Raw genomic sequence first — 53,526 nt, 5'->3', positions numbered from 1 at the left:
CCAGACAGCCCCGTGTGCTGGCTGTGATAGCTGAACAGCCCTCCTGTGCACCCTGGACCTCTGTGTTCATTCCATCAGGATGGTGTTACATGGACTCAGAAATTCTACTGAAAGCAGTCTTATTTGAACAAGAAGTTAAGGCAGAGCCACTCACGGAAACTGTCCCAATCCCCGCCTGATTTTCCTTTATCTTTGTCTCCCTAAGCTGGGCAGATACACCTGCTTTAGGTATTTCCACAGAGCCTGCATCTATTGCAGGATGATCTTGCCAAAACCACGACCTTCAACCCTTCCTTTCCCTGATGGAAGTTTTAACTGCTTGGCTTTGTCTGTGCTGCCAGCACATAGTTGGAAATATGATGTGGTCCCTCATGATTCACACCATTAACGTCAGGGTGCCTTCATCCCAGCTGTACCATAACCACACATCAAACCAAGTCTGAGCTCAAGGATCTTATTAGAAATTCTACCAGTCACCACTGTACAACAGGACTAGGAAAGGCCTTTCCCAGCAGAAGTGGAGGAACATCATTGCAAAGGCTGACAGGCAGATGGTGAAAGCTTTGACCAAACACCATGCCCAGCTCATCTGCTCTGCAGGTGAGGGTTCCCATTGTGCCAAGATCCTTCTCCTTTGCTTTGTGCATTGGACATGGGCTTCTCTTTAAAGAAGCTGAGCATGAGGTGAGTATGATCTCCAGCAGGAGCTGAAAAGCACTCTATTAATACTCTCCTTGACTTTCTAACTATACAATAACTTCCTGGTCATATACACCACTTATAAAATGTTATAGCTCACTATTCTTAGATGACTACATAGTGGATTCAAACCCACCAGATGGAGCACTGAAACTACTAACACAAAAACAAACCCAGTAGTGATGAATGTGATCAAGTTTTGCATTAACACTGAAGATTCCCTTCTTCAGGAAATTCCTGAAGTTCTCAAGCAGTGCAGTTGCAGTGGGTGCTTTGTTTTTAAGGTGTTATTGTGGGATTACTTCACTGTATTGATATGCTGTTTACCCAAATGGTGAAGACGCAACATCTTACAAGAATCTCAGTCTTGTTGGAGCAAATCCAGATGCCTGGTTTATTTCAACAAGTTTTCACTATCATGAAGTGAAAAGGGCACTGTTAGCTTAAATACCACTTGTCAGAAATGTTTTCAGTGAAATGAACAGCAGTAATTCTCAAGATCTGTATAAAGAGCATACATAACATACATAGCTGTGAATTTCGAACCAAGCTGAATTCAAAATGTTCTTCCTCATTTTCTTCTTTCTATGCATCTCATAGTTTGATCAAAACTTTCTACATAATATGCTCTGTTTCAAGTGGGTATTTAGAGAATCCCATGCTGTGTGTGACAGATACAGATAATCCCAATAAGCCTTTCAACTGAGACTCTGGGGGGAAGAACTATAAAATTATTCCTTAAAGTACTGTATTTTCAGCCCTATCTTACTTCTTCTATTTCCCATTTAGTAGTAGATTAGTTTTACAATAATTCTACAAACTTTCTGCAAGGCTGGGGTTGTCTCAGGCAAAGCTTTATTCACACAGTTTTGTCTGCAGGTGGATAATTGCAGTGGAAACCCTTCCCCTGTTAGGATGACATGCAACTAGAAGCTCAAATATCCCTGTTCACCCAGAAGGAAGATGGACACACTGAGTGGGATTACCTTCACGTGACTCTAGGCATCAAAAAGTCAGATTTAACCTCTCCTAACAGACAATGGAAGGAAATGAGTGCTTCTAAGGAATGATTGTCCAGCCTATCTTATATCCTGTTTTAGGATGTAAGTCACCCTCTGAGGTAGCCCTTCAAGGCCTAAGGCAAAAGGAACCCAGAGTGGTCATGCCTAGCTTTTAGTTGTCTTTATTTGGGCAGAGGAATTCTCTCCAAGGCTGGAGCCCTCCACTCTGCTCCACCAGGTCACACTCACTGGTGACAAGACTTTTACCAGCACAGGAAGGATGTTGTATACATTCATCTGTCAGTTTTCCCACTCAGCAATCCTTCATAAACCAAACAATTCAGAATCTCAGTCCTCACATGCTTTCTTTAAAAGTTGACAGTAAAGGCATCTTGTTTCAGGGAATTACGTGCCTCCCCCACCACCCTTGTGTCCACAGTCTTGGAAAACCAGAGCAAAAGAGCTCTTTCTCTCTGGGTGGTATCATCTTATGGTGCAACATATCTGAGGCAAATGTCTGGCCTTCTCCTTCGCACCATCAAAGTGAGTATACAACACCACTGTGTTTATCATCATAACACTGCACTGAGACAGAGCATGCTCTCACGCTCATTGCACAGGTTGGGAACCAGGGCAGTAGAGCCTTCCTCAAGTCTTGCAGTGAAGTAAAAAGAGCGATGGGGATAACACTTGCTTCTCCAAACCCCCAGTCTGCATCATCCTTGCCTTCAAAATAGACTGTTTTCAGTGGGTGCTCCATCCCTGGCAGTGTTCAAGGCCAGGGTGGACAGAGCCTTGGGCGACATGGTCTAGTGTGAGGTGTCCCTGCCAGTGGCAGGGGGTTGGAACTGGATGATCTTAAGGTCCTTTCCAACCCAAACCATGCTATGATTCTATGATTCTTTTCACCTTTCATTTCTTCCTTCCTCAGTTAGAAAGTGCTTTGGGAAACAGAGCATCTGTGAGCAGGGGTCTCATCCAAGGGAAGGCAGAGCAGCCTGCTAGAGAGCTGCCATAGCAGAGAGAACTCCAAAGCCTTTTCTGCTGCACTGTACCAGCAGGACTCATTTGAGCCAGCTGTGGGTTGTCAGTCTTCCTTGCAGACTCAGTGGCCTTCGAAATCACTCCATTGTCTGCACTGGAATCTGGCACAGGCCCATAATGCCAGGTTACTTCACTTCCCTGTGGAATAAAAGATTTCTTAAACCATGAGGAATTATCTCCTGACAGTACCATTCATTAGGGCTCCCACCTGTAGACTGTTTCATTTTTAGCTTACTCACAAGGTGCTGAAAAGTCAGCATGTGTGTTATCACTTGACAATATAGCACAGTTAATACCTCTTCACTCTTATTATGTAGGTTGTCACTTATTGCTCTTTGCTGCAACAGTGGCTCACAGTAGCACTCAGGTCTTGGACTTCACTCTCTGTTTACAGAAGCTTCTGCAGCCCAGTATCACCAGAGCTCTTGATTCTTAAGAGTTATACACATAGGAAAAAATATCTATAATTGTTTCTTTCCCCCCTCTTTTGAATTAGAAAGCCAAAACATTAGATTTTGCCTTTAGCTGCTGGAGAGAACTGGACAGGCATTCATTGTTTTTCTTAGGCCAGGCAAACTGTCTTTTTCTGAGGTTATGGCTCAATGTACATGGCTCAAAAGTAATACAAATCTACAAGTTTTTACAGCAACCGAATGTCTTGTAACTAAATTTCAAACTAAACATTCCTCTGTGCTCCTTTTGATGTGAAAAAGGTTTTGCCTAACAATCTCTTTAAGGTTTTATTCTAGGAAGTTCTGTAGACACCAAGCCTAGTGGCTCCTATTCATCTATGTGTTGTACATAGGGGCACATAATGTTTTATAATCTGCCCATGGCAAGGGGATGGAACTAGATGAACTTTAAGGTCCTTTCCAACACAAACCATTCTACGATTATCTGTTCCCGTGATCAGAAGTAGAGAGGCAGCAGTCAGTCATAGTGAGACAGAGATACAACAGGAATCCATAAGAAGTGGTGGAATGTCATTATGGACATTTACAGCCACTTTCTTTTGGATGGGGGCCTTCATGTTTTCCAGCACTTACTTCCAGATGTGAAAGGTCTGTGGTCCTGTATTGTATCATGGATAGCCCATGGCATCCAAACCGCCACAGTTAAGTGAGGTGAATCCCACCATATGTATCTAAGCAGTGTCTTGTACCTCTGCCCCCCTGTCTGTTGTAAACATTTCTATGGGTGTCTAGGATTGTGTCTATTTGAATTTGTGTCTGGAGATCAGTCCTTCTTTAGTCAGAATTTATTCACAGTCACTGCAAAGAAAAAACTGGGGAAAACAGACAAAGAAGGAAAAAATTATGCTGGTATTTATCTCCCACTGAGACTTGAAAACAGCGGTGTGGTGCAGGATGGCTGAAACATTTGAGATACAGCAGGAGAGGGACATGGAAAGAATTGTTCAGTGAAGGGTTCCAGTCATCTAGAAGTGACTGCTGGGAAATCTGTACATTTTCATAAGAGTAAAAGTGCTTGAGGCTTTTTTTGGTGTGATGACCTGCAAAAGGAAAGCTTGGGAGGCCCTGGAGCTCACATAGCCCTTGTGAGAGAAGTTGTATGCCCACGGAAAGCAAGAGCCCACCTGAACCATGGCCTCAGCCCTGACTCCTGCTATGTATCATAGAATCCCAGACTGGTTTGGGTTGGAAGGGACCTTAAAGCTCATCTAGTTCCAACCCCCTGCCATGGGCAGGGACACCTTCCACTACAGCAGGTTGCTCCAAGCCCTGTTCAACCTGGCCTTGAACACTGCCAGGGATGGGGCAGCCACAGCTTCTCTGGGCACCCTGTGTCAGCGCCTCACCACCAAACCTCACAACACTTTCACTCCCTACCAAGCCATGAGCAGCTCCTCCATCCATGAAACACAGTGGAGGTGGACAGGGAAAAGCTTCCTTGGCAGTGGGAGACAAGCAGGCAAGAATGAGATAAGGAAGGGGTCTATTGGTATGGTATTGTTGAGTCTCCAGGTATCATCCTCACTGTTGCATGCTCTTGTTGTGCTCATGCACTGGTTGTTGCTTGGTGGCCAAGAGCAGCTGTACTGGTGTCAGCAGCCCCAGTTGTATACAATACCAGTTGTACACAATACCAGTTGTACACAATACCAGTTGTATACAATACCAGTTGTATGCAATACCAATTGTATTCAATACCAGTCGTATTCAACACCAGTTGTATACAATACCAGTTGTATGCAGTACCAGTTGTATTCAATACCAGCTGTATTCAATACCAGTTGTATGCAATACTATTTGTATTCAATACCAGTTGTATGCAATACCATTTGTATTCAATACCAGTTGTATGCAATACCATTTGTATTCAATACCAGTTGTATCCAATACCAGTTGTATGCAATACCAGTTGTATTCTCCAGCTGTGTTTCTGTTGTTTGCCCTCTACCCCTGGGACCTCTCCCTTCCATTGCAATTCTCCTCTAATCATTCATATTGAGACAGACTTTTCTGGGTAGTTATGATTTTTATAGCACTTGCTTTTCCCTACCATTTATTAAAAATTACCTTTCCACAGACCCTAATGGAGTATTTCTAAGCCCAAATAAATGCAAATTAGAGAAACCACATCTAAAGATGCAAGAACCTGCAGCATCTCAAGCTACTCACGTAGGGTCCATGAGGCAGAGCTTGGCTGTGCTTTAAGCTCTCCTGGTCCTTCCTAAAGGTAGAATTGGGGTGAAGAGGTCAGTAAAAGGCAGGGAATAAGCTGATTCCTGTGCAATTCCTATTTCCTTTCTGGGGCAATGGTGATCAGCTGGGAATTCTGGCAAAACCTTCTGCGGGCTTTTCTTGTGGAGTTAAAACACACTGCAGGAGTTTTCGCCTTCTTGGCTCCCCTCGCCTCTTTTCTTGCCAGCTATCATTATAAGGATTCAAGAAGGACGAGTAATTAAAACCCGTGCAAAGAATGTGTCTGACAACTACGTTCAAATATGAGGCAACAGAGGTGACAGACCACAAAGATCCTCATGCCCTGTAATGGCGGCAGGGACCCCAGGGGGTTCACCCTCTGAGGTGGCCGGGCCACACCACTGCGGTGAGGGGATGGCGATCCCTGAGCCGCCCACAGTGCCGGGACCCCGCGAATAAAAATCGAAGATGAGGAAAAAAAGTATGGTTTTCCTCAGGAAATCAATGAAAACTGCATGAAAAGAGGAAAACAAGGGGGTGCCGGCCTGAAGGGCGCACTGGGGCGGCGGCCTGCGCTGAGGGGCGGCCTCGGCCTCAGCCCCTGCGCGGCCTCCAAGGGCGGGCTGTGGGGCGGGAGGGGAAAGGAGCGGAGGGGAACGGGGCTCAGCAGCGGCGGCGGCCGGAGCCACCTGCGGTAGGCGCCGCTCCGCCCCACACCGCTCCGCCCCGCTCCGCTCGGAGCGCGCCTCTGAGGGAAGGCGCCCGGCGGGAGGGATGGGACCGGCCCCGCCACCTGCCTGAGCGGCTCCGGGACGCGCCGCCGCCGCGGGGAGCTGGTAGGTAGCGGGTTCCAGAGGGTGAGGGTCACCCGGGGGGGGACACAGGGGAGCCCGGCGCGGCACAGCCCGGCTGCGGGAGCCGCTGTCCTTGTGCGGGACCAGAGCTGCGCTTTTAACCCGCTCCCATCACCGGCAGCGCAATGGGCGGACAATGGGGATGGAGGGAGCTGCCGTTCCCCGCCCGTCCCGCTGCGGGTGCTGGCCGGGGCTGCGAGCCCCGCCGCTCTCTGCTGGCGGTGAGCAACTTCGAAGAGGCTGCTAAAACAGCCGATAAAAGATTCGCCTTTGCTGCGTTTCGCACTCGGGAGGCATCAGAAGGAGCTTCTGGGTTAAGCCGCTGCGGTCCTGTACTTCGGTACATCTCCGTGACCCAAAACATCGGTATTTTGGGGGTTTTACTTAAGAAATACATGATGATGTGTTCAGCGAAGCGGCTGCTGGAGCCTGCGGGGGTTGTTCGGCTCCTGCCCCTTCGCTCGGGTGGTTGGTAGCGCTGGGGATGCGTGTCCTTGTTCACAGCTTGTATTCCAGCTGACCGTCACCTTTGGCTCTTGTACCCTGAAACCGAAGCTGCTTTAGGAGAGGGAAAGAGGAAAGAAAGGAGGCAGTCAGATCACTCCGTAGGAATCAGACTAAGTGGTAAACACATAGCACAATCCCTTTCCTGCATGTGTGCGTGTCACTGACACACGTGTCAGGATCCCGTTGTGTGTGTTAACAGACACCCCTGGCCTGTCAGGACCAAAGCTGGTTTCAGGTTTTCCGAACATCTCTTCTTACAGCGGGTGAGGCAGGGTAACTCACACCACCCCCAGCATCGCGGGCTAATAGAGATGTTGGATTTTGATGGCTGCAAGGATTCTGTACTTCTTAAAAGCAGAACTCAATTATTGTTGCTGTGTTTTGACAAGTTCTCAGTGACTAAGAGGAGCAGCGGAGGTATTTTGGCACTCCAGTGACAGTGCTTTAGTTCACCTTTGTAATTTGGTTCGGGGCAGGTTTTTCTCTCCTGCTGTCTTAGTTTTAATTTCTCCGTTTGTTTTCTTTTGCCATGTTAATCATTCTGGCTTCCAGCTCCGGGAAAAAACTTTCTTCATTTCAAAAATGTAATGGAGCCTCTTCGGTTCACAGCCTTTCCTACTGGATGTTCCAGGATTTATTGTTATTTACCATCTTACTACGGGAACCACCCCTGAAGTGGTGAACTCCTCCAGGAAAATTACTTGCTTATTAGCAAATGATTCATGCCCGTCCCGAACAAGGCAGTTCTCTTTCACCACCGTTTCTCTCAGGGTGTGAATGCCCATAGCAGGCAGGAAAATGTGCCTGTGAAGTGTTTCAGCAGTGTGGGGAGCCCCGGGGTAGCTGTCACTGTTTCCATTCTCTAAACCATTTTAATGCCATTAGCAAGTGTGATTATGTACAAACCGCTTTCTAGGGGGTTCCGAGGCTGGATATCAGAGCGGGGCTTTGTACTGAGTCAAAGGGTGGATTGAGTTTATGACACAGTTGAAATGGGAACAGAAGAGCAGTGCTACAGTAGAGCCGCACGTCGTTAATTCATTCAGTATCGGTTTGTGATAGCTGCTGGGGGAAGTCCTCGCTTCTTACTGGTTTGTTCTATTTGAGAACATCTCTCAGGGTCACCATGAGTATGTAGCTGAACACAGAGGGTGTTAACCCTGTTTTTTTTTTTTTTTTGCTGCTTTTTGAGTTTTGTTGAAAACAGGAAAAGAGAAAGGAAAAGAAAAGAAGAGCATAACTGGGAGGTCTCTCTTTAAATTTAGGTTGCTCTTTATATTCCTTCATTTTTTTCTGCTTAACTATTTTTCAAAGAGGAGGCATCTCCACAGAAAGAGGTACTATGCTCTGTTTTGGCATCCTGTTATAAAAAAGACATATTTATTCTCTTTACTGCATCCCAGAGCTGATTTATTGCCATTTCTGTCTCCAGATGTGATGTGACTATGAAGACTTCAGTAAATGCCTTAATTTGTGAGCACTGTTTAGCTTCTATGGTCTGGTATATCCTCAAAACTGTATTCTATTAGGTTTTAATAGCATTTGACATAACAGCAAAGTTTTGTGGCTGATGAAAAGGCTGTTTTATCATTATCATAGATTTATCATCAGCGTGATCATAGCACAGAAGCAGCAGGGGAGGGGTGTGGGAAGGCTTGCTCAGAGGCATAAAGTGGAGTAAGGACCACTTGAGAGCACAGCACAGATACCATCTCCCGAAGCCTTTTTTTGGGATCAGTTTAAGTCGCAGCTGCTGTCTCGCTCTTTTCATAGAGCGGCTGCCCTCTACTGATTGAAACTGCCTATTCTGTGCTGGCGCTGCTGCAGGGCGGATGGTAGCGATATTGCAGGGAGAAGTAATTTCCCAGCCCAGATGATGCTCTCGGAGGAAGCAGCGAAGTTTCTGGTCACACACAGCCCCTTCATCAAGTCGCTGTGCTGACAGGCACGAGGGAATCTTGCTGCTTGTGCAAATAGCAACTGATTTCCCCCTGCTAGCTAAATAAACCAGCCAAAGGCCAGCACTGGCTCTGTGAGCATGGGTGACTTTTAGATCCAAGAAGAAGCATGAGTGAGTGGTGCAGTTTAGATGCATATTCCTTTATCAGGAATGCTTCAAATGTAATTTGTGGCAATGACTTTGACATGAGGCAGATGAGAGCAGACTGCTTATAAATATATTCTCTTAATGATGGGATCTGCTACCTAAGGAACAGCATAACTGGGATTTAGTCTGCTGTCAGCTTCTAACTGGGAGACCAGTAAACGTTTCTGCATACAGCCCTCACTGTCACAGGTAGGACAGCTAACAGTTGACTTGCACTAGTGTATATTTTCTTTGTGGGGATGGAGTAGTATCATTTGTTGCTGTTACCTTCTTTTTCTGTGTTTTCCTAATCACTGTTGTTCATGAGTATGTTTGATAATACAGTAGGGCCATCCTTACGCCAATGTGAGACCATCTTATTTCATAGCTTACAAAACCCAGCCACATCCAATATTAATCTCTGCCGTGGAAGGAGCCAGAGGAGCTGATGATTTTCCTAGAATACATAAGCAAGTATTTTCCACTTTAGGGAGATCCAAAATGATGCAATTCTGGTTCATGTTTAAAATGGCCTGTATTTTCCAGCATGACTTGCCCATCAGGTGTAAAGCAGCACATTTGATAGAGTTTAACCCTTCTAGAACAAAATGCATCCCTTTAAAGATGTTCTGTTTGTTAAAGAAAAAAATACCAAGAGAATGTCTGGTCACTTCTGGAAGAATCATAGAATGAAGACCTTTAAGATCATCAAGTTCAACCCTTACCCCAGCACTGCCAAGCCCACCACTAAACCATGTCACTAAGGGCCTCATCTACATGGTTTTTGAACACTTCCAGGGATGGTGACTCCAGCACTGCCCTGGGCAGCCTGTTCCAATGCCTGAGCACCCTTTTGGGGAAGAAATTTTTCCTGATGTCGAGTCTAAACCTCTCCTGGTGCAGCTTGAGGCCATTTCCTCTTGTCTTATTGCTTGTTACTTGGGAAAAGAGTCAGTACCTGCCTTTGTGGGCATCAGTAGCATCAGCTCTATTCACTTACTTCTGATTCTTGGAATGGGAATGTTTTGATATCCTGCATGAGTCAATTGGTATTCTGAATACTGTGTGCTTTATCTGTAGCCCCCATTCCCAAACAGGATGCTACCAGCAATAGGTAGCAGTGTTTGAGTTGGACACCTTTGGACTTTAGCAGTCTGTAGCTTGTGAAGTCTTTTTCAGTGCACCTTAGGGATGGAGTATTCCTACAAAAAGTATTGGAAAGAAGGATTTTTCCATTTTATTCTTAGATAGCTGTGGTTATCTCCTGCGTGATTTGCTTTGGTTTCCTGGTTTGAGGTATTTCAGGAATGATCCTGCACTTGTGATCAGTGTAACCTCAGCAGGATTTTAAACATGTGTAAGCTCAACATAATAGTGAAGTATTGTTTGAATACTCTTTGTGTGAGAGAGATCCTGCCTGCCTTCTTGCCCAGGGCAATGCCTCCTGCCGCGATTCAGCTGTATGGCTAATTTTCAAATGAACTAAAGTTACACATTTTCTTGATGCAGTCCTAGTGCACGCTGTTCTCTGCAGTCTGAGGCACTCTGCCTGTGGTTCATAAACACATTTACAGTCCCATTTGCCTCCTTGTGCTCAGAGGGGGGTGGGTTGCATTAGTAATTAATTGAGTTTCTAAAGGAATAAGGCAGTATGCTAACTGAAGATTCCATTGAGAATTGTAAATTCACTTCATTAGCTGGCCTCGTGTACTCATACCACCCTTTCTCATGTAAGCCTAGGGGAGAGCAAATGCTACATGGAGCAGAAAACTTTGTCTGCTATGAGTTGCAAGGGGAAGCAAATCTCCTGTGTGGTCCTGTTCTGCAACCCAGCTCCCATCCAGGTTATCTTCTTTGTCCACCCTCCTGTCCAGGTTATCTTCTTTGTCCACCCTCCTGTTCCTGCCATAGCTTGATGTCTCTGGCAGGAGCTATGGTTTCTGAATTCAGGAATTCACAGGTCTGAATTTGCTTTACTCTGTGTGAAGACAAGCACTAGAACTCCTCACTGGTGTCAGCTGGATGTTGGTGGCTCAGCACACCTAAGGGTTAAATGCCCCATTTCAGTGTTAACCTGGAGCACTTGTTTCAGGATACAGGTTAAGGCATTAGCTTAACTCTGAAAAAAGTACTTAATGATAGCTGGCTCCAGTCAAATCACTTACTATTTTATACCTTTATGCCATTACTTAGCAAGGTAGATGAATCTTGCAACGTTTATGTGAGTAACTGGACTTTCTTTTGCTTTCCACAGACCGGCATTCAGAATGGCAGGCTTGTCCACTTTAATCCTCCTTTTGTGTGCTGCTAAAGATGTGATGCCCTCCAGTTCTCACTGGAAGCCAACTTGGCCATCTTACAGAGTTCCAGTTATCCTGCCACAGTCTACTCTTAACTTGGACAAACCACAGTTTGATGCAGAAGCCAGACTGGAAGTGGTATCTCCGTGTGGCCCAGCATGCCACAAAAGTTCTCCTCTGCCAACTTATGAAGAAGTAAAGAACTACCTGTCCTATGAAACCTTATATGCTAATGGTAGCCTCACTGAAACAGAGGTGGGCATATATATTCTGAGCAACAGTGGTGATGGGTCTCAAGGCAAATCTCGAACTAAGAGGCAGATCTATGGCTATGACAGCAGGTTTAGCATTTTTGGGAAAGACTTCTTGTTGAACTACCCATTCTCCACATCGGTGAAGCTATCTACAGGTTGCACGGGCACACTGGTGGCTGAAAAGCATGTTCTTACTGCAGCTCATTGCATCCATGATGGGAAGAGTTATGTCAAAGGAGCTCAGAAACTGCGGGTGGGGTTCCTAAAGCCCAAACTGAAAGATGGCAGCAAAGGAGCCAATATCACCAACTCAGCAATGCCTGAGAAAATGAAATTCCAGTGGATCCGAGTGAAACGGACACATGTCCCCAAAGGTTGGATCAAAGGCAATGCCAATGACATTGGCATGGATTATGACTATGCCTTGTTGGAGCTGAAGAAGCCTCATAAAAGAAAGTTTATGAAGATAGGTGTGAGCCCACCAGCAAGACACTTGCCTGGAGGGAGGATTCACTTCTCTGGCTATGACAATGATCGCCCAGGAAACCTGGTTTACCGCTTCTGTGATGTCAAAGATGAAACATACGACCTGTTGTACCAGCAGTGCGATGCCCAGCCGGGTGCCAGTGGGTCTGGGGTGTACGTGAGGATGTGGAAGAGGCAGGACCACAAATGGGAGCGTAAAATTATTGGCATATTTTCAGGCCATCAGTGGGTGGACATGAATGGCACCCCACAGGATTTCAATGTAGCTGTTCGCATCACCCCCCTCAAATACGCACAGATCTGTTACTGGATCAAAGGCAACTACCTTGACTGCAGGGAAGGATAAAGACAATGAAACTCCTTGAAAGCACTTAATGACTGGTTTTAATTACTCACCTGAGGAAAGTCTAGACTTTTGCTGCAAATGTCTGTGAGATGGTCTTGTAACGTGGGGATGCGAACCTTGTTCTTAGGAGAGGGGCTGTGCGGTGCTGCCATTACAGCTCAACACTGGGGAGAAAGGGACGTTGGGTGGGGAGGGAGCAGGTGGACTTGTTGAATTTGCAGCTCAGAAACTCAAGATTAATTAGGGGCGGATCAGTAAACAGCATGAAATCAGAACCGTCTCCAAAGAATCTTATAAAAGGGACGCTGTCGACTATCTCATGTCTGCAATGTTTGTTTTAATAAATCCTAGGATTAGTAGAAATGCTTTGATCTGAACTTTAAAAGAAAATATTTCTATGCTGTTGGGGGCTGAAGAGGGGCATTTAATGGTGTTTGCAACCCAAACATCACAGCTTTGTGTTCCTGCATGAGAAAGGGAGTGTGAAAAGGGCAAGGCATGCGCTGTGGGAGATGAACGCCACACAAATAGCGTGAAGGGTAAATAACTGTGTAACATTTCTAACCTTCTTTTGGCCTGAGTGATTTGAGACTTTATTAGTAACAGAGTTAAGAAAAATGCTGTTTGAGCAAACAGACCTTGGTGTTGCAAGGACTTGACTGTGAAGATGATTTTGGTCATATGAGTAGTGCCATTGCATCCTGCCTTGGGAAACACAAATTGTACGTAGGATTAATCATTGTGGAGATGGGGCATAGTCTTACATCTAGCAGGGTCCCTATGGATATACTGTTACAGAAGGCACATAGGGACAGAGTCTTGTTTTCTGTTTATGACCTACTTAGATCCTTCAAGGAAAAACTTGTGTCAGCAACTCAGATTTTCAAAGGAAAGCCTGTCTGTGGTCTTGATGGCCATCTGAATTGCTGCCAGAAAAGCAGGTAAAGAGGAGAGCAGGACTAAAGGGTTCTACTGAGTTTTCCCACTTTTTGTTGAAGATACATGCTGTTCTACCTATACCAGGTAGAGGGACACTGGATTTATAAGTGTCTCTATTGTAGCCCTTTGACAGTGTAGTTTGTGTGGCATCTTGACCTGCATTTCTCATGTTGTTTGGGGTAGAAATCCTCCTCCCCATCAAACTGTCTAGTTACAAATAATTCTTGGGAAGTGCACAGTTCAGTAATACTGCAGCTGGAATGGAGCCACGTTATAGGGTGCAGTCTGAGTTTGCTATGAAGCGGTGCTCTGCTCTCTCTTATACATAACAGTGACTTATGTTTTTACTGTAGCAGAAGTGGAGTTTAAAACAAGAGCTGTCTTTTACAGATAAAATCAGTGCAGCCAAGTACCTGTAGCTCAGCAAACAGCATTGGGAAGTCAATGTGGTCTGTACAAACAGTGTTTCTCAGGTGGGTTGTGCCACTGTGTTACAGTAACATGGTTCAGTACATGCTGCCATGCCAATATTACTTTTTTCAACAGGAGGATAGATACTGGCTCCAGGTCCAGTTTCTCTTCCATCCATCTCTCACTGTCTCCTTACCAAGTTGCCCATGGCTCTTGGTGCTGTGGGGCAAATGCAAGGCCATGGTGTGAAATGGCAGAGCTGGGAAGGAATGAATCTAAGGAGAGCTTCCCTGTGCTATACGAATACAAGGAAAATCCTAAATCAGCTAAGCCTTTCTTACACTCTACTAATTACTATGGCATTTGTAAACATATGCCTGATGGTGCTTTATCTTTGTGATGGCTTTGGCTCTAGTTCTGAAAAACAGTTTTGCTAGAGCTGTCTGTGATTATTGTTATTATAGATGCAGCGTGCAAAACAATTGGACCCTCATGTGGGCTTTTGGTGCATTCAGATACAAGCAGTTGCTAATGCTTTGAAATATGAATAATCACCATATGTACCTGATGGTCTTTTTCTGCCTTTTTATTTTAATTTCCTTTACTCTATGGCTGTTCTCTGGAGCACTTTTGTTTGAATGTATCACAGTGAATAAAGAAAAGTTATGGAATTCCAATGCAGACAGTCTTGTATTTGTGCTATACTTGGGTTGCACTTTCAATCTCATTTCAGTTACTTATTTGTAAAGAGAGATACAAAACAAATTTATTAATATCCTTAATACTGTTTATTTTCCTTCAATTTTCTTTTGTCCTCACCTGTTTGTTGTTTTTAGGTAATTTCTTTTTTTCAGTAGGTTTAATTATTCTGTCTTTGGATGGTAATAATCAATCTTAGCTTTTATACAATCGTTGCAGTTCCAAAGCCAGTCAAAAGCTCAAATTACTCAGAGCTGAAAATAACCTCTTAGACCAAAAAGTCACATTCTTTTTATTAACTTTAGGGTCAATAAACTATGGAGGAATTTGAACCAGTCATAAGGTCATAAATCATGTCCGTCTTCTTTTTCTTTTAGTTGATGCAGGAAGAAAAAAGTTCCTCTGACACCAGCAGTGAGACCCACAGTTCTTAGAGGAACACTGGAGTGCACAAATGTTCTGCTCTGATTTGGGAAATGCTACTTCTACAACTTTCCTTATCTCTGGGTGTGTACACTACGTCATGTGTGCTTGGCAGCGTCAGTCCTGGTTTACTGGGCATATTTCCCATCCACTGGCCCTGTGTTCTCAACTGCTTTACTGGATTGTAGATTAAGATTTTTTTTCATGGAATCATAGAATCATTTAGATTGGAAAAGTCCTATAAGATCATCAGGGCCAACTGTTGTTCTCACACTAAGACCACCACTAAACAAACCACGCCTACATGTCTTTTTTGATGGTGACTCAACCACTTCCCTGGGCAGCCTGTTCCAATTCCTGACAACCTCTTTGGGGAAGAAATTTTTCCTAATATCCAATCTAAACTTCCCTTGGCACAACTTGAAGCCATTTCCTCTTGTCCTGTTGATTGTTATTTGGGAAAAGAGACAGACCATCCAGCTCCATCATCCTTTCAGGGCAGTTGTAGAGAGTGATACTCAGGTCCCCCTGAGCCTTCTCTTCTCCAGACTAAACCCTCCCAGGTCCCTCAGCTGTTCCCTATCACACTTGTACTCCAGGCTCTTCACCAGCTCCGTTGCCTTTCTCTGGCCCTGCTCCAGCACCTCAATGTCTCTCTTGTAGTGAGGGGCCCAGAACTGAACACAGGATTCAAGGTACAGCCTCACCAGTGCGCAGTACAGGGGTAGAGTACATCTCTCATGGTGACTGGCAGAGTGGAGTTGTGCAGAAGGCATATGAGCTAGAATAATGTTAGCAAGTTGTTTTAAAAATCAAATGTATGGAGCAAGTTGAGTGTAATTAGGGGAGGGAGAGTCTCTTTCTAGTGTACACCCTTATGCAAACATTCCAGACTGGTTTTGGAAAGGAAAAAGAAATCTCAGATCACATGGGCAGAATTGTGCTAAAAGCTCAGCATTGTTTCACTGTGCCCACCTGAGTTGGTGTAATTTTGCCAGAGTTTTCATTCAGCGTGGGGTTGGGCCATTGCTTGGCAGGTTTGGAAACTGCATTCTAAGGATACTTGCTTTGGTGCTGTAAATAGGGCTTTTTTAAAACCGGAACTTTAACCTGTGAGAAAGACAGCTGTGTAGCCAAAATAGCTCATCAAGGAACCACAAGTAACTCAACTATACAGAGGCATGACACTTCATTGTCCAGCTGATGGTGACTGCCACTAATCTGCAGAACTGAATTGAGCGCCTCGGTATTCTTGTATCCTAAGGCAGGGCAGCAGAGGGGTATAGAGGGGCTGTTCTGGTTGTGAATGGAAAGGATTAAAATCTTCTGCATCTTTAAGCGGCTGACATATGTAGAATTGTGGTTGATGTGACATAACTTCCTCGGAGAACAGTGTTGGAGGTGGAAGCTGAAGTCTCGAGAAGGCACAGACCATGCCGAGCTCTTCCAGAGCACACAGTGAACTTAGCCTACTGCAGGCTGCAGAGTTATCATCAAGCTTCTTTCTCAGAGGAAAGGTATTTTCCTTGCATCTGTAATTGTTTTGCAGCTGAATTCCCAGGCCTGCCTGGTTAGAGGGCAGCCCTCATCTTAACGTTGCACGCTGAACTCCGAGCAAGTATAATACATGCTTGAAATTCTTGTCCGTGTTTCCACTTAATCTGCCATTTGTTAGCAGAGTTTGGTAGCGTGCCAAGGCAATATGCACAGGCCTTGGGAAGAGAAGCTTTCAAAGAGTGCATAAAGTATGATGGGAGGGTAAAAACCTCTTTGCTTCCCTGGAGCGAAAAGGAAATGTGGACAGAGAAGAGCAGCAAAGAGCGAAAGGGCAACATGATTCGTGTCCCAGGAGCAAGACTCCTAGTGAGCTGGCTGCTGTGTATATATGCATATGTATGGGGAGGCTTTCTGAATAATACTGTTGCTTTCCCTTCCGTGTTCTACTAGGTATAGAATAAAAAGGGATGAGCTGAAGTAAGTTAAGCCTCTTCAAATGAGTGTATAAATACCAAATCTGAACCTGGTGTGCAGCACATACGAGAAGTTTAGACTGTGGCTTGCCTTTAGGTACAGAAGAAAAGCTTCAGTGTCAGTAACATCAGAATCAGGAACTTGCTCTTCTCCTAGGAGATGTTTTCTTCTGTCTCACACAGTGACTATTAGGTTGCTGTTAAAGGCAGTGTGGGCTTTTATGGGTAAATGATTAAACAAGAGAAAAGAAACAACTTAGCATGCCCCAAACACTGATTATACCCAGGATAAAATTAGCGGTGATGTTATGACTGTGGATTGATTTTGAATAGGTTGAGTCATGAAGCAGGCTCATAGTGTTTTTATCTGAAGATCTCTAGCAGTAGTTAAGTGGTTGTGGCTCAAGGGGAGACAATGAATGTTCATCTGCAGATTTTTATGGGCGGTGTTTAGTTTTGTACAATAAATTCCATTTAAAAGCCAAGTATGCGTCAGCAGAGATCTACAAGAAGGTAAAGGCTTCTACTGCTTCACCAAGCAAGAGCTAATGATATAAAATACTCCTTTTCAATAGCATCTATATTAAAAATATCTGATACCTGTTAACTGCAAATTGCTCATTTCAGGTTTGGAAAACACTGTTCATTCTGATTTGGTGAGGTGAGAGTATTTTCCTGGCAAGCGTGGCCATCTCCCATGTAAAAAACAGGTTCATGAATTACTGACATGTGATTTGAAGGTTGTTCACTCTTATTGGAGTGGCAGCAGTAATAAGTTATAATAATTTTTTCCAGCTTATCCTAAGCAATTTCCTACAACTATTTTATGCCACATGATCATAGATTTGGTGCTTTCCCCCACGTTGCACACATAAAGAAGTTAATTTAATCATGCTTTAGATTTTTTTTTTAAGGGGGTTCATTCTTTACTCATGAAGCCAGGTGTATTTACTGCCTTGGAAAGGTCAGAGAGGACAAAAATGTTCACATTTCAAAAGTTCATCAAAGCCTTGTCTAACATAAAGTCCCACTTGCGAGCTGCAGTTGAACTGTGTTTGCCATCATACAGAACACAGTAGGTTTAAATGAGGTGGTTCAGATGAGTTTAAACCTGAACAAACAGTTCCTTTTTGGTCTTTTCCCACTGCCTCCATCCTTCTTTTTCTGTTCCTGCTCATTCTCGGAAAAGAAAACATCCCGTGATGAAAAAGAATGGAGATCCTTAAGGAGAAGGGGACAAGGTGCGCTTCAAAAAACCTATTCATCTGGCATGTTTGCTCTTTCTTGCTGCAAAGAGGGTGCCTACCCAATGGTTTGGGACAGGCAGGTGGTACTTGCTTTGATTTTGACCAGAAATTTCCACCTGGATCAAAGAAAACTTTCTGATAAAAACTTGTTCTAAATCAGGATGTTTCAACAAAGCTTTGGTTTCTGTGAACTCCTATTGCAAGCTGTTTCTCTAATGAATTTCCAGTCAGACCTGCTTCAGTTAACTTTTCCTGTGGGGATATTCTGGTCCCCGTGGGAAGCAGGGTGGCATACCTTCCCATGGCAGAGGGTTGGAACTAGATGGACTTTAAGGTCCCTTCCAACCCAAATCATTCTGTGATTCTATGATTGTGGCTTATAAACAGCATTCAACACATTTGTCCAAAAGTCATGTTTCACCCGAATTTATGACAGTTGTGTTCATTCTGAATGGAGCGCACAAGGGCTTGTTTCATTGTTGATGGGGAAGGGAGTATATTAGGATGTACGCACCACTGCAGTGTGGGGTCAACTGACCGTGGGACCAGAGGCTTGAGAAACAGGTGAAAGGACAGGGGTTTTCTGGCCTCTGCTTCCTCACAAAAGCTTCACTCAGCAACAAAGCGTGGGGTGGAAATAAAGGTCACACTGGGCTTCATCCTGCACCCACCAAAGTCTGCTATTGTGTTGGGTGAGAGCGGGATCCGTGCGCAATGGGATCTGCCACACGGCTTAAATGTCACCAGGCGTGTGGGAGCACTTCTCTCCAGGCAGCCCTTCTGAGGGATCATTGTGGGCAATGAAAGGGCAGGAAAGACTTTTCCAGAGCGTGTGGGTGGGGAAAAGCAGCCCTTCAAGCTGGGAACACATCAGATGTAAGGGTAACTCTGAAACATCTTGTCCCTGGAGTAGAGGGTTAGGCTGAGCGAGCTCTGCAGGTTGGTGGAGAGCAGCTTTGCCCAGAAGTTTCCTCCCCATCTCTTCCGGAGATGTCTCTGGCTCCAACCAAGCGGAAGGGGGATAGCCACAATCTCACCGTTGTGGATGAATCACTCAATCCCTGCCTCCTGTGGGAAGTAATGGTTTAACAATTCTTAAACAAGAGAATAACCTGAAAGAAGCTGTGAGATGTGTTCAGTTCACAGTAGCAATGAAATCACTGTTTACAAACAGGTACCCTCAAATACCTCTATTTTAACAAGTACCTGTGGCTACTGCTGTCGTTACCAGTGCTAGGAACCTTAACTACCTGGGCTGGACTCAAGCTTGTAGGTACTGTGGAGACATAGAAATTCCCATTTCCCAGGCTTCACCATAAAAACAGACTTTCCGTCTCCTTGTTTTCACTAGACCTCATTCAGGAAACACAATCCCCTTTTAAGTACATGATCTTAAGCTTTGTATTATGAAATATCTTTAGGGTATTTCCCAGTAAATGGCTCCCTGAGTTCTTCCTGTGAGACATTGTGCTGCTCTTCCCAGCTTTGTGTCATCAGTGCATTTCATTAATGTGCTCCTTCTCCTTGTGTGAATGTTATTGGTGAATATATTTAGTTGAAACTGGCTGAGAGTGATGCTTGGGAAACCGCTTGTAACTTCCCTCTACCCCAATGGCTCCCCTTTCAGCACCTTTTGTCTCTGCTTCAGCCAGACCCTTTGGCTAATAATTCCCTATACGGCACCGTTTCAATTGCTTTGCTGAAATCCAGTTAGATGAAGTCCACCAAGACCAATTATTATAAATTAAACTGCTGCTTGAGCAATGCGAAGAATCTGCAATAAATTATGGGCGAAATAGATGGCCTATTTCATCATGCTCATTTTAATCTTTATTTTAATGCTCGCCAGCAAGAATTACATCAGTTAAGATTACAGATTTGGGCCTTGCTTTTGTTAGTGTAATATTATCAGAATAATTGGGACTCTTATGCATCAAAATCTTGAATTTATCTAGATTTCAAGCTTAGGAAAAAGTTGTGTATATTCATTTTTATTAAGCTCTAATCCAGACCATAAACACTGCACTGGTTCTCTTTCCTCATATGGCTGATTGTTTAGAAGCTGATAAACCACAGATAATACCTAAGGACACAGCTGTGATTTCTTTATTCTCTATAGCTGCCTTATTTGCATTGTTACTAATCTGATCAGACGCAAGATCTTTATTAGCATCATCATGATGATAAAACAGCTCATTCTTTTGATGTCAGATAAAACACGATTTTGATGTGATTCTGAAGCCAAAAGCCATAAAATCTGCTGTCATAATACCTCCCTTTACACTTGAAAGGGCTGTGAGACATCTGGAAATGGAAGAATCTTTTCTTTTGCCCCATAAAAATAATGTCTCCCTCTTTTTCCTCCCACTTTTGACTCTTGCAGTCTGGAAGGATTACAAAACCAGTCTGTGAAGTTGGCTTTAGTAGAAATCCTCTGTTTGGGGTATGAAATAGTTTGGGTGTTTGAATGGAAGAGTTACATCAGGAATCAAAGTCACAAATTTCATCAACACGAGGTCACACCACCTCCTTCCTTAGGAAACCATATGCCTTGCAATGCATGCTTTCTTTTGTGAAAGATCTGTAGGCTGAAGGTAAAATGGGAACAGGCTGCAGGATTTAATGAACTATTTCACATGATCCCTCTGATTTTAATACATGTGGTGGCTTCAGAGCTCATGGCACTTCACAGGAGGAGTCTTCACTTCGCATTACTTTATATTCGTTAATACACATGGAAATCAAAGTCTGCAACTTTTGAGTTCCGCACAAATTTTTGCTGCTAGTGCATGATATGTGCCTGCGAAATGTTCTTATCAAGGCAGAACATGGTATATTAAAGGCACGTAAAAGAGAAAGCATGGCTTACTTTGATCGTGGGGGCTCTTGTGCTACTTGCCACTGAAGGTTTCCATTTGCTCTTCATCCACCCTATGCAATTTGTTTGGCTTTCAATAAAAATGACAGACAGAATTAATAACAGCCCTGATATCTCATCAGGAGATGCATTCCAAAAATATCTGTCTATCTACACAGTGAGTGTATGAAAACCTATGTAGGATCCTTGTCAATAAAATCCTTCTGCTTCACTCAGAGAGATTTTCCATTAGCTTGAGAAATGCTTTCCTCATTATGATGCCTTCCCTTCAAGCATCCAGAAAGATACTGAAGGTAACTGATTGCTTTAAAGGAATAAACGTTTCACACTACTACTGCCAACGTTTGCCTTTTGTTCATTAAAAGAATGTTCCCTGTGGCAAAGGATGAGGTATGTTGTAATGCTCTGGGACACCCTGGAGAAAGCACGTGGTAGTGTTTAATTAAGAAGTTTAATCAGCGTACATCAATCTTGAATGAAAGCTGCTTGGGCCAAAAGGATGCTCACATTTCTGAACTTTGGAACATTCTGGAGATTGAAAATTTAAACTGTGCTACATCTGGTACCCACAGTGGTAAGCAGCGCACATGGAGCATGGATTTACCCCATGGACACTGCATCACTTGGGCTAAATCAGAAACTGCATCACTAGATGGTTGGGGTTTTCTTGAGGATGGACCAGCTCTGTAGCTAGGGATGGGAGTTATCTTTGTCCCTATACTTCTCAGACACTTCCTGGCAACAAAGGGATGGTTAAACTTAGGACTCTCGGATTCCAATCTCTGCCCTAATCAGCGGAAATTCCTCTGCATATTTCCATGCCAAGTTTTATCTTGCCTGATGCACTCCACTTTCTTCCTCATCACTACCACCTGGTGCTGGAGATGTTCCACTTTGTGTTGTCTAAACTGGTTATCAGAGAGTTAATGAGTACCTGGATAATACAGGATGGAGACATGCTCCATCCCTCCCACACGTCCTGTCCTGTTTAGTCAGTGGGATTTCCCCCTCTCCTCAGCTGTATTTGTGATGCAGTAAAAATAGATCAGCGGAGTTCCATGAGTATCGTGAGTGGAGTTTACTTTTAATCAAACTATGTGGTCTTTTTACAAAATCAGTGACAAAACTGCTATTAAATACCTTTGAAGTTCATCATAGCCTGCAACCTCAAATGCTCTAGCAAAACAGATCCATTAAAGCTTTTAGCTAAGAGATAAAGAAGGTGAGTAACAGAAGCCTGGCAACAAAGCTGGCTCCATTTGCTTCAGAGTGTTGGACAACTCTTCAAATGCCAGTGGGCATAAGCAAGCCCAGCCTAGGATGGAAGGAAGATAACATGGCTGGATACAACCCATTCTCAAGAAGACCCAAGTGATGAGGGAGCAACCTTCTCACAAATAAAATCATAGTTTTTTTGTCAATAGTGTCAAGACAAGGGCTGTTTTCATGTCAGAAATGGAAATACCTGGCAGGTGCTGTGTGGTTGGGTACCAGCAAGTTGAAAGCAAGACTCCGATCTCTTAAACTGTGTGGGATTTATGTCCTGTGGGATCCAGCTACTAGACCATGTCTATCACAAGGTGATAGGTGACGTTCAGCCATTCCTCTTGACTGATGACTGTCCAAACATCAAGAGCTGTTTCTGGTAAGGTCAAAGTTAAGAGGTGTCTATGAAAGTGCTAGACCAGCAGGCTGGTAAGAGTGGGTCTCTGCCTGGAGACAGCCTGTCTACCTTAGGGAGGAACTGACCCATAAATCAGTAAAAGGCCCATCCAGACAGGAAAAAAAGCTGTAATTAGAGGTTAAAAACATAAGGTCGGGGTACACAGGTTTGTGTGAATGTGCCAAACCAGAACCCCTCTCCATCCCTGCACTATTTCAGTGGGAAATACTCCTCTGCTTATGTGAAACATTAAATGAAGCTGCAAGTTCCTTGGAGAAGACAGTGAATGCAAGATCTTCTTTCTTCCAGGCTCACTTACCAGGTTCTCAGTCCAGTCCCCACCTCCTTTCACTGCCAGTTACCTTTTTACTGGCTTTTCTTCCTCTTTTTAAGCTCACCCCTTTACCTGGGCTGGTTCCTATCACCAGTGGTCTGAGCTGGCTCACCTCCCCACAGAGACAGGAGAGGAGGATATCCTGGGCATGCATTCACTTTTTCCCCTCTATGTCGTCTCTGCATTGCCTCTAAATCTATATCTTTGACTACCTGCCCTGAATCAGATCCCCCAAGCCATAGTCTTACATGAAAATATAGATCTTTCTTAGCTTCTCTGTCAAATTGTCCCAGATTTCCAGCTACCTGCTAATCCTTTCCCTGTTACTTAAACATTTCCACGTTGAATTAAAATGCTTCTGTCTTTGTGCTCTTGGGAGTCTGGGTCACCCAGAGCAGATTCCAAGTCCCAGCCCTCCACAAGTTCCAAGTTCCAGAACTAGCTTTTCATTGCTGGGAAAGACAATGTTCGTCCCCACTTTCTTTAACTGGAGCAGTGGTAAAGGTCTAGTGGATTCAATGCATTTGTAGGTTTGAGCATGGACTTGATGCCCTTAAAGGTCTTTTCCAACCTGGTTGATTCTATGGTACCATGTGCAGTAAGGCCAGGTTCTTCATGGACAATAGCTATTTGCACAGAAGAAGCTTCTGTAGAGCAAATATAGGTTGGTTTTTGTTTGTTTGCTTGCTTTTTCTTTGTCTGAGAGCTTTGAGATTGGTTTGGGCAAACTTTTAGAAAACAGTGAGAAATGCAACTGCTGCAAACACCTGGTCAGTAAAATAGAAGCTCCTCTTCCAAATCCAGCAACACTAGAACAGCTTTTTTTTTTTTACCCAAAATGTTCCTTTTTCTTTTATTTTTCTGTGCAACAATCTATTCCATCTCCTTGTTCCAACCCAGGAAGGAGTGGAGTTTCCAAGAACATCTTGGCACAAAGCTGAACATCAGGAACATCATTACCAAGTTTGCCAAGGTCTTAGGGCATTTACTCAGGATCTTATGAAGGAAGTAGCAGGAAACCTCAATAACAGGCACAGTCGGTGAGCTCCAAGACTGGTAGTTGGGGGCAAAGGATCTGAGACAAGAGAGGATAAAGAGCTCAGAGTGTTTTGAAGGCAATGCCAGGAAGAGCCCCCCATGTAGTTGAATGACTGGAGAAGAAGGGCATGTTAAGGCAGCAAAATAGATGTGAAAGATGGACTGGATATGTCCTTCTTCTTTATTGGAATTATGGTTCAGTTACAAGGTAGAACTGAACGGAAACCACCTTTCTAGCCCGCCAGTGAGGGAGAAGAGTTGTTTTACTGGAAGAAGGGAGAAAATTGGCATGGAGGAAGAGGCATGAAGGGAAGAGAAAGGCAAGATGATTTCCTCCCCCCGGGAAATACAATGTTTTACTTGAGTTTGAAAATAAATTTACTGCAAAATATAGTAACTGAATGATACCACTACAAAGAAATCCTGCAAACCATATTCACCCTATTGTACAACTTCATCTAACCTACAGTAGATGCTGAGAAGTCAAACTTTCTGACAAGACTCAAATGTGAACATCTGAAGCAAAACAGCCTGGGCAGATGCGATTTTAGATAGATTGGTGTGATGTAAATTTGAGACAAATTAGAGTTAGGATTAAGTTTTAAATGATCAAACAGATCTGAGTGAGAATTCCAACACTGAGATTTGATCTTCTGAGGGTATTGATGCTCTGTTGAACAGAAGAACTCAAACCATATTGGCCTGTTTGGAGAATTTAGTTGTAACCAAGAGAGAAGCTAAACCCAAACCATTTCTCATTCTATACTAGACCCAGAAGGAAGATAATGCCTGGAATTCAGACCTGGATTTACTTCCCCTGTCTGTGTAGCCACGCACAGATTTGGAAGACATTTAAATGTCAGACTCCAGTGAAATGAAGAAAATCAGTCTGGGCTTTAGTTTCTCTGGATGCAATTTGGGCTGAGTAAATGCAGCTGTCTATGATGTGATAAACACTTCTCCACAGTCAATGGAGAGGAAAGACATTTTGTGGGTTATGATTAAAGCTTCCCTGAAGTTGATGTTTAAAATAGGTCAGATGAATCACTGAATAATTGTTGCTCTCTATTGTCTCTAAAAGGAGCTGAAGGCTCTTAGCTCAGTTACAGGAGCACAGAACTTTCCTGTTTTGGAAAGGTAGCTGACAGCTAAAACTGTTAAATTTGGAAGGTCCTCGGATGCTAGTCTAGGAACATCAAAGTACTATAGATAGATTTGAAAGGTCAGCCTGGAACACACTTCGTTTCCTCTTCAAATTCAAAGGGATTTGAGTCACATGTGACCTCCAGAGCACATCTTTTGGCTTCTGCCATTCCCTGAGATTTGTTCTGATTTTCTGGGATCCAATGAAAGCTGTTGATGTGAGGGAGAACTGGGAAGTCCTCAAAGGGAAATGCAAGCCCTAATCACGAGGCAGACCTGGGATGGGCCCCAGCACAGTCAATCTTTTCCTTTTGCCACTTGAATTACGGTGCTATAGGCCAAATAAATTAAGGAAACTATAACTCAATGCAGTACTAAATAAATACATAAAAAAATAAATAAATTGAAGTTTATTTATTATATTTTATCCATTCCCTTTTCATTCCCACTTTCAGTACCTTCTTCTCTTCCTCTTTTTGCAAGGAGTAATTGTGCTGTGCTGACTACATCACTCTGGACACGTAGCCCCATATCACATCGCATCCCCTGGAAACCACCTTGAAGTCAGGAAACTGTGCTTCATATCTCGTGTTGTTCTGACCCTCTGACCACATCAAATGCAAGCAGAAACCACCACATTCACCGAAAGGCATGTATACATCCACCAAATCCTGTTCTTTAGGAACAGGAAAATTGCTTTGACCTTCAAAAAGGTTTTCCTGGTTTTGTGGCACCATTTGTAGTGCCTCTGTTCCAAATCCCTTTATGAGAAAGGCCTCCATCCCTTCCTGTCTACCAGGTTCCTCTTAGATGTTTTCTTAGAGGCGGCATTTAGCTGCTAACCATTTTCTGCCTTTGCTTGTGACCTTTACAAAGCCATGCAAGGTATTAGAGCACAAATCTCAAAGCCACGGTATGCTCTGCTTTGGCTTGGCAGCTCACAGCACTAAATTCTCCCTTTGTTGCTTCTTACCTTCTTCTTCATATGAAGTGCATGTGTTCCTCCTCCAGAGCTGATGCCATGTGCCCTTTTAATATGCTGCAAAGCTCCCTCACTAAAGATGGGGTTCAGGATAGTGCTGCAGTACTGAACAAGATTTGATGCCGTGTTTGTGTTGTCGGTGGAGAAATTTCCCCACCACCACCTTCAAAAAACCCAGATCACATGAAGGGTTGCTCGTGGTTGTCCTTCACAGTATTGCAAAGCCATTCAGGGGAAACACAGAGCCAGGTTTTTTACAGCCTTCAAGATGCTTGAGGTTCCTCATGCGCAGAAAGCCTCCAATATATGGTGACTCTTACTGCAGGAATTCAGGCAATGGGATTCTATTCACTTCCACAGGCACCACCTTCCCATCTACTATTTTCAAAAGTCACTTATCTGTTTTTCATTGCTTTCTATAGGTTTGCACCTCCTGAGCTCTGAGCTCAGCTCCACTCCTTCTCTTCCACCATTTTCCCTATATGTTTCCATATCTCCCTTTGCCATAACTTTGTTCATTCTCACTCTGTCAGGTTAAAGCCATTCCCCCTTGTTCTGTCCCTACAGGATCTTGTCCAAAGCCCCTCTCCAGGTTTCCTGTAGCCCCTTTAGGCACTGGAGCTGTTCTAAGGTCTCCCCTTAAGGAGCCTTCTCTTGTCCAGGCTGAACCAGCCCAGCTCTGTCAGACTGGCTCCAGAGCAGAGCTGCTCCAGCCCTCGGAGCATCTCTCAACTCCCTCAGTTTCCCTGTGGAGCTGCCCCCTCTCTCCTCTCCTTGCCATATGGAGGCACCCAGCTGCCTTCAGGCAATGGACAATTTTCCATCTACCTGCTCAGCTCACTGGATAGACCAAACATAAACCACAGTAAGAAGACCAAGGGTCTCCTGTCCTGTCCTTCGCAAGCACGTTGGGTGACTTAGTCCTTTAGGCAGGAGGTCAGTTTTCCCCACCTCAGTCGCTCCTGGTTCCTACCTCCCCGTGCCCTCTGATGGCAACTCCTGAGACTTTTCCCTCTTTGCAGACTGCCGCTTGGTGGTCCCATCCTTTTCCCAGCGATTTTGGGGGATTCCAAAACCTCACGGAATTACAGTATTGCTGAGCTGTGCCAGCAGGCCTGGCAATGCCTTTGACTCTTAGAGCTGCTGGGGTTTTGATAGTGTTTTCTTCTCCTAAGTCTTACAAGAGCCTTAGAAGTCTCTGCTGCTGTCATGTCCTTAGTAGCACTCTAATAACTTCTGAACCAGAGACAGCAAAAGGGATTTATTCCATCATCTACTTCATCCCTCTGCTGTTGCACAATTATTTGCTGGGGAGCACTTCAGGCTCCTGTCCAAGAAGTTTTTATGCCTAGCTTCAATCTCAAAAGCAGCTCTGCAAGCATGATAGTGCAAGGCCCATTGTCTGCCTTTCAGCCATTTCAAACATTAATTTGCCCAAAGTACAAATAAAAGGTTATTTTTTTCAGACCCATAAACTGTTTAAAACATCAAAGCCAAACTGCGTTTCTTCTGGCTCTAACTTCATTAGCCAGAAAGCATCTGCAACTGGAAATGAATCTGCAGCTGTGTTGATGCTTTGCAAAGTTAAAAAGCACTTCACTCTCTCACAGCTCTGTTAGCACTTTAGAGCAAGCAGGAGGGGAAGAGAAAGAAATCACGCTGTAATTAATACGGGTAATGATTTTAGAAGAGCGATCTTTGTTGTATCAGTATTTCAAGGAACTCCGTTTTTCAAAAGGCTGCTTAACTCTGATAGTCACTTCAGGTAGGCTATGAATCATAATTCGTTCAGATCAAGTTTAATTAGACACACTGGCTTCATTAGGGGAACAGGGAGAGGTGATTAACCCAGCTCTGTGGAGCAGGAGACGGATTGCTTCTCTTGAGCTACCCTGAAAGAAATCACTTGTTCTTCACTATGGCCCTTCTCCGGAGAAATTCCATGTACTGATATGTGTCTTTTGCCTTATAAATGGTGCAGGTGATAGGAGGGAGCCACAGGGGCACAGGTATCCCCTAAACCCTTGTTTTGTTGGATATGCAGTAAATGCACAATACAGGAACCCACCCTGCCCTTGGGGTATGAGCCATTTTATGGGATATTCACCTACACACACAGGGCTAGCGTGAGGATTAGTTCATGCTGATTAAATGCGTTTCCAAGAGCTCCAGACATGTGTAGAGACAAAGCTCACAGGGCCAGAAACAGTAAAAATGACTGCAGATGCAAAGTGCTTTTCAGACCCTTAAATCAGATTAACCTAGAGATAAATAAATGCCAAGAGGAGGCTTTCCTGTTGCTTTGATCAAGGAACAGGTTTTCTCATTACTTAATTAAAACCCACAGGTCTGTTATTCCCCTCATCCCATCATCACACACTGTTCAGCCAAAAAAGCACTGAGCGTTTCCTTCTTTCCATCATTTTCTTTCCATTCGCTTTTCCCACTTTCCATCACTTGCACCCAGAGCTCGTTACTATGGGGCTGGCTTTGCTCAGAAGATTTTAGGCTGAGGCAGTCCCATATTAAGGCTGAGTTTTGGACCATGTCTGGCACGGTGATGAATAACAGGGCTTGGCATTTGTACCAGGGTTGGAAGCATTACTTGATCACAGCCCCATGGTGGGATTACACAGAGAGGTCCACAATCCCATGGTCCTTTTGGCCATTAGAGCCATGATGTGGCCATTGGGAGGCCTGTCTTGATCCTTGGCATACCTGTGCTGAATCTGCTGGTGATGGCACCAGTTTTACAGGGTGGCAGAGGACTCAGATGGGGCTTGGGACTGCACCATTGAGGGTGATGCTCAAGCTGTGGGCTGCAGGCAGCTCTCAGTGCTGCTCAGGTCCTGAGGATGCAGAAGGTGGGAACCTGAGATTTGCAAAACAGTTGTGTTTCAAAACAGCCTGTGCCCCTTGGAATGCACTCTGTCCTTCTGGGTTGAGCATTTGCAAAGCGTTACTTAATAGAGACATAATGTGAAACCCCAGCTCCAGACGCGCTTGGCTCTTAGTCCGAAGCTAATCAAAATCCGAGGCTGGAACCACATGCCCGTTTTGCAAGTGGCTCCGTGACAGCAGTTGAACTATAACCGCAGAGTCAGTCAGCCCAGCTCTTTGGGAGGTTGAAATTCAGGCCAGATTTTGAAATCTGGGACCTCTCTTTAGTAATTTACAGCACACAAAAAGCAACTCAATAATAAGCCTGGTTTAGCCTCCCTAAAACCTTTGGGTTGACGAAGAAGCACTTCCACATGTTCAGATCTACTGCATCCCTCTGCTGTCTTTACAGTAAAATCCTTGCACAGCGTGAAGTGGGACAAGTTGGTGTTTTCCAGACTTTTTGCAGGGATTTTAAGCTATTTCCCCTTCTTTCTAAGGAGGGATGAGGGTTTTGATGAGCAAGGGGGTAGCAACAAACACAGACTGCGTGTGACACAGTGGAGTAAATGACATTTCCTTGCTGACCCTGAGCTGTTCAATTCTGGGTTTGCTTTTGCAGCAGTGGATTTCTCCCCTTGCTTGGGATTTCTGAGACCTTTGTCCTGCAAAGGACCATAAAGAACCATAAAAAAGCTTGAAAACCAAGAGTGACTACAGGATATTAAACGCTTGTTGCTTTGAACTGAGCAGATGGTACTTTTACCAAATGCCATCATTTTGGCCATATTTTTCTTGTGCTGTCGTGTTTTTGATAGCCTATTTTTACTGTAGAATAGATCTGTGAAGCAGCTGCCAGCAAAGTGATGGTAACTGGATAATGTCTGTACATTTGACAATCTTGTTAAATGATATGAAAGCAGAGTCTATTAAAACACGTCTGTCTGGAGTTCAGGTTATTTCACGCAGGGAATTGAAGCCCACATCTGCCTTTTCTTATTAAAACACAGAATTAGATTATTGTTGAAAAGACTTCCCAAGGTGTTATTGGAACAAATTATCACCAGGTACCCTGAGTGATGCGGTAGCTGTGCGATGAGGCACAGACCTGCCTGTGCCGCACATCTCAGTGTGTAAAGAATGGGCTGCTTTGAAGTTGCATCTCGATATACACACTAACGAAGAGAAGTAGCAATGAGCATTTATATGGAATAAAAGCGATGAGAAGGACTTGCTTTTAGAGGTCAAAAGAGGCTGCGTGTGGAAACACAAAGGATGCCGTGTGGAATAGCTCATTTCAGATATTCTTAGCAGCTACCACTTTTCAGCACGCTGCTTTCTAGTCTGGAGCTAAGAGCTCAGCAGTCCCTCCGCAGCTCCTGTGGGAGGCCATAAATCTTCCTGTTCAAGAGAACAGCTTCCAAGAGTTTCCCACCCGTATTTGTATTGCCACCAGCCCTTCCCCAGAAAATTACAGCCTTATCAAAAGTCAATTTGTCATGAATAATGCTTTGGTATTCAGAAACACTTTTCAGGTGATGACCTACCTGCGTATCATCCATCCCAAGTGAGGGTCAGTCTCTGCTGCACAAGTATTTTGCAAACAGTAATGTGCTAAGACTGAGGGTCATTGCAACCTTATGTTATTGATGGATGATTTAGGCTATAAATGCCATATCCAAAGTTCCCAAATCTGAATCTGAGACTGAGTGATAAGACTGCCCAGGTCCTTTTGTCTGAGCTGAGCTAGAAGACACCATGAAAGTGTATCGATATGCGAATATGAAGCTGGTTTTTTGCTTGCTTTAGTTGGTATATAACATGCAATTTACCATGCCATAACACTCTATGTTTATCCTGGTTGTTTCTATATATAAACCCAACCTTTCACTTAACTTCAGAACTTCAAATTGGATCGAGTATTGAGTTGGCTGGCCTGGAAACTGCATCCCTCTGGAGGTTGTCTGGAGAAGAGATATGCTCTTGAACGTGAGCTGTCTTGATTGACTTGCAGTGAGGAGACCTGTGCCTGGCTGCCTTGCTCATAGAAAAGTGGCACACTTCCCAAGGCTGGGAAGGGTGGTGAAGCAGAGGATAGAAAGCACTTTGGGATGCCTGCAAGCACTGACTTTAGCTATTCGTGGAGTCCTCATGTGTGGGCTAAGCATATGATATTCATGTGTGTGCTCAGGGGCTGCTCTATGAGGGAGGACAAGCTGGAATGTGAGGGTGATCCCAGCATGGGCTGTGCAGCCACAGGTGGGCCAAGAGCAGTGATCATCCAGTGTCCATCGGACAAGGCAAGACCCTGGATGGGGCCCTTCCAGGCAGCCTGGCCATGAGCAGGAGGAGATGGGCCAGAGGCAGGGCTGGAGACAAGGCTACTTACAGCATGGGTTCAGGGGGGGTTAAGTTGGTCAGGTCTGTTTATTAAGGCCTATAATTGGGTCCTGACACTGCTTAGCAGAAGCTCACTCATTAACAAGGCACTATCACAGTAGGTATCCCTGGCCCTCAGGACAGCTGTGCAACAGGCAACAGGGGCTACCATGTAGATCTCCCCCTGTCCTTCACACCTCCGCTTCTATGACTTCCAGCCCTGTCATCTTGGCCTGCAATCTCAAAAGCCCTCAGCCAGCGTCCTCGAAAGTACTTTGGATTCTTTCCACTGGCTCCAGTTTTGATTGAGCCAGCCAGTTACTGGGACAGGCTCTTCCTGGTGCCCCGGCACTGCTGCGTTTTCCACCCATGAGAAAGGCAGTCGTCAGCAGAGAGGTTCAGGTCGGGTAACAGCCAGGGCAGTTTGCTTGCAAATGGCTGTAGGGAGCTCAATCATTAGAAATTAAAACCACACCATAGAGAGATGAAAACAATTCTCGCTGCGAGTGCAATAGGGTGTGTTAGCCAGAAAAGACTGCTCTGCTTTCGATTAATTCTTGCTCTTTAATTAATCCATTCAAGCTCCTTTCCTTGGAGCTTTTCTGGGATAACAAAAGGACAAATCTAGACGATCAAATATGTTTTTACAGGGCCAAAACTGCATCTGATTGTGTTTTGTTTTCCCTGGCTTAAGGGAGAGCTATAGCAGCCATGCCCTGAGCCATCACACCCTGGGCTCTGTGCCCTGAGGGAAACGTCATGCCCATGGGAATAACCGACGTTATTCTCTACAGGCTTCCCAAGGGAAGCAGGCTGACCTGTGACTGGACTGGAGCTTCACCCTGTGTTTGTAAGGGAGAGGGCTTGGGTTTCTGCAGCAGCAACTCCCTTTTGCTTCTGGGGCTCACTTTGTGCAGCTCCTTGGCTGAGGAAAGTCCCCTCTCTGTCCTTGAGCTCGATAAGTAGAAGGGACTCCTTTTTCTTTAACAGGAAAAAGCCACTTGGCTCTATTTGTCATTCTTCATTACCCTTATCTCAGTCCCTCTTTATCCTCCTTTCTCCTGTGTTGCCTGGTCACTGTAGCTCTTAATACTTCCTCTCTTGATAAAGATGTCTTGTTCAAAGTGTATTTTTATCATTAGTTTCAACTGCCTTACTTGGCAATGTGACCCTTTGTGATTGGTGTGGGGGCTGTTTTCTCATTCTTAGTCTGAGGGGCAGGGTTATAAACGTGTCCCATGCGTTCAGTGAGGCCACCCCTTCCCAGGAATCATCTGCAGGCTTTAATCTGTGCCTTTGCAGGTCATCCCTATAGGATCATGCGGTGTGACTGCGCTAAGCAAGGGTGTCTCTTGTCATGGCAGGGGGCTGGAATTCGATGGGCTTTAAGGTCCGTTCCAACCCAAACCATTCTGTGATGCTATGGTATCACCCAGTGGTCTACTGTTGAGCCCTGGCTCTTAAGGAAGCTGAATCCCAGGAGTGGCAGAGCAAAACACTGAGCCCTGACTGACAGTTCCCCCCCAGTCCCTTCATTTCCTTTCATAGTTCAACAATGATGTGGCCATGCTCTGTTGAACGGTCATTCTATAAACTCTCTAATGTCCTTACAGTGACAGCGACACCGAGTGCTCTGGGTGCTGCTGGTGATCAGGACATCACTGCTTAAGCACAGTTGCAGCCTCTACTGGGCTGCAGGCAAGCGCCTGCGTTCCCTGCCCTTTTGGACGTGTAACTCTGAGGACTCGGGGCTGATTTTCCCTCTCTTCCTGTCCTTTGTTATATAGATTAGATATTGCAGGGAGCTTTATGAACATCAGAAACCCTTGATTTCCAGTGTCACCCTGCAGAGATTTAATGGTCCGTGTAACAAGGGCCAGTGATCAGGCTTGTGTTACAATTTCCTATGGAAAAAAGGTTGTGAAAATGGATAAATATAATAATAAAAAAGAAATATAATAATTAAAAATAAATAATAAATTAAAAAAAAAAAACAAAGAAAGAGAAACAAAACCTGAAGAGTTCTTAAAAATATTTGGATGCTTAGGCTGGTTCTAAGATGTGCCAGGGGAGACTGAAAGGACTGGTAGGACAGTGTGTTTGGTTTCTAAGACTGACTTTCATGGAAACAGCATGATAGAAAGAGATTTTGGTCAGGAATCTCAATACCTTTCACACCAGCATAATGCAAAGTAGACAGCTCAGGCTGTCAGTGCCAGTGCTGACTCCAATATCCCATGGTTGGAGTTCAAACTTCACCCTCAGGTTTCAAGCCTGTTACCTGTAGACACAAGGCACGGTAAAGTAATTCTTGCAGCTTGAGGGTGGGTTGTGTTGTGTGGACAGAGTTAGAAACTCTCCTGGTATTTTGCTTTGAGCTGGGGTGTTCACTCCTCCCTCCTAGGGAAGAGTGTGTTGGGCACAAAGGAGTAACCTCTGTGTGGAGCGGGTGTACCTGAGACACGACTGGTTCATAGCCTGAGACAACTTGACTACAGTTACGCAGATGGTCCACACTTTAACATCTGATTTGGGATTCAGTTACACAATAAACCACATAAATGTGTACATGAGGTCTGTCTATGCTTCCTTTATACTCAATAGAGATCCAGCTAATACAGACCATGGAGCCTTCAGCATTATTGCTGTACCTGAAGGAGTCACTTGATGATCAAGGCATATCATAGAATCATAGACTCATCGAATCATAGGATCATCAAATCATCGAATCATAGAATCATAGAATAGTTAGGGTTGGAAAGGACCTTAAGATCACCCAGTGACTTTACTGGAGGCACCATCCATATTTACTATAATGAGAGCATGGTGGACACCTGCAAGTAGTTGCTTGAATCCCACCCCAGTTTCCTTTGCAGTGCCTGTTAACTTTGGAAACGTAGGAGTCAACACTTCAAGCAATGCCATTATCTTTGATCAAAGCCCCCCAGAGCAGAATTTTCTCTTAGGCACCTGAGTCTGTAAACCTTGACCACTGTTGTGATTCTCAGATTTCACCCTCTAGACTGGTTCTGGATATGGAACAGAAACCTAACACCAAGATATTTGTCCAAGCTTTGCTGGCTTGTTCATGAATTCCACCATGTGTGACTCATGCTCGTTGGCATGGATAAGTACCTAGATTTAAAATATGGGTTTGTGCTTCTTTTGACTTCCAAACAGAGCCTAATGGAAAAATATTATTTCTCCCTGCCCTAGTGCATTAAACAATGCACTGACTTGATCTCAATAAAAGGCTGTTTAATTCCCTATATTAAAAAACCAAAACAAATAACAATGTTTTTACCAAGCATTAGATCTGAGAAATCTGAGCAATATTCTCATTAGTGCAACCTTTTCTGGTTAGCCCTGGCAGGGGAATACTTCTCTGTTGCCCTGGTGTCCTAAAGCTAGGCTTGTGCTACCTGAGACAGTGTTTGGGACGCATCTCAGTGGAGATTAGCAGGAGCTATAAAACTTCTGACCTTTCAAACACTAAGGCAAGGTCTGAAATCTCTGCTTGCAAGTATTCACAACTTCAGATCTCAGGCAGTGTCTTTAACCTTGTCTTTAATTAGACACCCCGGTAATATCACAGCAGAAATAACCCAGTGTGTCAGCACCAACATAGCCTTCAGCAGGAGACGCAGATGCTATTTGGCAGCCCAGCTTCCTCCAGCACTTGCATTCCTTCTGCGTGCACTCACCTTCCCCACTGGTATCTCACACATTACCCCAGGCTCCGGTGGTGGAGTAAGGAAAACCAGAAAGAAATTAATGAAGAAAAACACAAACTTGGTGGGTTGCAGCGGGCACATTCAGAAAGAGAAGGTGATGAATGCTTTGTCTGCACAATACATTTTACAAACCCAGGTGAGACAACGCTGGGTTGCTCACCCTCCTGATGAGGATGTTTCCTTGTTGCTCTTCACTACTGTGCCCTGCTGTCACCCCAGCCAGTGCCTCTGAGTGACCTTAGGAAAGTCACCTAAACACATTCTTTCTGTCAACAGGATATAATCCTTCCCCTTGCTTTTTGCTCTCTCCCCTTGGTTCCAGCAGCCAGGCAGAGGAACGCAACCTCAGCACCCTGCCAATGTGGTCATGCACCCTTTGGGTCAAAGCTGGCTTATATCTCACCTGCTCTCAGTCCTGGCAAGTGAGTTCACATCTGCCCAAGCTCTCCCAGGCAGATTTATTCAGCATGACCCAATCTGAGCACTGGAAGTCATTAGTGTGGTGCACTGTGCAGGTTCATTTATTCCCCTTCGCTGAAGGCAAATGGGGTGTGAAAAGAAGGCTTATTATCCAGCTGCACTGGTGGGACATTCAGCTATGAAATACTTCAATTTCTTCAACATTAATCTCCTTGCTATTATGGGGATTGCTTGGTACTACAAGGACTTTGCACAATGCTGATCTCAGGGGGATTCTTATCTGAATTGCTCTATATAGGTGCTATTGTAAGAGTGACAATTGGAAAGAATAATAACTTAAATACCCTTCTTTTCCATGTTTAATGGCATTTCCCTCATTCCCTAGTGTTTGGGGAAATTCAGGTTTTTTCCTAGTAGCTGGTTTTAGCTTGTATTTAGGAAGTTCACCTTTCTATAAGTGACACTGTCCCTGAGGAAGGACTAGTTAGATCTGCATAAATGAGTGTTTTGAGGGAAAATGAAATGCCTTCCTCAGTTGCCTTCAGATGGTGAACATTCATCAAAAGGCAAACACTTTAATCCAGAGGTGACCTTGCAGCTGAGACCGAAACAAATGGTCTCAGTGATGGACCCTGAGTCACATTTGACAGGGATCGGGGCAGGAAGGGTTTACCTAATTTCCTAAAGGACTGAATTTGTCTGATCTTTAATACCCAGAGTCCAGTGAGGAGAATAAAAAACACTTCTTTGTTTCTTCTGAGCTTTATCTTAGCTGTTCATTATTCCTGAGATACCACCACTATCTCAAGAAACCAAAATGGGCTTCAACACCGGTACCAGAAGCTACCTGGGGGCCAGTGGAGACATCTGTGTGCATGGAAACCCAAAGCAAGCTGAGCTGGGCTGGCATACACAGTCAGGTTGAAACGGAATCACAGCAAGTCAAACAGGATATCATGAAGGCCTGGGCTGCTGAGGTGTCATCCAGGAGCAAATGAGGGAATTTCTCAGCTTGCCAGAGGTGAAACAAGGTGCTTTTAGAGAGTGTTTCCCTGTGAGTGTGGAGAAGGACTCCAAGTTCCTTCAAGCACAGGAATATCGGGGAGGTGTGTGCTATGGGGTGATGTGAGGTCAGTGTCAAAGTGAGCCTTTTAAAGCATTTCACTTTTCTGACCAGCATCACTTTAGTCTTGCTTGGGTTCATCTGAGCCACTGCTGTCTGCAAGGTAATGTGCAATGATGCTGAGAGGTGCATCACTTGTTGGCTAAGGCTCTGGACTTAAGTCTCAGACACTGGTGTCACACTGACAGGAAGGAGAGGTACAACCAGTGTGAATTTAGACCAGTTCAGACCTCAGAGCAGCTTCCAGTATCTGAAGGGGGACTACAAGGATGCTGGGGAGGGCCTCTTCATCAGGAACTGTAGTGATAGGACAAGAAGTGATGGGTTCAAACTTAAACAGGGGAAGTTCAGGTTGGTTATAAGGAAGAAGTTCTTTACTGCGAGGGTGCTAAGGCACTGGAATGGGTTGACCAAAGAAGCGGTTAAATGCTCCATCCCTGGTAGGTTTCAAGGCCAGGTTGCACAGATACTAATAGAACCTGAGCCAACCACAGAGCCAGGGCTGAGCCAGAAGTTAATGCTGCGTATCTGGGGAAATTACATGTAGCTGCTATTCTGCTGAACCCAAGGCATCAGCCAAAGCTGGGGAAGCCTTAATGGGAGCAGAATGAAGGTTAGGATCCAGGTTGGATTTTGTTTGTCTGAAAGCACACATACTTGGGGGGGTCTCGTGTGTGGTGGCTATTAATTGCCTATGGAAACATGTAAACATGTCTGGCCCTTGCTTATGCAGCAGAGTGAGTTCCTGTGTATACACAGGGCCTTACCAGCTGACTTGATTGACTAAAATAAACTTGCACTGCTGCTTCTCCCAGTGAGCTCTGCAGGGACAGCACGTTCACAGCGTTAAAGTGGGCTTCTGGTTTACAGATTATAAACACAGTTGTTTATGAATGTTCAAACACAGATTATTGGTGATGGAAAAGTGAGAGAAAGCCAAGCCTGACCTTCAGATCCAGGTTCAGTTTGTAGACTGCAGAAGGAATGTTTGAGGTGAAATCCCGAATCCACTAAGTTATGCTATTGGGTTCAGTGGAGCCACCCTTGGTTTTCTCTCTTGCTTTAAAGACAAACAAGGCACAGATGGTTCTGGCTTCTATTCCTCCCAGTAGCTGTGCACGGTGCAGCTGACTCTTCAGATGGAAATCTGTGACTTATTCAGATTTGAAACAGTTAAAATTCATCAGGAATAAAACCAAGATTCCCATGGTCTCAGCTGGTGAAATGTACGAAGACCGGACTATAACAGGTATGTGGAGAGGGCAGGCAGGAAACCCCTTCTCTTGGGTTTGGGTTTGTTTGTTTGCTTGTTTCTTTCCTTATTTTATAATGTATGTGAATGACCTTCTTCATATCCAGAGGGGCTGTCTGATGCCAATAGCTCCTTCTGTAAAATGGCCCAAGAGGGGTGGTTATTTTCTTCAGCGTGTTGGCATTGATTATCTTTTCTGAAACTTGGCGTTATGATTCCATCTGGAACTAATAAAATTTCCCTTTATTTACAGCGTTTTGGGGCTGTATTTTGACTTTGATTGTGTTAGAAATGACTCTTTGCAAGGACTCATCTCCATGTGACTCCTGGCCCTGCTTCCATCACAGCGTCATGGCTGTCCTGGGATGCTTCTACACAAGCTGCTTTGACTTATCCCCAGTCTGTATGGCTTTAATTCAGCCCAGTTTCACACTGTTTCGCTGCACACATTCAATGTGCCTTGTGTCATGTGTGGCTTCATCAGGAATTTTTCCCTTGTGCCAACACAAAAGGGGACAAAGGAGTGGTAAGGGATAAAGGAGTGTTTACCAAGAGCTGAATGCTTCCTGGCCTCATCCTGGCTTTCCTCACATGCTTTGCTTTTGTTCATATTGATCCTCCAGAAGCATGTTGCTTTTTTGGAAGCTGATTTGCCTGTATACAGCAAAACAGACTCTGGCAGAGGCACTGCGGAGCTGGGAGATATCTCCTTTTGGGGATGTTTCACATTCTTGCACCACATGTAATTTACTGAATGAGGGTCAGGGTATGTAGAGTAAAAGGAACTCCTATAAAAACATGCATTTATTGTCAGAGCCCCACAGAGTTAAATGAAGAATGCTCTAGGCTGGGTTTAATGGCATTTTTCCCAAGTCCTGTTAATAATGACATTGGCCCAATCTTGGTATTTCACTTTGTGCTTTTTTTGTGTTACAGAGGGGATGAAAACTTGCCACGTGAGTGAGTGCACACACTGGGACAAGGAGGGAAGGGCTATAAAGGCAGCAGGGCTGAAGCAATGGTCACTGTGAGGCAGCACAGTCCCTGCTTTCACCACCACAACTTGAGCATCCCTTTAACTGCAATATTGTCTGCAGAGTGGCAGGAAAATAAAGAGGTGTCTTGGATCCCTATTGTCTCTTTGTGTCCCAGCCTACTGGTGAGCACAGCATGGCTGGCATCAAGGACTTCAATCAACCTTCACGACTGCTAACAGGAAAGCTGGTGTCTTATGTGGGGTGGATGGAGAGGCAGTGCAAATATTTAGATTTCTAATAATACCAGTAGTGCTTCAAAAGACTCGCCTTTCCCCTAGACTACAAGTGACAGAAGACTAAAGGTGACTGGCAAGCAGCATTGAGAGCACACTTGGCATTTTCTTCTTCATTCCTAATGTTTGACTTTCTATCAAGAAAATACTTTAAAAGTGAATACATTGGCTTTACAGAGGGCATTCCTGATGTGATCAAGACAAGCTTTGTAAACCTGTCCTGCTCGTCTCTTGTCACAGAACCGAGGTTACCTGCTGTCATCCCAGATGTTTTCCCCAACCCAAAAGCAAAGGATGAACTCACCAGCAGCTCCTCATTGCAATGGAGCAGTGGTGTGTGGTACTGGATAGCTGGGGCCCAGCTAAGCTGGCTCCAGAACTGGGAGTGCAGAGGGCAGAGGACATTGCACACAAGCTCATCAGCCTTCCTTATGGGTTATCAGTTCAGAAATTGCCTTGATGTGCATGCCGTGCTTTGCCAAAGTAGTGTTCTGTGCTGCTCTGCACACTGTGGGTGTTAAATCATGGCCTTTCCACTGTAATTCATTCTACAAAAGCCTACAGCCTTGGGTAGGACTAAGACAACCTCCACAGTGAGGGAATCACCATTGAAAATGGCCTGTCAGTAGACACCCCTCAGCTATGCTTGACAGAAATGAGAAGAGGAAAAGTTTAAAAGAACATTAGCTTTAATATGAGCAGATTGGTAGCACCCCATTTAAAAGGCTGAGTATATTTACATTTACATCATACAGGCTTCAACCAACACAAACAGCCCAGAAAATCAGGTCTGATAAAGCAAATGCACGTTGAAAGCAGCAGTCCTATGCAGTGAAGAGTCATCTCCTGCGGTAGCCGAAGTGATCTTCCAGGATAACCTGGGCAGGGCATTTCACACTAATCTAATCTGCAGGCAAGGGCTATCAGACACCGACAACCCCCTTTGCCAAGTTCAGACTGACTAATGCTTCCCTGACCTTGGCTTCTGCTCCCGTACAGATCTGCGCCGCACAGGAGAGTTGGCAGCGTGACAGCAGCGCAGGCACTTCATCGTCAAGGCATTTTATTGAGCATTCCTGGGAAAAGTGGGGTATCCACATGCCTGGTTTGCAGAGGGAGGAGAGGTGACAAAGGGCTGTGCCCTGGGCTGGGGGCTGGCTGCTTTCGGGGATGGAATCCAGGCTTAGGAATGTCCTAAGGCGAAACCCTCTCTGCATCTCTGTTGCCCTGACAGTTCTTGCGGTCACAGAAACAACAGCCTGCTCCTATCCTAATGCTGCAGTGCCTCTTCTTTCTTTCTCATTAGAAAATAATCTCATCAAGGCAGGAATCACCTTCATTTAACGTCTCCTCACAGCCTCTGCTAGCCTTGAGCCAGGAGCTGTGTCAAAGCACATAGCTGGGATTAACTCCTTGTGCTCCCTTATTCGAATATAAAGCAGAATTTGGATGGAGCTCTGCAGCAGGGTGGAGTGCTTTTGCTTCAGGTTCTTGTAGGAAGTGTTCAAGACTTAAAGTCATTCAGAAGGTGCACTACAAAGCTCTAAAATGGTGTTTTCAATCTGGGATATTTCCACAATAGCTTGCTGGTGCTGTGATCCTTTTCCTGCTTTCTCCGGCAGAGGGAAATGGGAATTGAACGGCTTTTTTTTTCTAAAGGGATAGCACACCCCGTTCCCCTCTGCTGTAAATAGTGTTATCGTGAATCAAAGCGATCCCAGAGGTAGACTTCATGTTGAAGCAGAGATTTATCCTGTATTTTGGATGGAGGGGTGTCATCACATTCCTGTTTTTCTCTCTGGGATGCAGCAGGAGCAGTGGTTTCTGCAGCCACTTGCAGTGTGTCAGAGGCAGCCTCATCAAAACCCTCTTCCTGAGTGGAAGCAATTGGGTTTGCTTCCAAGGTTTCCTCCCTGGGCCTCCCAGAAACGGAGCTGCCCCTGGCTTAGCTTTCTTTATAACAAGTGGAGCAGTGCGGGAAAAAGAAAAGCCGAGGTGTAAGCAGAGTCCTTCCTTTCACTGTTGTGATCCTGCGAAGCGCGGAGTATGGTGACCCCAACCTAATAAAACCCTTGCTTGATGCAATGCGCAGAGCAATTCCTTAGAGTTCGCTGGGTATTCACCTAAGCTTATGCAGATTTGGGTCAGTACATTGCTGAACTCAGCCCAGCAGCTGCAGGGACCTGCTTGTCGGCCCTGGGGAGCACACAGGCAGCCCTTCTCAGCCTGTTTATAACCAGTCCTGTATCAGCCTGGCTTTGATGCGTTCATGGAACTCCCTCTGGTGGATACCGTGATTTGTTTGCTGCAGAGGAAGAGTCACGCTTGGCAAAGAATTTGGGGTTAAAAAAACAGGATTAAGCAGTTAGATTTCCCCACAAAACACCGAGCCTTTTCAGGTCTGATCCCCATGTCTTTCTGCTAACTTCCCCACGTCTTCTTCCAGCCTTTTGGATGTTCAGCACTGCCCTCACAGGCTGTATGAATATAGAATCATAGAATAGTTAGGGTTGGAAAGGACCTTAAGATCATCCAGTTCTAATCCCCCTGCCATGGGCAGGGACACCTCACACTAAACCATGCCACCCAAGGCTCTGTCCAACCTGGCCTTGAACACTGCCAGGGATGGAGCATTCACAGCTTCCCTGGGCAGCCCACTCCAGTGCCTCACCACCCTAACATCATTTTTGCAGCTTGGGTAAGTAATTTTGAACTCTAGTTCTACCCTCAGATTATATATTAGAAGTTAATCAGGCCCATGTTTTTTTGGCTGAATGGGCATCTGACCTGGGAGAATAGTGGCTCCTGGTCTGCTCCCGTTTATGCCTTCTGAAGGTTAATGGCAAATACAGAAGCAAACCCCAGAGAAAGGGAGCAGTGCTCATGACTCCTGTAACCAGGGAAGTACCCCCACCATTAACCTGTTTCTGCTACTTCTTTGGTTAACAAGTATTACATTACTTGTTTCCAGTGGAGGAAAAGATGGGATCTGCAGCCAGAGCTGTATCCTGGTGGCTGTGGGTATGGTGGGAATTGCTGGTGTATCTTTCCCCACGCTGCATTGATGCTGGGCAGGTATGCAGAGGTCCTTACAGGTGTTAGACCTGCTCTGAGGTGCTTATATAGAAGATCTTTGGGAGAGCAAGAAATCCAGGTCTCTCAGGTCCAGCCTATGCAGAGGGACATCCTTGTTCTCAGGTCCAGCCTATGCAGAGGGACATCCTTGTTCTAAGGCAGATCTCTGGCAGAAGTCTTGACTGCGTGTCGAAGCAAACCTGAGCAGAGCAATTCCTTTCTCTAAAAGCAGGTACCTAGAATGAAGCAACAAACCCAACCAAGTCAAGAAGAATGAGTTACGCATTTGATGACTTTATTTAGGGCTATTAGTCAGATATGGTCAAGATATGAGGACAGGTTTTAATGAAAACAAAACACAAATACAAAATACAATGCGCAAAATATTGTGTTATCAATACAACTATCAAAATATCAACAACTACCAGCATACGTTAATGCTACCAGCAGTACTCATGGGCTTTCTTTGGACTGTTGAGACTTGCTAGATGGTTTTCACAAAGAGCTATCAGATATGATATGAAAGCCATGGAAACTTGCACAGATAAAACCCCAGAGGTCATTTTACACAAAGAGAGAAGGATTGAGATCCATTTTGTTTTCTTCACCACTATGCACAGCTGTAAAGTAGATTTGTCAAGGTCAGTCCTTCATCTGAGGGAAATCAGCTCTTCAGTTCACTTATTAGTGACACAGGTACACAAAGCTACTGCAATACATGAGATTTAAGGGGCAAAACACAGTATGGCTTGGAAAGCAAACTCATCAGTCTCAAGCATAAATACTGATGATCAATTGCAGGTAAAATCTGAATCAGAATAATGGATTTTATACGCACAGTGGCAGCCAGTTCTGAATGCAGAGCTGCACTGCTTTTGTTGGCCCTTTCCCAGAATAACTGTGGTCCTGGGCCTTGTACTTCATCTTTGCTGTTGCATTAGGAGCACTGGATGCCCAAGGGACACAGATGAGATCCAAAACCCACCTGGCGTACAGTGCTGGCAAGCCAGCTCTTCAAGAAAACATGAAATGGCTCAACCCACACGGGCAGATTTGTAAAAATAAGAGTTTCTCTTCCAGTTTTTCCTCATGGGCATTTCAAATATCCCACTTTCCATCTATTTACTGTAAAAACAGAGGCCAGAACTGTTTGGGTTTTGTTTTCAAGGGGAAGAGGAGAGGCTGACATAGAAGCAATGTCTCCTGGAGAGGTACATTTGAAAGAGGGCAAATACAGCTGTAGCTTGCCTCAGTGAATGTGTTGGTGATAACACACATTTCAAAGACTTGATGCGGGTAGGTCTCGAACAGGCCATGTCTGGATGTTTGCCTGTATTTATCTGTACTTCCTGTGCTTCGGGAGCTGCACCGGAAACCCTACAATCAGATCTTCTAAAAAGCTTTTCAATTCTTCCTTGCCCAGCTTAATCCAAAATGATCCAATAGGAGCCTTTTCACTTGCATGGCCAGAATCATATTAGCTGAGAGGTTTATTGAACAGTCAGTGTAGTTGTGGTATAGCCATGTAACCGTGGCAAAAACGAAATGTTCCAACAGCAAAAGAAAAAGCAACACATGGACCTTAAAGATCAGTTCATAATAGAAATGTACTTGTGATATAGTCGAAGATCAGGTTAAGATCAGAATTACAGATGATCACTAACTAGATCACGTAGTTTGACCTCTGATATAATGCAGTCTAAGTGTGTCATTCAGATTTTGGTATATAGTGAGAAATGGCTTGTCCAATGGAACTCCAAAAGTGTGTCCAGTTTGTTTTCATTGTTTCAAAAGATGACCAATTCAGACATCTCCCAAGGTATCCAGTCCTGGGCTCTTTTTCTCTCTTTCCAAGAGGGAACACTTGGTAGCAATGGCAGGAGTCTGGAACCCAAAATCCATTTCAAATGTGAAAGCAAAGAAGCGCCAAGAAAAATGCAGTAGACCCAGATGTTATCAGAGGGGATGAAAGGCATTGTCAGGAGAGCCAAGCAGTATCAGGAAGTGTGATCTGTACTAGCATTTCTTCAGAAAACATCAGAAGATTCATTTTACCTAGGAAAAATCAATTAAAGATACAGAGAGAACAATATGCCAAATCCCTGGCGTTATGTAGGGGTCTGTTGGTTGTTGTTACTCACTGAGTGCCATGTCTCCTCTATTTCATGGTATTTTTCCTTAGTTACAGGTAGTTTTTATCACAGCTCAGTAAATACCTGATGAGATGAGGTTAGACTTGCTCTGCAGGCCTGCGAGGATCGTTTCTTCTGGCTGGTGCTACTTGGGTAGCTTTGCAGCATCCGGAGCAGATGTATTTTAGGAAACACAAGTAAACACTCCCTGATATGATGATGGTGATGATGATAATGACTGTAGCACTAAGAGCTCGTGACACCATATTCTCCAGGATGGAACTGTGTGCTGCTGTGGAGAAGGGAGGCAGCTCTGTGATTGCACCTAGTGATTATAGAGGAGTCACAGATTGGAAACCCAAACAGTTCCTGACTTATCGACATTCCTGTTCCATTCACCCCTACTTTATAGACAAATCTCACATTGGCGGGGTTTGATAAATTATTAATCACTCAAAGATCTTAAAGGTCTTTTCCAACCTAATTGATTCTATGATTCTATGATTCTATGAAGAGAGCTCATGCTTAACGCAGCATGTTTACTCCTCTGCGCATGCAGTAATACATCCCATTTTACACAGAGAGTCATATTCTCTCAGCAGAAGTAGGATGATTTTTCAGGACGTGACAGCTCAGAATCCAGCTTTTAAAGATCAGAAACAAGACATAAACGCTCTTTTTCCTGGTCTTTTTTAACCCTGAGCTTGTTTCCTTCTTTGGCACAGATGAATTTATAGATAGGTAGATAGATAGATGGATAGATTAGATAAATAGATGGATAGATGGATGGATAGATAGATACAGATACACACACACATATATTGCATTTTCCATGTCTATGTCTCTGCTGACTGTGTTAGCAAAAAGAATACTAAACTGTTATATCTTCCATGTGGAATTTCATCCAAGTTCAAAGGACATCACACTGTGTTTTCTGAAGGAGTTATCCTTATGTACATTTCCCAGGGGAATCAATCAAAGTGAGGAAACAGGAGCTTTAAATAGGATTTTCCTTTGAAAGCTGCACTAAAATCACTGTTTTAATCAGGGCCTTCATTTAATAGGGGCCAGATTTTTCCATTCTCCCTCCAGTGAGAAGAGCAGTAATTCTAAGTTCGAGCTGTGCTGTGGCCTTATTGGAGTTTCCCATCTCAGACTTCTTTCTCCAGTGCTCAGGCTACTTTAAATGGGAGGTCTTGAAGTGCAGCCACTACTCCTGCTGTGCTGATATCCCACTGATTTCAAGATCATACTAATTAAAAGCTCACCTCTGTTATGATGCCAGACAAAACACTCCGCAGCAGAGCCAGGCTGTGAGAATGCCAGTCTTGAGTCTTGCTACATTTGGTATGGTTGTAATGAGCTGAAATTATGATCATTTCACTGTTACTTTGTCCTTTTCACCTATTTTGTGTTTCCTTGCCCTTTTATCTTGCCTTATGTATGGGCTGTAAGCTCTATGATACAAGGATTCATTAAATGGGTGGCCAGTGCCCCTGGATGAGGAGGATGGGTCTGTGAATGGGACTACTTGTTCCTGCAATACAAACAAACAAGAGCACCTCATGTTCAACTAACTGGGAAAAGAAAGTCGGTGCAAAAGGTAAAGCTCTGCCAAAGAATTCAGATGGTGACATAAGGGTGAGTGGCATCTGTGAATGCCACCAAGAGGTCTTTGTTTCCCTTTGTTCTGTTTTCAGCTGCTCTGAGCATGAGTTCATTTCTCACCTAACCCATCTCTTTGCTTCTGCATCTTGGAGACTGTAGGAACGTATGCATGGCAACGCCTCCGAAAGAGGGAATGCAGCTGCCCTGGGATCATGTCCCTCGGAGCTGCTGCTGGCACACAAGTCCTCCCTTTCAGTGAATAGATGATATGCTAATAGCATGCTAACCCTCCCTGCACAGATGTGAGCAGGGGCCGGGTCCCTCTGCAAAGGGAGAACACAGAGGGCTCTTCAGGCTTGTTCATTCTCTGCTGTATTGACTTTTCCCATTATGTTACACCGCCTCCAATTGTAACATCAGAGAGGTGGCTGGCTCAGACACTCACAGTGCTGGCCCTGCTGTTCTTTGTCAGCAAACTGACCCACCAAGGAAGGGAAAAGGCAAGTCACACAGTCAGGGATGGGGAGCGAGACTGCAGGAGAGGGAAAGCAGTTGACATCTCTGCACCTCAGGCTTCACTTCACATCAGGCTCCAGCTGCGTGTCCTCACACCCAAAGACCCTCATAGCTCTGCTCTGTCTGGCCAGCTTTTGTCCTCTTCAAGTTGCTTCAATAAAACCACCTTTAGCCTGCATTTGTATAGGTTTAGCATGATCTTATTTGTAGTTTTCACCTCACTCAGCCATAAACTTACAATCTTTCTCTCTTTGGAATTCCTCTTCAAGACCTAATTCTCTCCTCTTTTGTAAGAAGTCAGCCAGCACATCCCGAATGGAGTGGAAAGCAGTTCTGCTTTGCTTACAGAGTTTAAAGTTGAAGATTCCACAAATGTCCTGATTTACCCATCTTTTCCTATAGCTGAATAAAACCAACAAGCACTCACACCTTTGAAAAGCCATGCTGTTCCTGTGAGTTGTGTGTGTCTCGACTGTCTCCTTCTCATGTACTCAAATTATGCTGTTTGCCTTCTCCTGCTGTAAAAGCTTTCAGGACAAAACTGCGTTAATGTATTTGATGTGCTACCCAAGCATAGATAAAACCTTTGGTCATGCAAAGACACGTGTATGAAGGATTGCTGGATTGCTCATGGGATTTTTGCCATTATATTCTTTTATGCAGACCTGGCCCTCCCCATGAGTGTGTGGAGTGATGTGGAAAGAAGCTGAGATCAGCATTTGAAGGCATTTTTACGAGACGTCTCTGTGAGTACTGTACAATGAGTGGGATCAAAATGTCATTCCCAAGTCTGAGTGCAGTGGGGTCTAGCTCAGGTTAAGGCTAAGTGCTCGTCCTCTTAAAAGATGCCTTCTCTGTCAGGACAAAGTTTCTTGAATGACCTGAAAAACTTTGGCACTTGGCTCTTTGCAAAGCAGAAGAGGCTGTGATCACCCAAATAGGCATGTTGGTGGAGCAAAGCAGGACAGTATGCAAACAGTCTGAGCACCTAAGGGTTTCTCTCTTCTCTAATGGCTTAAAGTACCAGTCAGACCTGATATTTAGTTCTTCAAACCTTCAACCGATTGAAATCCTGCCCCCTCTTGCCTTTGTGAGAGCTGGTGCTGGATCTTGGTGCTGGGACTTGGCTGAAATAACACAGAATTCATAACCCAGCACTAGGGAAGAGTTTCTAGGATGTTGTCTAGAAAACAAAGTAATGGTGAATCACTGCTTAAATTCTAAGTCACTGAATCTAGTAGCATATGGTTTTCCTGGGATATAGGAAATACTGGTGTTCCCCATGAAATAACATTCAGTAATCACAAAAGACAGAGCACATGGTCCAAATCTCATCAGCCCAGCTATTTTTCTTCCCTGTGGGGACCAAACAGTGGGAAGAGGAGGCGGAGTCCACAAAAAACTGTTCAAATTCATCCTGTAGCATCAAATACAGTATCTACCCTACACCATGCCAGCTACTCGTTATTATTAGATGCAGGCATTGTTAAGATGAGAAGGGGTGAGACAAGGAGAAATGGGGCTAGAGACTGAGGCAGCACAAGTCTGGAGAACCCACCAGGCTCATTTTGGGAGTGTACATCTGTCTTTCAGATGAGTATAATTTCACACGTTGACACACCTCAGGAAGAATGGCTATTCGTATATAATTGGATTGGCTGGACATACATACCAAGATACTACTGCACTTGTATAGGTTCTGGTCTACATGTGCAGCCCAGGGTTATATTTCTACCTTTTCTCTGTTTGAGGACAAATATACCACGCAAGTTGAAGGTTTTTGTCTGGAAACCTTTCCATGCACAAAAACTACGCACCAAGACCTATTTCACTTAGAGGCAGAAGCAAAGATGATCGATCTATCAGCTATTGTTCAAATTAAAGACAATGGAACACATTTGTTCAAAAAATCAAGTACTCAGCCCAAAAAAGGTCTGGCTTTCAGCTGCATGTTAAGGTCAGGTTTGTTGCTGCTCCCTTTCTCTCTGCTTTCAGTCTTTTGGAACTGAAGCTCTGCAGAGCAGACCGAAGATACAAATGGTGTTCATGTCAAGGGTTTTCCTTGTGATGATATTGCTATGGTGCTGGCACAGACTGGAGCTCTGGAGTGGGATGAGTACCAAGTAATGTACAGGTAACACAGGTGACCCAGCTGCATACTGTGCTAGATGCAGTGGTCATTCTTTGAGGACTGGGGAATGCCTTTAGACCTGGACCACCACCTTCCTGAGTCTTACCATAAACAGTGTTCGTTTCTCTTCCTAATCAAAGAGATGGGTTTTGCAGCCCTCTGCTTCTCCTCAGTCGGGGAGAGAGAGAAGAAAGGAAGCCCTGGGAGTTGGTAAATCCTTGCAATATCTTGCTGTAGTGCAAGACTGAAGAAGCAGATTTGCATGTTCAAAGGAAAGGGATGTGTGTCAAGTGGAATCTGACAGCCACATTTCACTAGAAACCATATAAATTTTCATTACTAGGATTTTTAAGAACACACAAAGTCCTTTCAAAATTCCTCTGGTGCTAAGCAGAAACACACAGGTTACAGCATGTTGTTTACTCAGATGTGACAATGTGAAGACCAGGAATTATCTCCCTTTGAAAGGACCAAAGGTATATGGTCCTAGAGGGTCCATACTGAGATTGTATGGCATCTTGCAAACAATGCTGTGTGCCTCCTAGCCCTTTTCCCACTCAAGAAGGCCTACAGTTCTCCCGTGTCCTTGCACAAGGTGGATTTGATGCTTAGCTATTTCTGGCCAGTAATCAGACCCTGTAGCTCCTGTCACAGAGCTGTGTGTCAAGAGCATCTCACTAGATCAGGCAATTACCAGTGAAGTCTCCAGCTGTTCTCTAAGGTCTCTGTCTGCAATTTTCCCTGTCCAACTCTGCAATTCACCCTGCAGATTGGCAGAGAAAAACAGCCATCATCTGTTCATCAACTACTGCACAGCAGCATGCAACCACTTCTTGGCCTGTGGAGATGACTGTCCTCAGCCATCGGTGGTTTCACAATGCCTGTGATCGGTAAGAATGTACAAGAGGAGCAAAATACAGTAACTTCAGGTAGGAGATTGCCCAGAACTTCTTCATCCCATCTGGCCAGCAGAAGGCAGCTATCCACCTGTCTCCGTTGGGTACAAGGTGTTCTGAGAACATAGAGACAGGAAAATAAAGGTTTCTGTCCCAGATGTGAATCAGATGGATCTGGGAGAATGACCAGAGCAGGATGGAAATCAGGAGATATCATCAAGTGAGGGTGAAAACAAAGAAGGGGAAGAAAAGTCTGGAGATATTTGAGGAAGAACTGTTTGTGGAACAGAGGTGTAAGCTTAGGCCCCATGTACCATCAGGGGGTGGCACTAAATATAAGTAAATACAAAGGGATTTAGCTGCACTGTGATACAATCAGTGAATTGTATCCGAGCACATTACTGCAGAAGTAGGACATGGGTTCATTACTCTGATTAGCACTGAAATGCAAGTACAGACCCCTCACCTTGACCCGTCTACAAATCTTTTGCCTTTTACTCAAGACAGTAAAATCTAAAGCTTTCATGAACATTAAACATCTTATCCCCATTGCTTATTTCTCTTAGTGCTTGTATTGTGCTAAAAGATCTAAGAAGCATTTTTGTGCTGGAGCCCAATACCATGTTGGTTTGCAGGCGATATTGTATAAGTCTGAAACTCCATAGCTGTTAAACAAATAACAGAAAAAATAGAACCCCCTCCATATATTTAGCCAGAGTGGAATTTAACCATAACTCTGAAAATGTTGCCACAGCTTTATACTCATGAAAAGCGTTATTGTATTGTAATGCCTGATAAGCAAACAGCGAAGACGCCAGGACAAACACTGGGTAGCAACAGCGATTTTCCTCCCCTTTCTCTGCAGCCATCTGTGACACAGGAACTCTTATTCCCATGGAGCCATTCAGAAACCCAGAAATGCAGCTTAATATGTGATTTTTCATGTCTGAACCAAGGAGAATGTGAGAATCTCAGGAATTTTCTGTGCTTTTGAATAAGCCTCTGTAGATTTCCTGCCACGAGTGATGGCCTTCAACAACTGAAGAAAGTAAGCCGACATGTCTTCAATGCAACACTAACTCTCATGAAATCTCTCTCTAAACTCCATATTGTTAACTGGAGGAATAAATCTGCCTTCTTTCAGGCCAAAAAAAAAATATCTCTTTCCATAGGAAAACTGGATGAAAAAGAAATAGATTGTCCAAATGTGTTATTTACTTAGGATGTCAGTCTAATAATTCAAAAGAGACTATGGGTTTCTGTAAATGAAATGAGAGTTTGATGTACAAGGTCCCTGGAACAGAGCAGCTGTCTTTGAAGAGTGGGATTTGGCTGGGTTTTCCCTTTTGGCTTTGTCTTCAGGTTTAAGGCCAATTTTTACTTGAAATAGGATTACTTAAATTCAGACAGGCTGCAATTACAGAGTAATCATTCACAGACCTAAATACCAGGTAAATTTGCCAGCTTCAAAAGACCAAACAACTTCAGAAAAGCCTAAGCTCTGCAGGGTCATTCATGGGCCTGTGGATAAACAGAAACCTCCAGACATGGAAAGCCAGGATCAGTTTTCCTGCTTTCATAAACCCATACTTCAACTAACAGTAGTGAAGAGAAACAGAGGAATCTTCATTACTGCCTCCAGCATCAGCTTGCTTCATCCTGGAGTAAGAGAGCAATGGAAGAGCTGCATAGATGAGAAGAAATACTTGATCATCAGATCAGTTTTTGGTAGTCTACTCCTAGTGCAGTTTAAGCAGCAAATACCATTCTTTGAATCCAGTGCAGCCAACTGGATTCAAGCTTTATTAAACACAGGTAATTGCATGTTTGTGAAATCCATGATGTCAGTCCAGAATTTTATGAAGTATTAAAGTAAAAAGTGCATTTAAAGGTTTTTGGGTTTTATTTTTTTGCAGTTTGGGTTTGAGGTTGTTTTTTTTTGGGGGGGGGGGGGGGCTGCTCTGACTGACAGCACTGGACTGATAGTATTCACCTTTTCTGTCCAGTATGTGGTCATATGAATTGTACATTGACCTGCGGGTCTAAAAGTAATGAACTTAATCATAGAATCATAGAATAGTCGGGGTTGGAAAGCACCTTAAAATCATCCAATTCCAAACCCCCTGCCATGGGCAGGGTCACCTCACACTAAACCATGTCACCCAGGGCTCTTTCCAACCTGCCCTTGAACATCAACAGGGACGGAGCATTCACAACCTCCCTGGGCAACCAATTCCAGTGCCTCACCACCATAACAGGAAAGAACTTCCTCCTTATATCCAATCTGAACTTCCCCTGTTTAAGTTTGAACCCGTTCCCCCTTGTCCTATCACTACAGTCCTTAATGAAGAGTTGCTCCCCAGCATCCCTATAGGCCCCCTTCAGGTACTGGAAGGCTGCTATGAGGTCTCCACGCAGCCTTCTCTCCTCCAGGCTGAACAGCCCCAGCTTCCTCAACCTGTCTTCATACGGGAGGTGCTCCAGTCCCTGATCATCCTCGTGGCCTCCTCTAGACTTGTTCCAACAGTTCCATGTCCTTTTTATGTTGAGGACACCAGAACTGCACACAACACTCCAGGTGAGGTCTCACAAGAGCAGAGTAGAGGGGCAGGATCACCTCCTTCAACCTGCTGGTCACGCTCCTTTTGATGCAGCCCAGGATACGGTTGGCTTTCTGGGCTGTGAGTGCACACTGAAGCCGGCTCATGTTCATTTTCTCATCAACCAACATCCCCAAGTCCTTCTCTGCAGGGCTGCTCTGAATCTCTTCTCTGCCCAACCTAATCATCTTTGCATTAAACATATTTGAAATTCCAATTTAATTTTGAAGTATGTCCACACAACAAAATGGCTATTTTTGACGCCATTGAAATAAAGTAGGCCATGAATTCTCTAGTAAGCATATTTGGGTTATAAGTAACCTTTGGATAAAAGCCTTTTTTTCACAGCTTTATTACAAGACTAGTAATGAATCAGCTTGCAGTGAGTGACTGAAGTGATTGAAGGATGTAACAAATGTCCCTGCTACTTAAAGAAGAGAGACACCAAAACCCTTTCAGGTCCTTCTTTTTGCTACTAAGGTTTTATTTTTGTTGTATTTGTAATAATTAATATGCCCTGGACAAAGCCAAAGCGAAAATCTCAGCTGTATTTCTTGGCCACTGTGGCAGTTTGTCCCTATTTCATCCTTTTCTGGAGTCACTGGGAGTCTGCCCGAAAGAGTTTGGGGAACTCTTTAATACTGAGATATATTTCTTAATCTTGGACTGCAGTCTTCTTAGGAACCACATTTACTGAGCCTGTGCCAGTGCAGACATCACATCTGCTGCACCCTTCAGCCTGGATCAGGGGGATATTTTGCTGGCTTTTGCCCAGTTTCCCTGCAATTCAGATCTGAGCTGAAACTGTGCTGAAATGAGTGTCCAAGCTGTTTAGCAGGCCACCAACTTAACCTTCCTTTGTTAAATCTCTGTCTTATCTCAGATATTCTTGACTGAATCGGGGTGCTCTTGAGTGTGAATTTAACACTGACTTACCTTCTCATACTCTGTAAGGACTTTCTTCTCTCTTCCTTTTGCCTATGTTAAGTTAGGATGCAAAGCTAAATCTTGTTTTAGGTGAGGTTTCAAACCTCCCCTAGTGCTTTGGATTTGGGTCAGGTTCGAAATGGCCAGAAGACTATGGTTAATTTATTTGTCCCACAGAGTATAATGTATAGTCCAGTGTTGCCAGATGAGTGCCACTGAGGATTACTGACTTCCCTCTTAACACTTCTTTAATGAGATCTCCACCATGGGGCTGGACTAACTTCCAAAAGGAATTTGTCTCTTTACATTTCCTCATGCTTTAGTTATCCAAGTTTTTAAAGAACACAAATAAGAAGACATATTCTGAAATGATAGCTTTTATCTTGAGGATGTCCCTTGTGATTACTGGTTTTTGGAAGTTCATTGTGCTTATTTTTGCTGATTAAGAAAACGGAATGGAAAGTATTTGATACAAAATTGTTGTAATGGAACTTCTAATGTTCCAAATACGCAATTCCCTTTGATTTATTGTCTCCATTATCATCCCTTCTTGTAGAAGAAGTAGCAATTCTCACTCCTCCAAGTCACTGGCAAAGAATTCACCCTGGATCAT

At 44.3% G+C, this 53,526-nt stretch overlaps 1 protein-coding gene across 1 annotated transcript; it reads left to right on the top strand.

Annotated features, from left to right (window-relative positions):
* The first annotated feature begins 6,044 nt into the window (after positions 1-6,044).
* PRSS23 (serine protease 23) lies at positions 6,045-14,274 on the top strand. The gene is made up of 2 exons (XM_061457932.1): positions 6,045-6,246; positions 11,112-14,274. Exon 2 carries the CDS (start codon positions 11,125-11,127, stop codon positions 12,241-12,243), a length of 1,119 nt encoding a protein of 372 aa, XP_061313916.1. The 5' UTR covers positions 6,045-6,246; positions 11,112-11,124; the 3' UTR covers positions 12,244-14,274.
* The last annotated feature ends 39,252 nt before the right edge of the window (positions 14,275-53,526 follow it).

This window comes from Pezoporus flaviventris, unplaced genomic scaffold, assembly GCF_033815535.1.
Source record: "Pezoporus flaviventris isolate CSIRO_AGI_PZ_B2104156 unplaced genomic scaffold, CSIRO_AGI_Pfla_v1 ptg000025l, whole genome shotgun sequence".
In the NCBI taxonomy this organism is placed as follows: domain Eukaryota; kingdom Metazoa; phylum Chordata; class Aves; order Psittaciformes; family Psittacidae; genus Pezoporus; species Pezoporus flaviventris.
This window is presented reverse-complemented; position numbering and strand designations above follow the sequence as displayed.

Coding starts and splice junctions, on each gene's coding strand:
- PRSS23 (XM_061457932.1), top strand. CDS start 11,125: ATGGCAGGCTTGTCCACTTTAATCCTCCTTTTGTGTGCTGCTAAAGAT.